The 60,948-nt window shown below is 30.8% G+C and overlaps 2 protein-coding genes and 1 long non-coding RNA gene across 6 annotated transcripts; 1 reads left to right on the forward strand and 2 right to left on the reverse strand.

Annotated features, from left to right (window-relative positions):
• Nucleotides 1–1,830: 1,830 nt before the first annotated feature.
• On the reverse strand, nucleotides 1,831–3,648 carry LOC112801699 (13-hydroxylupanine O-tigloyltransferase). Of its 2 annotated transcripts, XM_072237334.1 has the most exons (3): nucleotides 3,109–3,602; nucleotides 2,556–3,007; nucleotides 1,831–2,458 (listed from the first exon to the last, which is right to left on the reverse strand). In XM_072237334.1, the coding sequence occupies exons 1-3, from the start codon at nucleotides 3,373–3,375 to the stop codon at nucleotides 1,999–2,001; spliced, it is 1,179 nt and encodes a 392-aa protein (XP_072093435.1). In that variant the 5' UTR covers nucleotides 3,376–3,602; the 3' UTR covers nucleotides 1,831–1,998. The 2 variants fall into 2 exon arrangements, with proteins under 2 accessions (XP_072093435.1, XP_025700389.1); XM_025844604.3 differs by having other exon boundaries at nucleotides 2,556–3,648.
• A 2,565-nt stretch (nucleotides 3,649–6,213) lies between these two features.
• LOC140184710 (uncharacterized) lies at nucleotides 6,214–13,109 on the forward strand. 3 transcript variants are annotated; one of them, XR_011882188.1, is made up of 5 exons: nucleotides 6,214–6,771; nucleotides 6,918–7,043; nucleotides 7,234–7,388; nucleotides 12,478–12,634; nucleotides 12,747–13,109. It is a non-coding gene; the product is annotated as an uncharacterized lncRNA (long non-coding RNA). The 3 variants fall into 3 exon arrangements; XR_011882187.1 differs by having other exon boundaries at nucleotides 12,764–13,109; XR_011882189.1 differs by having other exon boundaries at nucleotides 6,228–6,771; nucleotides 6,960–7,043; nucleotides 12,764–13,109.
• Nucleotides 13,110–33,342: 20,233 nt separating this feature from the next.
• On the reverse strand, nucleotides 33,343–43,282 carry LOC112803637 (13-hydroxylupanine O-tigloyltransferase-like). The gene is made up of 3 exons (XM_025847120.2): nucleotides 42,769–43,282; nucleotides 33,938–34,392; nucleotides 33,343–33,823 (listed from the first exon to the last, which is right to left on the reverse strand). Exons 1-3 carry the CDS (start codon nucleotides 43,231–43,233, stop codon nucleotides 33,343–33,345), a joined length of 1,401 nt encoding a protein of 466 aa, XP_025702905.1. The 5' UTR covers nucleotides 43,234–43,282.
• Between the last annotated feature and the right edge of the window lie 17,666 nt (nucleotides 43,283–60,948).

Raw genomic sequence — 60,948 nt, forward strand, 5'->3', positions numbered from 1 at the left:
TAATTTAAAAATATAAATATGCATGTAATAAATTTTTTATTTGTATTTATTTTTAAAAGTGAGACTAAATTACAAATAAAAAAATACAATACTCAAAGTATTAAATTATATAAATCAAAGACTAATTTTTTTATTCTCATCTCTTTTAAAATTTATAAATAATAAAATAATTTATTTTTAGCCAAAAGTTCACTAAATCATATATTTTTATCTTTAAAAATTATTTCATTCTCTTTTATTTATATTAACCATACAAAGGAGATTCGGAGAGTTTAAAGCATGAGTTGTATTCTTTGCCGCTGATTTGCATTTGAAGTTCTAGTTAAATGAATTTTTTTTATTTTTGCAACTTTGTTGTCTTATGCCAAAAAATAAAAACTATTTGTATTTTATAGTTGATTGATTGGATAAATAACAATGATAGCATCATAATTTTAATGAATAAAATAAAAAATATAAATATGCATGTAATAATTTTTTATTTGTATTTATTATTAAAATAAGACTAAATAGCAAATCAAATAGTGAGTATTGACAGAGTACTAAAATATATAAACTAAGACTAATTTTTTTTATATTCATCCCTTCTAAAACTCATGAATGATAAAATAATTTATTTTTAGTAAAAAATTAGTGAATATTTTTCACTAAAAATAGCAAATCAAATAAAAAAATTCACTATTTTTTACAAAAAATAAATTATTTTATCATTTATGAGTTTTAGAAGGGATGAAGATAAAAAAAAATTAATCTTAGTTTATATATTTTAGTACTCTATGAATACTCCCTTTTTGATTTGCTATTTAGTCTCATTTTAATAATAAAGACAAATAAAAAACTATTACATGCATATTTATATTTTTTATTTTATTCATCAAAATTATGATGCTATCACTATTATTTATCCAATCAATCAACTATAAAATACAAATTAGTTTTTTTTGGCATAAGAAAATAAAGTTGCACAAATAAAAAAAATTTATTTAGCTAGAATCTCAAATGCAAATCAGCAGTAAAGAACATAACTCATGTTCCAAATTCTCCGAATCTCCTTTGTATGGTTGATATAAATAGAAGAGAATGAAATGATTTTTAAAGAGAAAAATATATGATTTAGTGAACTTTTGGCTAAAAATAAATTATTTTATTATTTATAAATTTTAAAAGAGATGAGAATAAAAAAATTTAGTCTTGATTTATATAATTTAATATTTTGAGTATTGTATTTTTTATTTGTAATTTAGTCTTATTTTTAATAATAAATACAAATAAAAAATTTATTACATGCATATTATATTTTTTAATTATATTATAAAATGATAAATTAAATTTTTTTATTTATGATATTATTTAAATAGTATATACCATTAATTATTTGTTTTGTAATTTTTTTTAGGTAAAGATTAGTTTTACTATTTGTTTTCATAGTCGACTAAACCGTTGCTGCCTCTAGCGGTTTACACACGTATCCCAATACACATAAACGGTTACTAGTAATAACGGTTTATGACCAATCATAATCATACAAAAACTGTGATAATTTCTATACTACACAGCAACAGATTCTGTATTTTTGTAAACCGCTACTTCCATAGATTGCTACAAATTGCATTATCTTGCAAAATGTTACAAACCATTGAATACAATTATTTATTGCATCATTTTAATTATTTAATATCTTTTTTATTTCATTAGCCATGCTATCATTTTTTATTCGAGGTTTGTTTTTCCCAATTAACTCCAATAGCCCATGTGACAATAATTTTTTCTGGAAGTAAGTTTTCATATTTGCCATTACATTTAAAGTTTGCCATTTATAACATCAAAAAGTCTAACAAAACCAACATTATTTTTATTAAAATTTAGCTAACACTTAATTAACAAAAAAAATTATATTAGATGTAATTTCATGTTGTTAAAAACACTAATAATAACTAATTATTAACTATAAATTATAAAACCTTCTGTCACTTAGTGCTTCTCTTGTCACATTTTCATTTAGTATCCTTGATCTGAACTCTGAAGTATTCCATTAAGCTCTTGCTCAAACCTTTTGATGGCTTCTTCTGGGAGGCAAATTAAAAGCACCCTACCATGTTCTCCTTTAGAGTTAGTATATGGAACAAAGTAGCTGACACCGGGAATGTCTTCTGGACCACCAGTGTCGGCTAGCCCGGAATACAAAGGCTTACCCCATCCGAAATCCACATCCCTAAATCCACATTTTGTGATATCTGACACTAACAAAGACCCTTCTAAAATAACGTCAGGTCTTCCTTTAATGGCCATTAGATCCGCAACAGAGTGCACATATTCCTCTGTTGCTTTTTTCTTTGACTCCTTCACCAACTCCAACGCATAGCTCAAGGGCCGCTGGCATAGCATCCCAACACTGCAAACTGCTGCAGGAAACACAAAAGCGTTCCCATAATAACCTTGAGGAAGTGGACGATTAAACCTATCATAAAAATTGCATTAGCAAAATAGAAGAGAGTCAATTAAAAAGTAGACTTCATTTAACAAAAAGGAGTGTGCAGAGTCGTAGTTATTTTAACCTGCAATTTTCAAAACGCGCGTTGATAGCGTACATCAAGCGAACCTTCTTATTAGGGTTCCATTGTAGTGCAACTGTACGACAACGCCACAGGCATGCAGTGAGGATATCGAATGTAGTTGACGATTGAGCAAGGTGACGAGGGAGGAGGCAGCGCAATGCATCAATCTCTTTGGGACCAAAGAAGAAGGAAGCTTGGGAGGGTTTTAAGAAGACAGTTTTATCATCATTGTCAAGCGGTACTTGTTTGTATTCATGGTGGATGAATGTGACTCTTGGTGGGTCTCTGGCACAAAGAAGCTCCCTACACCAAACTGGGGGAATTGAAGGGTTTGATGCACCTTGGGCGATTTCTGCGATGGCCTTTATGAATTGACCAATTCCACATCCATCACACAGTGTGTGGTTAACACGTGTAGCAAAGATGAAACCACCGCATTTGAGACGTGTTACCTGAATAAGCAGCAGAGGAGAGTTAATCATTCCATCATCAGAAAATGGAACATCGAAGAGGAGCTCATCAAAGCAAGGAAATGGAGGCAGAGGGTCAACACCAAAATAGTCAAGTGTAACGTCTGCATCAGCTTCAATGAACAGTACACCTTCGCCAGTGCAATCCACCACAAGTTTGCCACTATGACCTTCCCTAAGCCTTCCGGCAAGTGGATAATAGAACACAAGTGCTTTGGACAACGCTTCCCTGATGACATGGACAGGGTCTTTCCCTGCCATTGAAGATTGATAAGGAAACAACTGAACCACTGAATAGTGGATGCGTAGACCTTGTTGGTCATCAATGTCGGAGAGAAGCTTAAGTTCATTGGGGGTGGGTCCAGCAGGTGCCACTAGTTCCGCTGGGTTCCTCCTCACTTTAAACACCATTGATGATGATGATTTTTGGAGAACCATTATGTGTTCTTATTGGAATTATAGTAAGAATTCAAATATTCGTGTTTGATGAACAACCTGAGATGTTGATATTAAGACAATTAACAAGGTACAGAAAGAAAAATGAAACAAATAAATTAAACTTAAATAAATTCAATACAGCATGTATGTACAAGGAGAAAAACTATTTATACGTAAAAATAAACAAAGTTACTCTTTCATATATATATATATATATTAATTTTAATTTTAATGTATTTATAAGATAAAAAATTTTATATAATTTTATTTTTTTAAATAATTATTTATACACAATTAATATAAAAAATAATAATACATAATTAAATGTAAGTATAATATTGACCCATACGTTAAAATTAAATTCATATATAAGACAAAATAATTTTGAGACGCAATTATTATATTTGTGATAAAGTCAATGGGTGAGTTGGTGGCGGCTGGCACTTAGATTTTTTTAAAAGAAAGTTGAAGCTAATCCTATGGTACTATAATACTAAAAATAAAAATTAATTTGAGTTGGTTGAGCAATTGTCTTATTTATTTATTTAAGTAAGTATTGAAAATTTAAATGTGTAGTAATTTATTGATTAATAATAAATTTTTAAATAAAATTTTGATCTGTAACAAATTAATATTTAATCTGTTAAATTAAAAGATACTGTAAATAATAATAATAATAATAATAATAATAATAATTCATGCCTTGAGATGCTTTCTTATTTTTAATTTTCTCTTCCACTTAACATGTGGATCATGCTCTTTGACTAATTATTTTATGAAAGATTTTAAGATATGGATGAAAGAAAATATCCATGTGTATGGATCCAACGTGTCATGATTTTCGTATGGGACATGTGTGCAGAATGTAAAATTTGCAGAATTCAGTTGCGTAAAAAAGAAGATGTTAGCAATAGCTGATATCAAAAGATGTCCAGGGATAGCAGTGAGTTAATGCAAGTAATAAAAGTTGTTTAGGAGTTGGTGTTGATTAAGATTTTTAGGGTTATGGGCTGAAAAGGGATAATGGGTTATTTTGTAAAGGAATGGATATTTATTTTGTTAGGTGGGTTAGATCCTACTAAGGGTGGAAACAGGTCAGGTTAGGCTTCGCTCTTAATAAGTCTGGTCTGTTATACAGTTGATTGACTTGAGTCTGGCCTATAATCTGTTATAAGCTCTTTATAAAGTATTAGGCCTGACTTGTTATTCAGCCTGGTCTGGCCTGAAGTCTGTTAAAAGGCTTGATAATTTTTTTTTACAAAAATAAAAATATTATTTAAAAAAATTATTTTTTAATAAAAATTGTTATATATAATATATCATATATTTAATATTTATAAAAAACTTTAAACTTTTAACATATTTAAAATATACAAAAATATTTATAATAAATAATTATTTATATATTTAATTATATTTTAATAGGCTTAGGCAGACCTGCCAGGCCTATAAAGCTAATTAGTAAGCCTGGATCTGGTCTATTAATGTATTAAGATTTTTAAAAGAGACTGAACCTGTACTTATTTTATAACAGATCAGACCAAATCAGGCTAAACACAGACCAGACTGCAGGCCTTTTTCCACCCCCTAGATACTAGCTAAGAATGAATTTGGAAGCCTATTAACGCATGAGACATGAGGATGCAAGGCAATTTTGTACAAAATATTGTATTTCGGCAAAACATAATATACTCTTGTAGATGCAAGGAAAAACATCTAGATGATAAATAATTTAGGAAAAATTAACAGAAAGGACCATTAACAAATACTAATTAAATAAAAAAGACTAATTATATCATCATTATTATTATTAAAGAAGACTGAATTAAATATAATTCATAAAGAAGGACCAAAACATTGTTTTACAGTAATGCCATTAATCATTCTCTTATTCTAATTACTTTTGTGGTTATTTTTAATAAAAAAAATTGATTCATTTTACTCTTTCCAGCATGAGTTCATTCATCTTTTTAGTTTCTAGTATAAGTTTAATTTTTTATTTTCTATTTTTCACAGAAAGACATTACATATGATATATGAGTAACAATTACCATAAAAAATACAAATAATAACCATAATCTTAATGTAACTAATGGCAATTAGGCAACACCACCAAGCACTAAGGTAAAATAAATTTGTTCAAGAAAAACTATTGCTAAACTCTCCAAACTAGCCTATTATAGCATAAGTTCAATTTGATGACTAGTGATTTCTCTTTCTATTTTTCAATTAAATTCCTTCGATTTTCTATTTTCAACTATTGATGATTAAGCTACAATAAAAATTATCGAAATATGTCTCCTTAAAGAAAATAAATAAATAAATAATGTATGTAGATCGATATTATCAATAATAGTGTTAGAGGGGTAATACTCAAGATATTACCATATTGATAAAGCAATATTAAAAAATTTAGGATTATTGAATTTATGGATTTAGAGTTAAAAAATTTTGGATTATGGTTCTTATTTATTTATTTATTTTAACATTTTTAGTGTCAAAGACGATTCATCAAAGATATTATTGTCTATTTAAAATCTCTTTGGACTTTTTTCTTAAATTTTATTTAAATATGTCTTTTATAATAATTTTAATATAATTGGTCCTTTTTAGTAATTAGTTCTTGTTAGTAGTCCTTAAGATTAATTTTTTCAATAGTTTATTTTTTTTTTTTTTTTGGGCAAGGTCCAGGCCTACAGCAGGCCCAAACCGAAACACACCAGAATCCCAACCCAGCTCCTAAAACCTACACCCGACCCAGCAATGGAGGAGGTCTCCCTCCTCATTCTGTAGGTGAAGCTTCAATCCGATGCCAAACTGAATGCCTACCACTGCAATATCCTGCTCGACGATGTCAATGGTCACAGCCACTGCATGTTACCCGAGAGCATAGATCCGTCATTGAGAGACAATCGGATAAATTCTCATGAGACTAGATCTGAGCAGAAGGAACCCAAGCAGCAGGATTCTGTGCAGATGCAGAAGCACAAAGTTGCACAATAAGGCTATCTCATTGTGTCCGATCCAAGCGTCAGCTGAACAAGACCCAAAGGAGCATAGACCAATCTTCGAGTTTGATGAAACTGAATGCAAGTACGTGATTATTCATGGCTACTCTCCCCTCATAGCTAGTTCCATGCCTGTCCAGCCTCCCTGGCATATTCCTTAGCAGCTGCATCAACACCTCCTCAAACTGCCCACTGGTCACTCAGTAATGAGATCCTGGAAAGCTCAAAGCAGATGGATTTGAGGCAGAACCGTGCATCGCCAAACAAGCTGCATGGCACTCCCCCTTCCCGACAAACAAGGTAACAAAATGCATATCCATAATGCCTCCAAACTTTCAAACTGCACTCCAATTAATTTCCTGCCTGATTTGATTTTTATACATAGCCAAAAAGAACAAAATAGACATCATACTCATGATCTGTTTGCCTGTTGCAAACACATATAGTGCTCTTCTGCCAAAATGTTGATGATGGTTTGCGGCTTGCAGCTGAGCCAATTCTGTTGAAGAGAACCATCAACAGTAAGCCTGGCTACTTCGTGTGCTAAGCCATTCCCTTCTCTAGGCAACCAGGTAAATCCACAATTCGTGATACTACGCACTAATTCCAAAATGTCATCCAAAATCACTTGAATTTCTGCAACTGGGGCTTTTGATTTTAAAGCTTGTATGAGTAACAAACTATCAGACTCAACAATGATTCTATCCAGCTGAAAGTTTTTAGCCATTATTAATGCTTCCCTAACCGCAAATGCTTCCGCAGCTAGAGGTGAGGAAGCTGCAATTCTAGAATTTGAAGCTGCAAGGAGGCTTCCAGTATGGTCTCTGAATACTGCCGCTGTTGCTCCTCCAGAGTACACTTCGCGAAACGCTGCATCCACATTGCACTTAATCCATCCTCGCGGAGGCGGTCTCCAGGTAACCCTTCTAACTGTCCTTCTATGATGATTAGAAGTTATAGCTGGTTCTTCTATAACATCTGCAAAATCAATTTCCATTTGTTTAGCATTTTCAATTGCTAGTAAAGGACTAGGTTTAGACCTGAGATGTACTGCCTGATTTCTTGCTTTCCAAATCTCCCATACCAAAAAACCAACTCTGCTGCTACTCAGCACATAATCAGTTCCTGTGCCGACCTTCATACTCTTGAAAAGATCCATAACCCATTTCCCAAAAGATGATACAGTATAGGCCGTAGGGCAGCATTGGATTTGGGCTCCGAACCATACAGCCCTTGTCCAAGGGCAGAGTAGAAGCGCATGCTCAGTGGTCTCTGGTTCCTGCAAACAAATAGGACAGATAGGAGTGTTAGAGATTTTCTTCTTATAAAGATTTTGGGACACCGGTAAAATGTTATGCGAGGCCCGCCATAGAAAGGTTCTAATCTTTTGAGGCACTTTTAGTTTCCAAATGTCTCTCCATAAATCCTTAAAGTCATTACTCGTTGATGGGCTATTGCTATTATCGAGACGCTGTTCTTTCCTAGCAGCATGATAACCGGTTTTGATAGTATACTTGCCATCGGGTTTGAGAGGCCAACTAAGCTTGTCTTCTCTGCCAATAATACTCACCGGAGTTCTAATGATCTTCCCAACAGTATCACCATCAAAATGTTTCCTTAACTTGCTTATATTCCACCCCTGTCCTTCACTAATCAGCTCCTTTACAAATGTGACATCATCATTGATAACAACAGGACTATTCGTCATGTTCAGTATCCAATTGTCATGTAAAATATGCAGTCTTTCTCCATTCCCAACCAGCCATCTTGCATTTCTCAAAAGGAAATCCTTACCATGCACAATACTTTTCCAGATCCAAGATGCTCCCCTTCCCGCCTTAGAAACTTTGAAATCCCCATTTGGAAAATAGACAGCCTTAAGCACCTGAACCCATACCGCTTTAGGGCATTCGAACACCCTCCATGCCTGTTTTGCCAAGTGTGCTAAATTCTGACTATAAAAATCCTTGAAACCAATTCCTCCATCCGTTTTGCTAGCAGAAATTTTGTCCCAACTTCTCCAATGGATACCCATATCCTTACCAGTGGAGGCCCACCAAAACTTAGCCACTTTTTGACAAAGGCGATGACAAAAACCTTTAGGGAAAAGAACGACATTCATAGCATAGGCAGGTATCGCTTGAATAACCGATTTGATGAGAACCTCCCTCCCCGCCTGAGAAAGGAGTTTTTCTTTCCAACCGCAAAGCTTATCAGACACTCGCTCCTCAATCCACCTCAGAGCTTTATTCTTAGATCTCCCCCACTGAGCTGGAAGACCCAGATACTTGCCTGGTTGATCCCAAGCTGGCAACCCTAAGATCTCTTCTATTTCTACTCTATTTCTGATCGGAACCTGGTTGCCAAACGTAATCCCAGACTTGTCAACATTTATTCGCTGCCCCGAGGCTTCTGTATACATATTCAAAATAGTAATGAGCTGATAAACTTCCTCCTCACTAACCTTCGAGAAGATAATGCAATCATCCGCAAAAAGGAGATGAGAAATGGCTGGAGCAGTGGGGGCAATTTTTACACCAGAGATTCTACCCTCTTCCTTAGCCTTGTCCATGAGAATAGTAAAAACTTCAGCCGCTATGATAAACAAGTATGGCGAAAGGGGGTCTCCCTGCCTTAGTCCCCTATGCGGCATAAACCTCCTCGACAACACACCATTGATCTTAATTTTATAAGAAACCTGCGAGACACACATCATAATCAGCTTGACCCAGTGCGGATTAAACCCGAAAGCTTTCAGGGTTGCTTCTAGGAATGGCCACTCAACCCTGTCATAGGCTTTATTCATATCAATCTTGACAGCTAGATTCCTGGAAGCAAACTGGCCTTTTGCATTTAAAGCATGAAACATTTCCTGCACTATCACCATGTTGTCCTGGATGAGGCGACCCCCCACAAATGCACTCTGGATAGGTGAAACAATCGCATCAATGACTCTTCTAAGTCTAATAACCAACACTTTAGAAATGATCTTATATATAAAGTTGCAACAGCTGATCGGTCGAAGCTGATTAAGAGATTCTGGATGATTGGTCTTAGGAACCAAAACTATGATAGTATCTCCAATGCTGCTTGGTAGGACCCCTTCCTGAAAAAAGACCTTAACAACTTCACACACCTCCTTCTGAAGAATTGCCCAATGCTTCTGGAAAAAAAGACCATTTAATCCATCTGGACCAGGTGCCTTAAGACTTCCAAGGCTGAAGGTAGCTCCTTTAATTTCCTGATCAGAAACCTCTTTCAGTAGCTCTCGATTCATATCTTCGGTAACTCTAATAGGGATGTTGCTAATGCATTCAGACATAACAAGGTTGCTGGAAGCTTTAAACAGATTCTGAAAATGAAGGACAGCCAACTTAAGTATCTGATCCTCACCACACACCCATTCTCCACTAATATCTTTTAACTTCACAATCCTATTCCTGTCCCTTCGTTGGATGGTAGAGGCATGGAAAAAGGCAGTATTCTTATCACCAAACTTCAGCCATTTCACTCTAGATCTCTGCCCCCAAAACTTTTCCTCCTGTTTCCACAGCCTAATAATATCCATTTTCAAATTACTAATTTCCTGTTGCTGAGTATCCGAGTAATCTCTTTCCTCTGCTAGCTTTAGGCTATGCATTTGCTTTTGTATTTCAAGATCAGCCCTCTTAAAGGTAGTCTTGCTCCATTTGACCAATTCTTCCTTACAACTATGCATCCTACAAGACAAATTGGTCCAATGATCAACCGAACTATTACAAACACTATTCCATCCTTTCCTAATGATATTACCACAGTCAGCATGATCAGCCCAAAAAGCTTCAAATTTAAAGCATTTGGTCCTTATTCCCCTGGGTGTAACATTGAGAACTAAAGGCGTATGGTCAGAGCTAATAGCTGGTAAAGCTGAAAGGGTGGCATGCTGGAAAGCTTCTCTCCATTCCCAATTAGCGAGTACTCTATCAATCCTTTCCTTAGTAACAAACCCATTCCTTGGGTTACTAAACCATGTGTACTTAGTACCTTGCAACTCTAAGTCCATGAGAGCATTCTTGTCAATAAAGTACCTGAAAGTGTCAATCTGACTAGTCGGCTTTGGATGCATCCCCACTTTCTCATGCTGTGCAATAACATCATTAAAGTCGCCAATAAACGCCCTCGGTACATGCAAATTATTATCCACACAAGTTAACTCATTCCATAACTCCTTCCTTCTCTTAAAATCAGGATGGCCATAGACAAAAATTCCTTCCCAGGCATTAACATTAACAGTGCTTATCTGGGCCTTAATAAAGTTATCACACCATGCATAAACATCAATATTTACATTACTTTTCCAAAAAAGACAGAGCCCTCCGGACAACCCCCGGGACTCAACACAAAACATGTTATCAAAACCTAAGTTTCTCCTAGTCCTAGCACAACTAAGATTAGTAGCTTTGGTCTCCATAAGAAACAAAACAGACGGCCTAAGATATTTACAAATACTCCTTAATTCAGAGACTGTCGATGGGGCCGCCATACCTCGACAGTTCCAGCTAACAACAATCATGGCTGCTGGTGGGGCGTGATAAGGCCCGCCTCCTCAGCCATGACCGATCCAGGGACGTATTTGAACTTCTTACCTGATTTTCCCATTGTTAGGTGTTCATCATCCTGAAAGTTGTCAACAGAGACTGCCAGGCTGCTTGTATCCCTAATCCTTTTGGAGTTCAGATTCAGCCTCAGATCAAAAGCCAGTTCCAACACACGCTGACTCTCATTCCTCTGCTCCAACCCAGCAGCAACCTCCTTCTCTTTACTATGCTGCTCCTCAGCCAGTTCAACATAATACTCCTGTCCATTATCCATTCGCTGTATCATGGTTCTACCAGCAGCAGTACGAACTCTCTTCATTTTTGGTTTGTCCCTGTAGCTCCACATCTGTCCTGCATCATGCGTAACTATTCGTGCCTCCAAGCTAAAATGCTTGTTAATTTCTGCATCACCATGATGCTTGGCTTGGGCCTGTTTCTTACCAAAAAGCTTCTCCAGTTCTTCCCCAATTGTTAGCTTTCTGGAGTTCCCGCATACATCATGCTCTGCTTGTTGGCGCTGGACAGCACCCTCCCTCTGCTTAGGCACATCCAAGCGACCCTCATTCAGCCTTGTTCTATTGCCAAAGGATATGCGCTCCTCATTCCCCCCAACCTTAAGATGCTCCTGACACGCCATAGAAGACGTGGCATTGAGCCTAAATGCACAGCTATCTCCCCCTGCCTCCTGGAGCTTGCCATAACCTTCGCTGGTGTCAGTTCTAGTGTTTGCAATTTTGTCCCCATTTCTCATAGCTTCCCCTGTTTCACCCTGCAACCTAGAACCGTGGCTTTCCTCTCCTAACGGCGTCTGATGGACGGAATTCGCACTAATAGTTCGCAGCGGCTCTGCTTGTACTCCCCTGCCCGTGCAACTCTCCTCAGTCAAATGCTCCTTCATATGCTCCCTTCTGGTGCGCTCCCCCTCACAATCTTGTTTAGCCTCAGTCCATTCCCTGTTCATTTCCTTCTCATCCTGCTCCTTCCCCCTGGCTGAGATGGCCCTGGCACGATTAACTCCCAGACCCATCCCATACCTAGGTTGCATATGGTCCCAGCTAGCCACTGCCATTGGGCTGCTACACTCCTTCTTGGTATGACCTAGGATTCCACAATTCAGACAATAACTATCCTGTATCCTCTCATACTTGAAGTCCACCCAAAGAGTTTGATGATTCTGTGTTGCTAACCAAAAACCCGTTGGCAAAGGCCTGGTAATGTTCATAGTGACCCTCACCCTCAAAAACGTTCTCTGCAGAGTATTATTTAACCTGGGATTTTCTGCTTCCATCACAGTTCCTAATTGCTTACCAATAATTTCTGCTGTTTTCCTTGTTATATAGCTGAGTGGAAGTCCATGAATTTGTACCCATAATTCCATATACCTGTGATCTACATCATATAGTGACTCACGTCCGTTCCATATCTGCAGATTAAGAAGATGTCCACGAACGCTCCAGGGCCCTCCATTCCTTATTTGAATCCCTTTTCGCACGTCCTTAAAGCTGATAAGCAATTTATTTCTGCCAACATCAGAAATGGCAATTCCTTCCGGATGGCCCCAGATACCCAGAAGAGCAGCTCTACAGGTATTAAAACTAACTTCTCTGTCTGATAATATCTTTCCAACCAAGTTAAGATTTTCTGCTTCAAAACTGTCATCCTCAGCAGGGTTTATGGATATAACTTTGCCTTCAATAGTTTGATCCTCTTGACAGGCCATATGTACTGATATGCAGAAGAAAACTAAAGAAAAAGTATGCAGAAAGAGGTGAGAAGTATACACAAAGGGGTGAATGAGAAACAGATAAACACGAAGCTGTTAATCCAAGAAACACTCCATATGAGAGAGGATTTCTCCGTGAGAGAGAGAAGGCGGTTCTGCCAACCGAGAAACAAAATATTCCAATAGTTTATTTGAATCATCTTAATAATAAAATTGTTTGGGATGTTCAATATATTGATAGTGTGATGTTTTTGTAACTAATTCATCATTTGGCCCACTTGCCAAAAACTCTTAACAACTATAAATTGTGATTAGCAATATAATCACTCCAACTAAAAGGCGACTATTATGCGATGTTTTTGTAATGATCATAAATAATGTTAACATTAATCATCTAAAAAATTAGAGATTATTGGACATATTAGGAATATTATTGGCCAAAATAATGCTAGGTAGTTAAAATATTATAAATAATAAATAAAAATATATGATCAATAATATTTATATTTATAAAAGAGTGTGAATCACTCTTACTTAATTGATATAATTAATTTCTTTTTATAACTATTTTCTCTCATTTAATTATATTAAAAGTCAATTCTAAATTTAATGTGAATTAAATCTCAAAAAATGCCCTTTCATTATTATTACATTCATAATTCTATAATTTTTTTTACAAATAAAAATTTTAAATTTTAATATTTTTAATTCTAAAATAATATCAAATCACCTCAATATATTTTGTAAAAAATAAAAAATCTTAAATTTGATTAGTCTTTATTTATTGAAAATCATAAATGTCTTGGGATGTTCAATATATTGATAGTGTGATGTTTTTGTAACTAATTCATCATTTGGCCCACTTGCCAAAAACTCTTAACAACTATAAATTGTGATTAGCAATATAATCACTCCAACTAAAAGGCGACTATTATGCGATGTTTTTGTAATGATCATAAATAATGTTAACATTAATCATCTAAAAAATTAGAGATTATTGGACATATTAGGAATATTATTGGCCAAAATAATGCTAGGTAGTTAAAATATTATAAATAATAAATAAAAATATATGATCAATAATATTTATATTTATAAAAGAGTGTGAATCACTCTTACTTAATTGATATAATTAATTTCTTTTTATAACTATTTTCTCTCATTTAATTATATTAAAAGTCAATTCTAAATTTAATGTGAATTAAATCTCAAAAAATGCCCTTTCATTATTATTACATTCATAATTCTATAATTTTTTTTACAAATAAAAATTTTAAATTTTAATATTTTTAATTCTAAAATAATATCAAATCACCTCAATATATTTTGTAAAAAATAAAAAATCTTAAATTTGATTAGTCTTTATTTATTGAAAATCATAAATGTCTAAAATTATTACTTTTTGACCTAAAAAATAAAATAATAAATATTAAATTAACACCAATTCATTAATTATAGATATTATATGTTTAAAATTATAAAATGTTATACATATAAAATTATGGATGTTAAATTAAAAAATTTTAACAAATTCTATTATACAACTCATATTTTACATATATACTCTTAAAAAAAATATAAATAAAATATAAATAAAAATTAAGAAATAAATTTTTAAAAGTAATTATTAACTCATTATATTAAAATCAATATATAAGCATATATATGAATATTAAATAAAAAATATTAAAATAATTAAAATCACGATCTTTTAGTGCACATATAAGATAATAATTTAAAAAATATAATAAGACACGTAGTTTAAATTTTGATAATATTAATTGTAAAAATTTATTAATTATGGACATCATATATATGAAATTATAAATGTTATGAGTATGAAATTATAGATGTTATTAATATAAAATTATGGATGTTATGTGTATTAATTTATGGATGTTATGAGTAAATTTGTCAATTGATAAATTAATTTAAGTATTTGATATTTTTTAAATTCAATTATGATAAAATTTAAAAATATTTGTGTTAAAAAATCAGAAGAAATTATTATTCCATTTTAAAAAATATGAAACAAATATTATGTTAGTGAAACAATAAATTAATTATTACCAAAAAAATTAAAATTAATGACAATTAAAATTAAAATCACTCCAATCTATTCTATCTATTTTATTATATAAAAATCGGATTTCTACACTTAATGATGGAGCTGACGTGCCATGCTTCTGAGAGTATTTCTCGATTTATTTCTTTTAACTCATTAAATACAATTTATTATGAGATTAATTATATTAATTAATTGATTTGATTATATATTTAAATATTATATAATAATTATAATTTATATCAATTTGTTTTAATAGTATTTTTTAATTTATTTCTTTTAATATTCTGGTAGTATTTTTTAATTTATTAAATCAAATTAGGTATAAATTATGTATATTAATTAATTAATTTGATTAAATTATTAATAATTAAAATAATAAATCTATAAATAAAATAAACAATTAAGATATTTTTAACTAATAATTAAATCAAATTAAATTATATGTATTAAGTCAAATTCAAATAATGTAATTAAATACTAAACTAAAATATGATAATTTCTTGCTTATTCAAATTAAATGCAATAAATACAAATTAATTTTGTTAGATAATGATGATTTTCTGGTCTTCTATATATAGACGGCTATCGCTCTTGCTATTTTAACTCTTCTTTTTTTTATGTAGATTTTTTTTATGGATAAGGTATAAATGAATAATGTTTCGTTGACTGTTTGTTTATAACTCAAAAATGTCTCAATTTAGACATTACCGTTGATGATGGAATTGGACGACAATGTGCTCGACATATTTGCGGCTTAAGAAATTAGGTCATGTGTTCGAGGTGCACCGATGCAAACTTTTGGAACTGCCGACTGCTGCTAAATTCATCGTATAGCTGGAACAAATTATGATATAGTGAAAATGTAAGTCCCCGAATTTTTTTTAAAATTAAATAATTAGCTATTTATGAATTAATATATTATATGAAAATATAATTTTTAAGAAAATTATTTTTTTAACAATAATAATTAAATAAAATTTTATGATTATTGAAGTTTAATTTAATTATTATTTATTCTATTAAATTTAATTATTTATCAAAAAAATAATTTGATGAAACAAAAATTAAATTAATTTTTATAGTTATTATTATTATTATTATTATTATTATTATTATTATTCCCATCGGCCGAAAGCCTTTAAGGGAATGAAAGAATAAAAAATGAAATGTGTTACTTGCTAAGCTTTATATGCATGTGTATATATATATAATCAATGACACATAAGTCTTCCATGTGTCACCTTAACACTAATTATCCATTCTTCTTTCATTAACCATTCCTTCTCCAAGCAATACTGAATCATTTTCTTTGGGAAAATGAAAAGAATGTCGTGAGTGAGAGAGAACGAGAGAACAACGGCATCGTGAACTTTTAGTCTCGATTTATTGGGATTCGTAACTCCAATAAAAAATTTAATATGGTAAAAGTGTTCGTATTCTCCTCCTCTACGTATTGGCGTCACTTTTGATCGGTGGAAGCTAACGGTAATATAGCTCCCCTTCCTCTTGAGTTTGGCCAATTGGAGTTCTAGGAGGCACAGACGATTCTTGACGTTTTTTTCTTCAGCAGTTCGGTCAGAGAGTTTTTCCGAAATTTTTGTTGATTTTGATTTCATACGGAGGTAGGAAATTTTGTTTTGAAATTAACTGTTTTTAAACTATGAATGCCATGGAAGTCTAGTGGGTATTTGTAAATAATTTATGATTGTTTGAAATGACTGAATGATGAGTTTGAGTTGTGTTTGTCACTGTATTTGATTTCTTGATTGAAAAGAGGTTGAAAATGGTTCAGTTGAGACTTGAAAATGGTGGCTAAACCCGAGTTTTAGGGGAAGTGCTGTCGAAATTTTATAAAATCTGAGATTTTATTTGAAAAGTTATTTTAAAAGATTTGGTTTTGGAAAATTAAATTATTTAAGATTTATTTAGTTGAGAAAAGGTGTATTCTATTTTTAAACTAGATTTATTAAGAAAAACATAATGTTTTAAATCCAATTTTGTAAGGAAAAATTTTGTTCTAAATGTTGTTTTGAGCTTGGTTTTTTAAGAAAATGAATCTCTGCCACAGGAGAGCAGATGTGACATTGTTTGGACCTTAGTGCCAAACGTAAAGTGGGGACGCCCACACACTGAGAACTGTTTTTCAGATGTACGCTTATTTATTTGGAAAGTCACATTGATGCGGCCTAGCCGTACGACTTATAAGCACACTGATGCATCTGGAAAGCCATATCTGGGACTTGTGCCCGGGTAATGTCGGGAACGGGTAGGCAACCGACACATGAGCTCATGGCCTGCGTTAGGGATAGACATGCATCATGTTGTTTGCACATTTGCATTTGATTGCGCTTACTTGTTTTATTACTTTGTGATTGTATTGTTTGTCTTGTTGTGACTTGCTTGTACATTGAATTGAATCTCTTGCTTGCACTATTTGTTTGTGAGTGTTTTAAAGTGATTACGAGTTGACATTTGACTGAAGATTACCTATGTGGCTGAGAGACAGAAAATGTGACTAGTTTTATATTTAAAATTTGTTTTGAGTTTAGAAATTTAAAGAAAAGTAAGTATTTATCTAAAGTAGAAATAAAATTATTTCCAAAGGGTTAACAAAATAGTTTTACTAAGTAAGCTAATTATTTGTATTAAATTCATTACTTTTACGGCATTCCCATTCCCTACTGAGAACGTGTGGTTTGTTCTCACCCCAAAATCTTCCACCTTTTCAGTGACACAGGTTCGAAGATTCAGTTAGAAGATGCAGACGACTAGTAGATTTACTTGTGATTCCTGTTATTTTTATAGAGTTCCCTCGCCCTTGTTGCTTTAGGGTTTTTATTTTATCCAGAGGGATAGGTATTGTATTTGAGTTTTATATTGAATTCATTTGTATAGCATTTATTATTATTATTAATTGTGTGATTTGAATTACTACAAATAATTTTCTGATATTTTCTTATAAACTGAAACGCGATATCGACCTAAAGGCTCAATATTAAATAGTAAATAAGGAGAACAGGTTAGTAACTCCTTACTTTTGGTACGATCATGACGTGCTAAAGGTTAGGGTGTTACAGAAAAAACGTTTATGCATGCATGCTATTCTTCTTTATATATATATATATATGTATCCCTCTATTTTTACAAGTCACATCTTTATATATTATATTCTTTTTGACATTATTTAAATTTGATATTTTTTCTATTTTTAGGCTTCTAATCATTTTTTGTCTTAATATTTTGTTCTCATCAATTTCTATATTTTATTTTAGGCTAACTTTGTGATTCAAATATAATCATTTATATTATTATTATTAAATGTTATGAAATTGACCTGATATTAACAATAAATAATTCGAAAAAAAGTGTTTTTTGGAACAATTCACCTAAATTTAAATTGTTACGTCAGATGATGATAAATATTTTTGTATTAAATCTCTTATAAAAGAAACATAGAGATGTTATGTTATATGATATAATTTGATTATATATTTTTTTATCTTCAATCTAAATTATTTGAATTGGCATATTATTTATTTTTAAATTTAATTAAATATCTAAATATCTTACAATTTAATATAATTTAATTTATATAAATATATGACTTTTAATATTTATATAATAAATTTTAGAGATATTTTTACAAGTTATAATTTTTTATCTGTATATTTAACTTTTAATAATATTTTTTATTTATTAATATATTATTTCTGTTATCTAAGTATCAATAATATGTTAGGAATTTTTCATTGTATAAGTTACTCTCAGAAAAAAAATGATAAAATTTGATTTATAAAAATTTAAACTTGAGCGTTTACTATGATTAAACTCAAATTTTAATTTATTTTTTATATTATATAAATATTAAATTCTTTGATTAAACACTTATTTATTTATGATAAGATATTATATATAAATTTTATATTGACAATTAAATTTCAATTGCTACACAAAAATAATATATTTTAGGTAATTATACATTTTTTTATTTTAAAAATTATTATATATTTTTAAAATTATTTAATTATGTTTATTATTTTTAAAAGGATTACTATTATTAGAGAACAACGGATATTTATAATAGTTTAAAATTAAAAAAATAAAAAATACAAATATTAGTATTTTAAATTTTCAAAGTATAAATCTTAAAATAAATATATATGATTATGATTAATGGTTATAATTGGAGTTTTTATTTTATTCTAATTTTTTCAGAACATATTTGCCTTATTTAAGTTTTATTTTTGTATTGATTGCTTTTTTTGGGGTAAAATATCAATTAAAATTTATACCATGAATAAAATAGTTACGTGTCTAAATAAAATGAACAAAAAATATTTTTATTTTTAGTAAAAATTTATGTCGTTTTAGCTTTTTTTCTATATCACATCTTATATTTTTACTATATTTATAAGAGAGTTTTTATCCAAATTAAGAAAATTTTTTAGTTATTTTTTTTCTTTTAGTTTTAAATATTATTTATTAATATAATAAAAAATTAAAAATAACAATAATTACTCACATAATTAAAATAGATATCCTAATATATACATGATCCTATGTATACCAAGAATTATTATATATAATAAATAATTATTTATTTTTTATAATTACTATTTATAAAATTTATTACATAATTTTCTCATCTTAATATCAATTTTTAATGAATATAACATACAAAATATTATTTATATTATTTAACATACAAAACAAATATCTTAAGTCATCATGTAGAACAAGAAGTATAATAGTGCAAAACTGCAAATACTTACTTACTTATTTATTTTATTTATTTATTCTATTATATAAAAATTGAGTTTCTGCCCTTAATGATGGAGCTGGCGTAGCATGCTCCAAAAAATATTTTTTAATTTAATTATTTTAACTCATTAAATACAATTTATTACAATAACTTAATTATATTAACTAATTAATTTGATTAGATATTTAAATATTAATATAATTTATTAAAATTTATATTACTTAATTAATTAGATTACGTTAATTGTAATTCATTATTATATCAGTGAATTGATTTTTTCATTTCTGAAATCTAAAATAAAATAAATAATTTATTGTTTATTTTAATTAAATTTATTAAATTGGATGACGCATAGCAACGTACACGACGGCAGAGCAGACACGACAACATAGTGACCGGACAGGTGGAATAATGGCGACGAGATGGAAGTTCTCTATTGCATTCGAAAGCAAGTCAAGCAATATTCTACTCTCCTAGGTTTTTGGGAGTGAGGTCATAGAATTGAGGGTAAAAAAAGTTCGGTGGCTATTTGGTTTCTCAAGGCTTTTTTTTTCATATTTCTAAATATCTAAAAGAGCACCGTGTTAAAGATTATATATCCTTCATTTCTTTTTTTTTAAATGTAGATGAATATAAAATATATTAGGAATTGTCTACGAGAAAATTAAATTAAATTAGACAAATATATTATTATTATTATTATTATTATTATTATTATTATTATTATTGTAATTGAATAAATTAAAAAAATTAATTAAAAAACATCATTATCCTTGAATTTAACTTTGTCTATTATGCAAAATCTCTATTTATATGATTTATTTCTCATTATATCTAGATTATATCTCATTAATAATTATAAATAAAATTTTTTTATTAATTGCATTTTAAGTTTTCAATTATATGTTAGAACTAATTTTTTTTTATCTAAAGTTAATGTAAAAAAAAAAAATCATACATCAAGTTATCTAGACTCTAGAGTCATTAATTAGTTTTTTGACCAATAAGATGTCATTAATAATCTTCTCTAAAAGTTTAAGTTGCATAAATATAATTAGATAATTTTAATAAGAATAATATTACGCATTTAAATTTATCTATTTTATTATATAAAAATTAGATTTTTGTACTTAATGATGAACCTGACGTAACATGTTTCTGTGTATGTTTTTCGATTTATTTCTTTTAACTCATTAACTATAAGTTATTATGATAAATTAACTATATCAACTAATTAATTTGATTAAATATTTAAATATTCTATAATTTGGGTAAAAAACTAAAATAAGCCATTTGGAGATATCTGGCTCCAATATCATCATCACTGTCGTCAGCAATCATATCCGCCTCGACATCATCGTCCTCTGGATCATCAAACAATTCATCTCCAACCCCAGCCGGTGCAACACACTGTACAGAGGTCAGTATAAATTCTCCTGTTCCAACTTTGTCGCCAACACTGTCGTTGAGATCAACAGGGAACGAAGGGGAGGCAACAGGCTGGACGGGTGGCTCGTACGCAGGGATTGAGGAAGAAGCAACGGCAGGTCTGGAGCTAGAATCGGCCACCGTGGCTAAAGTGTTGGTATTCCAGTTCGAACCCCCCGAGTTGGATACCACATCAACCAACTTTGCCAACAGATCTGGTGTCCTCACTTCGGAAAACTGCCGGCGATAATGAAACATGACCTGCAAGTCCTCATCACTCCCGATCGTGAAACAATCATACTTCACGGTATCTTGGAGCACCATGATTGGAATTCGATAGAAAAACTTCTTAACCCTTTTCACACCTGCCATACCAAGTTTCAGCAGTACAGAGCTAACAAGGTCATCATAGTTCGTCGTAGGCCTCGCGATAATACAGAGAGGATCCTTATCGGTGAACTTCACACCGGAACGAGTTTTTCTCTTAATCGATCCTCTGTGGTGAACCAACACTAAAAAACTGTCCTCACTAGCCATCTAAGCCCTCTAATGAGAGCAACTTACGTTCACATCATATATATACTGGTCTGGTCCACACTAATTCGAATCATCCTCATTCGCACTATATATATAATTCGAACCAGGTAAGTTCGAATTATAATTAATTCACGTTTTCAGTAATTCAAATCCATACAATTTGAATTATGCTACTTTACTCTTCATACTAATTCGAATTGACTCTATTCGAATTATGCTTTAATAATTCAAGCAATGTTACTTCGAATTACATGTGAGTTTTGGTTGGGAATAATTCAAACTATATTGATTCGAATTATTAACGAATATAATTCGAACATTGTTGCTTCGAATTACATTAATTTGTCTTTTAGTTGATTAATGAATCAAACTTCCTTTTGGTTGATTCACGTAATTTCTATCTCCAAATGGATTATTTTAGTTTTTTATCCCTATAATTTATTGTAATTTATATAGATTTGATTTGGTAGTATTTTTTAATTTATTTATTTTAATATTCTGTTAGTATTTTAAATTTATTTTTTTAAGTTTATTAACCCAAATTTATTGTGTGTGCTAATTAATTAATTTAATTAATTTATTAGTCATTAAAATAATAAATCTTTGAATAACATAGGCAATTGAGATATTTTTAACTAATAATTATATCAAATCAAATCAAATCATATATATTGAGCTAAATTTAAATCATGTGAATTATGGACTAAATTAAAATAAAATAATTTCTTACTTATTCAATACACTTTTTGTATTTATAAATAAATTATTGTCTACTTCAATATATAAAATTTTTATGAATTTTTTATTACGCTATTCACTTTAACACAAATAAATTAATTTATAAAAATTTAAACTTGAACGCTTGCTATGATTAAACGCAAACTTTAATTTATTTTGTCATATTATTATATAAATATTAAATTCTTTGATTAAACACTTATTTGATTATGAAATGATATTATATATTACTTTATATTGACAATAAAATTTCAGTTACTACACAAATATTATATTTTAGGTAATTGTATATTTTTTGTTATGTTAAAAATTATTATATAATTTTAAGATAATTTAGTTATGTTTATTTTTTTAAAAGTATTATCATTATTGGAGAGTAACTAATGTTTGTGATAGTATAAAATTAAAAAATAAAAATACAAAATATTAATATACTGTGTTTTCGAAATATAAATCTTGAAGTAAATATATGTAATTATAATTAATGATCATAATTAAAAGTCTTTATTTTATTTCAATTTGTTCAAGACATGTTTATCTTAAATTTTATTCTTTTATTAATTAGTATTTGTTTGTACATTTAATTATCATTAATTTTTATAAATCAAAATGTATAATTTAAAAAGATAGATACGTGTCTAAAAAATAAAAAAAATATTTTTTTGTTAGTAAAAAATTTATGACGCTTTAATTTTTTTTGCATCATAGCTTAAATTTTTACCATAAGTTAGAGGTAAATTATTAAATATAAATTAGATTTATTACTTATTACTCTAATTCGAATTCATTAAATTCAATTTAAATAGAGACAACTAAGTAACGTTATTGGGTTTTGGAAATTCAGGTAATTTTAGGGTGACTTTGGTTTATCAACGTAAATTAGCCTAATATGTGATATTAGTTATTGTTATATATATAAAAAATGTGACATATTTATGTATTGTTTAGATTAGAAGAATTTGTAGAGAAATAACATGCTGGGAAAGAAAATGGATAGAAAAATCAATTTTTCATTATTTGGTTCAACAAAGAAATTGAATGAAAAACATAAAAATGTATATGAAGCTCACGTAAATTTTTTCTCTTCAAAGTTCCGAAGAAAACTGATTTAAAAGTGCAAACATGGATAAAAATACAGAGTTACCATTTGAAATATAATTTATATATAATATATAAAAATATTAATATAATTTTTCTCTATTATAATTTTTTCTCTTCTTACTTTTTCTTCCATTCAAGCAAAATAAATTTTTTCCTCTATTTTTTTTTCATTCATTTTTTTCATCTAAACAGCACACAAAAAATATGCTTTTCTTTCCATTTTCTTTCCTCTTATTTTTTATCTTATATCCAAACAATAGTTTAGTGTTTATCCATTTATCTTTTATTAATATTGTTATAACAAGGATACATGTAACTTTATAAAAATGATATAACCTAAATTTTGATTATCTAAGAATTTATTGAGTGGCTAAAATAGCTCCACATCACAAACCAATAAATGCTAGCAATAAGGATGATCACAAAAACAGCAGAAACGGGTATTTGCAGAGATTACTCGCGTTTTGGAGCTAGATGGGGACTCTTGAAATCCTCACGACCTGTCATGCAAAAATGGATGGGGACTAGGGGTAGCAAACGGGTCGAAACCTGTCGAGCTGGTCGCATAACCCGCCAAAAAATGCGGGTTGGGCTGAAAATTTATGGCCACCAAACTTAAAAATTCCGCTTACCTTGCACCGTCTAATCCACAGGATTTGGTGGGCTTCGGCGGGGCGGAGCAGTCTTTTTCACTGGGCCAAGCTTTTATTTTGGTAGAGCCATTTTTTACAAATTTTTATGATATTATTGATCTACAAAATGATGAAAATGATAATCGAAGAAGTTTTAACTTATATTTTGGATAATATTTGTTTTGCTTTGGACAATGCTGATTTTTATTATTTTATTTCAAAAAATTTAATTTATAATTATATTTATTACATATTTATAATTATAAAGACGTTAATGTGCGTAAATTTAAAAATTATAATTTTTTATATTTTTAGAAATTATAAATATATTGAAATTGTTGGGAAATTATATATATTGTTTAATATTTAATGGCTTATAAAAAAAGGAGATCTCGCCAGCCTATAATTAGGCAGGCGGGGGGAAAATTCAGGACCGTCTTACTAGGCGGGGCGGGCTTTTGGTGAGACAGGGCGGACTTCTTCGTTTGCCACTCTTAATAAGGGAACGAACATATGTACCCGCCCCATGAAACTTATTAAATATACGCGAATATAAAATTATTAATTTATCCTAATTTATATATACGTAAATCCATTTCTTGAATTTAATAACCCTAATTTCTGTCTCCAATTCGAATTTTTTTTTCTTCCAGACTCATTCTCAGCCTTGATCCTCTCTCTCTCTAACTCACTTTATCTACCTTTCATCAAGTGCGTCACTATGTCGCTCAGTATCGTTCTAAAAAATTATGTTATGTTATTATGTTGGATTATTTTTTTATATTTTCTCCTTTTGAAATGTTATTTTTTATAACGAATATGTTATAAATTGTGTTGAATTATATTGAATTGACAGAGAAAGAATGGGAATATTTTTTTAAAATAGGAATGAGAGATGAAAAGTGGGTTTCTCACACTCCCCTGAGTCTTCGTTATCATATTAATTTATTTTTTAATAGAATAAATTATATATTGAATAACAAAAGTTGTTATCGGTTTCTTTTCACACTAACTAATAATGTTGGTCATATTGTTTTGATTTCAAGAATGAATACGATAGCAATAAATAAAATTGTCCCAAGTAAATTTCAACAAACACAAAAATTCATAAGTATTTCTATTAATGAAAAATTAATCTATTTTAAAGACAAATACAATTTTTTTTATGGATTTCCTAACTTGCCAAGTTGAGAATTAATCCACCATATATTGATGCTCTATTTTTATTAAGAGTCTGTCGCTAACTAATAAATTGTGATACACACAAGGCGAGATTCTAACTCTAAATACTTGTTTAAGGGACAAATGAGACGACCATTCAATAAATTTAAATTGACTAAAATAAATATTAATTATTTTTAATATTTTTAAGTTGTAAAATATTTATAATAATAATAATTACTATGTATATTTTTTATTTAAATTTTTATAAAAAATTTTATATAATTTTATGTATTATCCGTGGCTTACACGGGAATATACACTAGTCTCTATAATATTATGTAAGTGCAGTAAAATAATAAGAAAATAATAAATTAATGATTATAAAAAAATCAATTAACATTAATGACATTTAAAGTATATTATTATGATTAGTTTTTAATACAATAATATATATAAAATCAAATTACAAAAAATTTTATTAATATATGATATATAACGTGATAAGTTGAGTGATAAGAGAATAAAATAAAAAATTAAAATATAAAAAATTATATAAATAAATTTACATTAAAAAGTTTTTAACTAATTATGATCGAATTATTTTAATTTTCAAACTTTTTAAAGCTAAGCAAATAAGAATTACTCATCCTTGCTCTCTTTTGGATGTTGTACGTGTCGTGTGTGAAGAAAATAAAAGCTCACATTTGAAAAAATTCTCCTAGATCGACCAGCCTTGGCTAATATATAAAGAACGAGTCAACGAGTAGTGGTAATAGGCTATCCAAATTGGTCATAGTACATGCACATAATTGCTACCTTTGTTTACAAATATAACTGTATAAGACTCTTATTAAAAAATACAACAATATAAAATTATGTTTAGCAAGATAAAATATAGATATAAATATTATATTTTAAGATGTTGAATTAATATATTTGTGTTCATTTTAATAAAAGATATATAAAAGTACAATTTATTATTTTTATTTTTTTATTTTTATTAGTTTTTTATAAATTTTTTTAATTTTTATATAAAAAAATAAATTAAATTTTATAATTTATTATTTTTATATTTAATTTATCATCAAATAAAATATGAAATATTTTTTTTGTGTCTTATTTTTAATATTATATTTTATCCTACTTTTAAAATTGAATACAGCTTATTTGTGTAGTAATGCATGATATAGTGTCTATTATTATAATAATATGGTGGTTATATAATTTTTAAAATATTTTTTATTGTTTGATAATGTAAATTCCGGTTAAATTAGTAGATAATTAGTCAATAAATTAGTTTTTAATAAGAAAGATTAGAAATGCGAATATTATATCAAATTAGGATAAAGCTCATTGAAACAAGAATTTTGACACTAATTTTAAAAAAATTGGTCTAAAATTGAATCGAACGGACTGAACTAGTTGAACTGAGTCCAAACCGGACCGTGAGTCCAACCGGGCCAGCTTTTAAAAAGACCCACGTCCTCGACTTCCCCATTTCATCAACGTTGAAGTTGCAGGGGAAAGGAGAGAAAGGAATCCCGTAACCCTACAGTGAAATTCCAACTGACGTAACTCCTCCGTCCGAGCTCCGATTGTCGCACTGTTTGTGGCCACGCGTTCACCGCGTCGAGCTCTACGTTTCTACCGAAACAATTTCATAGGATCCAATTAGCTTGAGGAAAACGTTCACTCTTACTTATGTGAAGCTTGGGTAAGGTTGTGAATAAATAATTGGAGCTTGGAATTGTGAAATTGGAACTTGGAGGAAGCTGAGCCTAGTGTTTAATAAATTCTGGAAGGGCTATGTTTGTTTTGGAAGGACTGTGCTTTAATTAAATTGCCTTGATCGTTACGTGAGAATTGGCCAATGTATGGTTTAGGTTTCTTGCATTTAATATATAATGTTCTGTGAAAACTTAGGCTAGATGACCATAGGACAAGTTGGGATGCAGGTGTATATTTAATGTTTAGTAATGGGTTGATGAATATGCTTGGTTTGGTTTGGTGATTTGTTTGTAAGATGATATTGGTTGCTAGTTGGATCTTTGAAAGGATATGTGATTGAATTGTTGATTATATGGCTATATTTTGGTTTGGTTGAATGAGGATTGATGAAAAGATATGGAGCCTGTTGAGGATTATTGTTGACGATTTGGATTGGTGGTAATAGGTTTGAAAATAATTGGAATGGAAATTTCGAATGAAAAATGAGATATTTTGTGTTAAAAGGCTAGGATTTGTGAACTATGATTCTTAGTTGAATTTTGGTTGCTGAATTTGAATATTGTATGAGTATAATTGTTTGTCTGAGGTGGATTTATTGTGGTGATTGATATGATGATGAGGAAGGGTATGTTGAATTGAAAAAAATGCAGGTTTGGACCAAAAAAGGGTGGCAAAGTCCGAGTTTTAGAGAAGATGCTGTCAACATTTATAAAAATTAGAAATTTTGTTTATATGATTATTTAAAAAGATTTAGATTCAAAGGTTATATGGTTTGATTTTGAGTTATTAAGAAAATGAGTATGTTTTAAGTTTGATTCATTTAAAAAAGAATGAATTATGTTTTGAATTGGAACTATTGATGTACGGAATGGGAGGTGTGATAATGAATGATAAGGATTGAATATGATTGATGTATGATGATGAATGAGATGCGATTGAGAATGATGTGGATGTTGTTGAATTATAATTGAATTATTTATATGGCTTATGAATTTGAATGATCTGAGATACGAGATTCCCTGGATTAAGTGTCGTGGCTTGCCACCACGTGTACCAGGTTGAAAACTCGATACTCTGTTGATCCTACGACGTAAGTGTGACCGGGCACTATATAAATTCTCGGGAATGTTACCCCCATTGAGCAATATTGATTATTTGAGAAAAAGTTATGCATAGGCTCTTGGGGATGCACGTCAGGGGACAATCTAAGTATAATTCAGACTTGTCGGGTTGGCTGGATAACCGACAGATGAGCCTCATCAGCCATAGGACAGGCATGTATCATATGCATATTACTTGAATTACTTGCTTGTGCATTAGTTGGGTGTGCCTAACTGTACTTGCCATGTTAAATATGTAATTGTTACCTGCTGTACTTGTAACCTTCTTGTGCTTGTTTATATCCGTTTAACTGTCTGTGAAATACTGATGGAACTAAAGGTATGGAGGAATGGCAATATGGGGTTTAGATTTAAGGTTAAGTCAAGTTGGGTACTCATAGAAAACCACCTTTTATGACTTCTGTTTAATACTTTAAACTCTATAATCTGAGTGTCGGCATTCTAGGATTGCCTCTGGCATTCCCAGGACCTTATATCTTATGTGTGTGGTACCTTTACCATACTAAGAACCTCTGGTTCTCATTCCATACTATGTTGTCGTTTTTCAGATGCAGGTCAAGAGGTATCTCACTAGGCATCTGGACACTTGAAGCGAAGTGGTTGGGCTATTTTGTTGTCCAGTGATTTATATATATGTACTTAGCTTTCTCTCCACATAACTTGTTCATTTTGATCTTCTTCAAAGTTTATGGAGAAACAGGATTTTTTTGTTTATGTACATTACGATTTTGGTTATATATATATATATATATGTGTGTGTGTGTAAATATTCTCCGGCCAGCCTTGATTTCGCAGGCTGAGTTAGGAGCTTGTTATTTTGTACCTTTGGTTTTCTATTCCTACTTTTATTATCTTACGTTTGATAGTTATAGTTTTCTTCACACGCAAGTTATTTCGTTTCCAGAGCGTTGCGCTTTTTATTTCGCGATTTTTTTTGTTTTACCTATTTTCCAAGACTCCTAATTTATTATATTTCTTCTACTATTATATGTACACATTTTATTTTAGAGGTTGTAGTGCTTTATCACCTCTGTGTTACATTCTAAGTGTAATACTTTGTGTGATAGGGTATTACAGATAATATTTTTAAATTTTAAACATATAAATATTATCAAAATATAGAAAAATAATGTAAGTTGGATGGGAAGAGAGAAGAACATTATCAATACTTAGAGGCCAGTTTCTGGTGGCCATAAGAGTGGTGACTATTGGTGATTAATATTTGATTTGTCAATAAAAAAGTAACATATGACAATCTTTGTTAACATTAGAAAGAATTAATGGAGCCCTAATAAGGATTAGCAATAAAGTAAGTGCAGTAATTTTATCATTTTGTGATCTAACAATTTGAATGTCCATTGGCAACATGAAATGAGTTCGAAAAAAATAAAAATTAAAAAAAAAAGATAAATTTTTTGTTATCCGCAACTCCTTTATAAATTAGATATTGATTCACTAGAAAAAAAATAACTAAGTTCCAAAAATAAATGTTAGATTAAGGAATTAATTTTAAATTTTTTTATTAAATAAAACGTTTGCACTCTTTATCAATTAAATAAAGTTTAATTTTTTATTTATTATAATTTATATCAATTACATATATTTAAAATTTAGGATTTAAAATTTATAATTTATAATTTAAAAGACAATAAAAATCAACTTAGATAATTTAAAATTATCTTATTTACTATTAATTAATTATAGCTAGAATAATTATATAATTTTAAATATAATAAATATATAATTATAAATATTACATATATAAAATTATAATTACTATATTATATAAAATAATTTTAGATATCTTAGATATTCATTATATTCTATTATATATTACTAATTTTACAACCAAAATGTACCACATGTCATTTTCTCATTGTAATTGAAATTAAATATTTTCACCAAAATTAAATAGTTATCTCCTCCTCTCTTTCCCTTTTTCTATTTCTCACATTCTTTCACCCACTCTATTTCTATTATATATCATTATCAATAACTAATTACGAATTTAACAATCAAAATATACAACATAACATTATTTAATTATAATTAAATTAAAATAAAAATATTAAAATTAAAATTATAATATAACAATATTATATTACTAATTTAACAACCAAAATATGTCATATGACACTCTAACATTAAAATTGACATGAAATATTTTTTTCAAAAATTAATAAACTCCCTTCCTCCATCATCTTATCTATCTCTCTCCTCTTTCCTATTTTTCTCTATCCTTTCCATTTTATGTATAACTTATAATTTATATTTTATATTATTAATTTAACAAAATAAAATATGTCACGAGATATTTTTTATTATAATTAAAATAAAATTTTTTCCTTTAAAAATTAACAAATTCTATCTCTCCTTCTTCTTTATTTTTCTCTTTCTTTTCTCTCTCATTCTTTATCTCTCTCTACCTTTTTGTTTTATAAAAACTAAAATTAATGTGATTCAAATAAATTCAAAAAATTATAAAAAATACATTAAAGTTATAACTAAATATAATTAAAAAATAAATCCGTACTATTATTCACAAAAGCAATATATTATTATTATTATATACATATTTTTTAACTTTGTTATTAAATTTAAATTTTTATCGATTTTTTTAGTCTATATTTTTATATTTTTTCTCTCAAATTTTTATTACATATAATTTAAGAAGAATAATAATATTATGATTAATAGTTAGAATTAAAATTCAATTATTTAAAAAAATAATTTTGACTTAATTTCATTACTATTAATATAAATTCTTTTATATTAAAAAAAAATAATTGTGAATTAAACTAAGTTTTATTTTTTCTTTAAAAACTATATTATAAAATTTAAAAAATTAAACTCAGTTCCAATTGTGTTGCCCAATTCATCCGGTGCTCCATCACCCTATCCACGGACCCAAAATAGTCAGACAAACCTTTTGAACAAAACCATATCACTAAGAACCAATTAGCTTGGATTCTTCAGTTCTCGCATGGATTGATGGTCACGGCAGTTTTTTATTAGTTTTTCACTTTTTTTCGCGGCGGATTACAAACAATGCAATATAAATACCCAATGCCTGTTATAACGAGCGGTCTTCCACCTCATTAGCTATAGATGATGTACTAACATATATTTTTTCTTTATTTTTTTAACCAAAGAGATTCATTTTCCCAAAATTACTGTTTAAAATATTTACTCCTGTCATTACCTTTTTTACCATATTTAATACAAAGTAACTTAAAGTCAAAGTTTTTTTAAAAATACTAGGTGTCTATAATTAATTAATAAACTCCTTGTAAACATTATAGCCACACTAAAACAATGGCTACCACATCACGCATCTACTTAAGATTGTCAAATGGGTAGTTTGATCTATTTACGTCAACCTATTTAAAGTTGAGTTTGATAAAGTTTTTTTAAGAGGTGCTTATGCTTTTAAAAAACACAAACACTTCATTTTGTATTTGGTAAATTAAAAAAATTCAAATGCTTGTGTTTGTATTTTTTAAAAGTTAGGGATGCTTTTGAAAGCACGCAGAAGGGAGCTTTTTAAAACTGCCTTGTGTTTACCAAATTTTATTCATTTTCTCGCACATATTTTCTGCTATTATATTGCTATTGAAATCTTTGTATATTTCTAACTTCTCATCCTAACCTACACAAATTCTAACACAATCTTCATATATTTTTTATTTTTCAACCTAATCTTCATAAATTTCAACACAAATACATCTCTATCACATGTTAGGTATGAACTTTTATCTATTTATCTTTTTTTTTGCGTTATTTTTGTATTTTTTTTCCGGTAAATCTATTATATTTGTTTGTTTTTTTCTGTTCTTTGAAATGGGAAGAGGTTGACCTGGTTTTCAGTAGTTTATTTGAGATATGTGTCCTATTTTTTGTGATCTGTAAAGGTGAGCCAATATATATAGGTGGGTAATAGACGTATCCCATACTTGGATTACATACAAATTTTATTATTGACTAATAATAACTCTATTTATATTAGTACAGAGAGTAAATCAAGTAAATATGTAAATTATTAGTTTCTAAAATTTGAGTTAGTATCAAAATAAAGTTTCAATTGATTCAATTAGAACTCCAAAATTTGATTGGAGATGAATTTCTTGGAACTATGGAGATGGTTTGAAATAATATAACATCAAGTTTGATTGCTGGAAAAAATTAGGTTATAGTGATTTAAGTAATTTAGTATTTTTAGTGATGATATTTAGGATAAATAAATTTTTATGATACTTATATAAAATTTTAAAGTTAAAAAATAAAAGAGTTTATTTATTATATTTATGTTTATTATAAATTTTTTATTTTAACATTATTTTATTTTAAAATATTTTATGAAATTTTAAAGAATTTAAAAAAAGAAATTATTTTTTATTATAAACATGTTTATTATAATTTTTTTAACTTTCAAAAGCTGTTTTACCAAACATAATTATAGTGCTTATACTTATTAAAAGTTATTTTTAATTTGATTTTACCAAATACAAATGCGACAGCTTTTAAAAGACAGCTTTTATAAACTATTTTAAAAAAGTAAAAACTTTACCAAATCAAGCCTAAATTTACAGACTTATAGGAGCAAACCAATTATATATATCAAATATATATGAGTTTCGACAAAATAAATTTGATCTATTTAAGAGAAACCCACGAAATAAACGAATCAATCCATTTTTTTAAATTAATAAACAATTTTAATTTTTTAAAAAAATATTTTTGTCTAAATATCAATTCTGGACCAAATTTTTTCTAAATTAAGCCACACATTCAATTCAAAATTTTTATGATTAGTAGTGTTAGAATGCAGTGTTAAGTTTTTATTGATTTAATTTACAAGGGTGTGCCATATTTGTGGCTTACAAATTATACTTTGACCGGTAACATCAATACATACAAAACATATTGTCAAGTCTTTATATATATATATATAGCAACTACTTAAATAAAAATGATAAAAATATTTTTTTATGAAGATACTTTATTTAAAAGTGTGATTTGTTTATTTAGCCACACTTGAAGTAAAAATAATACTTTTACAAATATCAAAATCTAACTATACAATCTATAATCTAATAATTAAAAATAAATATTTTTATATGAAAATAATTATAAAATCTTCATTGTAGTATTTATCTATATGTATAACACCCACACACAACAAGTTATAAAACTAAGTTGACACATGCATGCATATTGATATCAAATATGATAACTCAGGTGCAGATAACTTGATGTAAAGTTGATAACTGAGTTTTCACCATCAAGTATCCACTACAGATTGGAAATTGACTTGGTAGGGTTTTGTTTATCCTTGATCTGAAGTATTCCATTAAGCTCGTTCTCAAACCTTTTCATGGCTTCTTCTGGAAGGCAAATTAAAACTAGTCTACCATGTTCTCCTTTAGAGTTAGTATATGGAATATGGAAGCTCAAACCAGGAATATCATCCATACCAGCCTTATCTGGTCCAGAATACAAAGGCTTACCCCATCCATAATCCACATCTGTTATCCCAGATTTTATGATGTCTGACATAATAAAAGATCCTGTCAAGAAAAGTGGAGGCCTTCCCTTAATGGCCATCAAATCGGCAGTAGAGTGAACATACTCCTCAGTTGCTTCTTTCTTTGCTTTCTTCACCAACTCCAATGCATAGCTCAAAGGTAGCCGGCAAAGCATTTCCACGGTGGAAACTGCCGTAGGAAGCACAAAAGCGTTGCCATAATACCCTTCAGGTAGTGGAGGATTAAGCCTATCACAAAAATAATGGTATTAGCAAAAGAGAAGATCAAGGAGAATCGAATAAAAATTACTCCTTCTTGCTCAAATTAAAGAGGAGTGTATGTGCAAAGGTAGTTATTTTAACCTGCAAGGTTCAAAACGTGCATTGACTACACACGTGAAGCGAACCTCTTGATTAGGGTTTTTCCATTGGAGGGCAGCTGTATGACAACGCCAGAGGCATGCAGTGAGGACATCGAAGGTGGTGGAAGATTGAGCAATGTGAGGAGGGAAGAGGCAGCGCAATGCATCAATCTCTTTGGAGCCAAAGAAGAAGGAAGCATGGCAGGGTTTGAAGGAGACACTTTGGTTGTCATTTTCAAGCGGTAGTTGGTTGTATTCATGGTGGATGAATGTAACTCTTGGTGGATCTCTGGCACAAAGAAGCTCCCTACACCAAACTGGGAGCATTGAAGGGTTTGATGCACCTTGGGCTATTTCTGCTATGCCCTTTATGAATTGAACAAATCCAATTGCATCACACATTGTGTGGTTCACACGCATAGTAAAGATGAAACCGCCGCATTTGAACCGTGTCACCTGTCAATCCGTTCATTCATATAATATATCATCACTAGCTATCTCGGTTACAAATCTTATTTTTTCATACCATAAAAAAATGATTATTTTCGTAACAAAAATGTTATTTGTACACTAAAATTAGCCACTAAAATTAACCACTAATATATTTATATATAAATACATGTGTGGTTTAATTTATTTTTAATATGTATTTATATTTCAGTATATATTTTATCTAGTGATTAATTTTAATAACTGATTTTGATGTAGACAGAACATTACTCTTTTCGTAGTTTATGATGGATTAATAAAAATGATATTACATATATAACAAAAGAATCAACCTAAATAAACCTAATTAGAGAGCCAACAACCTAGCAACCATCTTCGACCAACAAATCCATTTATTCAATTATTTTAAAATTATCCTTTTATATCATCTCATTTCTTCTTCTATTTTTTTCCCCTCCTACTATCATAATTTCACACACCACCACTGTATTGTTTAGCGTCAGCCCTCCACCACTAACTACTAGTGTGTCGCTGATTGCCGCCTATCGCTGCTTCTAACCATCTTAAATCCTAAATTTTAAATATTAACTTCTTAAATTTTAACTTTCTTTAAAAATTAAATCCTAAATTTTAAACTCTTAAATTATAAACTCTACTTTAAATTAATTTTATTTTGTATTGTTTAACTTTTTTTTTTCTTTTAGTTAAAACCCTCACAAAGATGCAAATAAAAATTGATGAGACTCAACTACAAGACTATATAAGTTACAACAAACATAATACAAGATACTACCGAAACACAACACAAACATCAGAAATACCAACATAAGTAAAATAGACCAACAACATATATGAAATACAATTTATACAAAAAATGTTTCACTTTTTTATTTTTGAATAATTTTATTATTTTTTGTTTTGGATGTTTATTTTGTATGTTATTTTCTTAATTGTATATTGATTTTTAAATTAGTTGATTGAATATAATATTAGTTTCTTAGACTTTTTCAACAAAAATATATATTATAAAAAAATTAGTGTGAATATTAATATTATGATGATTATTTTTTGATAAATTCTATCTAACTCTCTCTAAAATAAATTAAAAGATAAATTATTTTAATAATATATTTAATAATTATTGAATGAAATTGATTGACTTATCATGATTAACTTTAACTTTTAATTTAATCTAATAAATTTTAATTACGTAATCAATTAGTCATGGTATAATTTTTTCGCAAATTATAAAAATTACTAGACATCAAAGTTTCCTAAAACTCTCTCTTGATAAATTAGAAAGAGAAGAAATTATTATTGTACATATATAATACTACAGAAAAATTAAAGAGGTTATAAAAAGAGAAAAAACAGACTATGGTGATTAATTTTCTCTTTATATTTATGGTAGGTACAGATGATGGTGATTAATTTTTTCTTTATATATATAGTAAGTGTTTGGTGAAAAAGTGAATATGAGAGGTAATTAATAAATATGAACATATATATAAAAAAGTTAGTTAATAATATTTAACATAAATAATTTGGGACAGAGAGTGCAATAATACCTTCTCTTGATCTTAAAATAGAATGAAACAAACAGAATTTTTATTAACTTAGACTTCAAAGAGACACCAAAAATTTTATTTATTCTTTTTATTTTTGAAATTTTTTATTATGTGGTTAAAATTACAAAGTTACAAAATATAATTTTTCTAATAATTTTTTTAAATTGCAAAAAAGTTATACCTTGATTAATTAGCTAGTTAAATTATATCATTATTAAGAGTTAATATTATTGTGATAAGTCAACCCATTTTATTCAGTAATAAATTATTAACAAGTGTATTAACCCGTGCCATGCACGCGATAAAATTAAAATTATGATTTTAAATTATTTTGTTAAGATTAATTTAAATTATAATAATTTGATTAATAAAAATATAACATGTTATGTATTATTTGTTTTTTCTTAATCTAGTGTTAAATATATTTACTCTAAAATAGTTATTAATTGGTTTTAGTAATCTGTTTTTTTCAATAAATCAAACATATATACTCAATATGACTATACGTAACTTAATAATACTTAGACCTACCAAAAAAGAAATTAACTCAAAATAAATAATAAATTATTGGAGAATTCTAATGCACAAAATTCTCTAATAAATAATAAATAATTTAAATCTACTAAAAAATAACTCAATATTTTTTTATGTCTGCAAAACATATATCCGAAATAATATTATATCAATATTAGTATACAGTTTTACAATCATCGACCGTATTTATTATACGTGACTCCTTTTTAAAAGTTATTCTACACACTTGTGCAGTTGGAAGATAAATTACTGAACTTTATTTTATTTTTCTAAATTATTATAATTATGCATTATACATTAAATGCTAATTGTAATATTGTAATATAATTATCAATAATGATATTTTTCTAAAATAAATTTAGAAGAGAGAATAGTACTTTCATTTTGGAGGAAAAATGAATTCATGAGAAATTGACACCTCACTTTTATTAGTTGATAATGTATTAAATATTAATTTTATATAATTATAATAAAAATATTTCTCTTAATATAATCATGCATTATTCGTTAAATGTTAATTGTAATATAATTATAATAAATATATTTTTCTAAAATAAATTTAGAAAAAAAATAGTGATTTCATTTTAGAGAAAAAATTCATAAGGAATTAACACCTCACTTTTATTAGTTGGAGGAAAAATCCGGTTTTAGTATATTTTGTCATTATTATACATTTTTCTCTAATCATATATCAACTGTTTTCTTTTCTTTGTTTCAGCATTTTGAACCTGGGTTTAACTTTTCGTAGTTCTCACTTCTCAGTCATTCTATTAGATGTAGTTGATAACTATTGAAATTCTTCGATTAATATAGGAGAAAAATATATTATTATATGATAGAATTAATATGAGTATATTTTATTATTAAATAAACAAAGTTAATATAAAATAAAATTATACATAAAAAAGCAAAGAAAATAAAATTAAAATAGCAAAAGTGATAAAAAGATTATTTTTATAATTTTATTTTGTCATTTTTATGTATAGAAGATTAGAAAATAGTAAATTTTTAACTAAATTAATTTATACTTGTTGTATTCAATTTAAATAAGTAATAAATTATCTTATTTTAATTTATTCATTAAATTTATATATCATAAAAATTAAATCAAATAATTAATATACATAATTTTAAATTGTGTGATGCTTAAATATCTATTCAAATCAATTAGTTGATATAATTAATTCATCATAATGAATTGTCTTTAATGAGTTAAACAAAATAAAGCAGAAGCATACTACGTTGATTCTATCATTAAAGGTAAAAATTCGATTTTTATATAATAGAATAGATAATATAATAGACGGCGAAAAAGAGAAAGAAACATTTTAGATCTTAAGTTGTTTTATTTGGATGTTGCAATGTGGGTATCACATTATTTTACTTATTCTACTTTATGGACCTTTTTGTAACTTTATTTCAGTATCAATGGAATTTCACTACCTTTAAGTACTAAATTAAAATTCAAAATGAAACTGACAAAAAAAGTAAAGAGTATAAAATTATTGATTGAAAAACACTCTAAATAATAAAAAATCAAATTAACTTTAATATTAAATTTATTAATACGATTTTAATTTTATATAATAGTTAGATAATAGATTAGTAAAAGTAAAGGGAAGAATGACTTTAATTAATATTTTATAAAATATTCATTTAAAATAATTAAAAAATATAAAATTATGATATTATTAAAAATAATACATTTTTATGTTAAAAAATTATATTTAAATAAAATATTTATAAAATATAAAATTTAGAGTAACATAGTTTCATGAACATTAATCATTAATCAATTATGAACTAACATAAAATTATAATATACTTTTTTATGAAAAAATAATCAATAATTAATATTAATAAATATAAAAATCATCCAAACACTTTGATTAAAAGTATGAGTGGTTAATTATTATTCATTATTAATAATATTTTGTTCATAACAAAAACTAAAAATATAATTATTCAGATTTAGATTTTAGAAAAATAAACGTATAAATAACAAATGATCTATTTTATCATGTATATGATAAATTAATGAATTAAACTAACTGATATAATGAATTATAATTAATTAATTGGTATAAATTATAATAAATTGTATGATATTTAAAAAGAAAATAAAATGAATAAAAAAATAAAAATAAATAGAAGAATAGAAGACTATAATAAAATAAATTGAATGTGAGTTTTTTTTTTACAAATTTTATATCACATCCGTTTCAATAATAATAAATAAAAATACATCAACTTAATATCTAAGAGAAAATGATGAGATAAAATCATAACACAATTCTAAAATAAAATCTTAAATTAAACCATAATATCATTGCACAACACAAATTGAAAGTAATTTCACACTACAATATACCACATAAATATGCAAATGACTTAAACTTAATTACGAATTTTTTTATTTATGCATACATGATAACACCATAGTCTATAAATATTTAAGGGATAACATATCATATATTGCTCTAAATGATGAGCATGGGAATTGAAGAGTGTGTGCTGATTTGTGTTCATGATAGTTACTTTCTTGTGACGACGCCTCGTAGGAAGAAAAATAATTGTTGTAAAAGCTACTCAATGAAAGAGTAATTGGTAAATTAATGATATTTTCTTCTAGCATATATGATCTTTTATAGTGGTAAAATAAAAATGGAAGGAATAAAATTTTGTTTTTTTATATTAGAAATAAAATTTGATATTTATCCTAATAAAATTAAATAACTAATTAGTTATATCTAAATAAATTAAATAAATTAAATAAAAATATTTTTAAGAATTAATCAAATTAATTAGTCAACACAAATAATTAGTATAATTAATTTTATTTGATTTATTGAATTCAAAAAATAAATTAGAAAATAATTGATTGAATTAATTAGTTGATATAATTAATTTATTATAATTGATTGGATTTAATGAATTAAAAAAAATAAATAGGAAAATATAGGAGACAATGATTTTTTTAACTAAATTAATATGTATTTATTGTATTTAATCAGTATAAGTAACAAATCATCTATGTTATTATGTACCTTATAAATTAATGAATTAAAATAATTGATATAATAAATTATAATTATTTGATTGATATAAATTATAATAAATTGTGTGATATTTAAATACCTAATCAAATCAATTAGTTGATATAGAAGTATGCCACGCTCATCATGAAGTGTAGAAATTCAATTTTTATATAATAAAAATATATATTCTTATATATATTATAGAAATATGATTTGATTCCATTAACTTGCTTATTTTTTTTAACTTGCCACCTATATTCAGTATGGAATTTTAATTTTTCTAAAATAAATTTAGAAGAGAGAATAGTACTTTTATTTTAGAGAAAAAATAAATTCATGAAGAATTGAAACTTCCCTTTCATTAGTTGATAATGCATTAAATATTAATTTTATATAATTATAATAAATATATTTTCCTAAATTAATATAACCATATATTATTCATTAAATATTAATTGTAATATAAATATAATAAAGATATTTTTGTAAAATAAATTTAGAAGAGAGGAAAGTGCTTTCATTTTAGAAGAAAAATGAATTTATGAAAAATTGACACCTCACTTCAATTAGTTAAGAAAAAATATAATTTTAGTATATTAAATAGAAGTATATTATTATTATTATTATTATTATTATTATTATTATTATTATTATTATTATTATTATTATTATTATTATTAGAATAATTAAAAATATTTTCGATTGATAATTGATAAGTAGTTTAATAATGTATTAAATATGAATTTTATATAATTATAATAAAAATATTTTTCTAAATTAGTATAATTATGCATTATTCATTAAATGCATTCATTTTGGAGGAAAAATAAATTTATGAGGAATTCATACCTCACTCTCATTAGTTGAGAAAAAACTCAATTTTAATATATTAAGTAAATTATATAAATAGAAATACTTGCTAAGTATATATAAAAAAGGAGATATATAATTATATATAATATAATTTCTATATATGTAACAGATATAAATTGTTATAATTATAGAGACTTACTATAATTATATTAAATTTAATTATGAATGTAAATAAATAAAAGTGATAATAATTAATATTATTTTTTTCTTTTTATATTTAATATTTACCGTAAATATAAAAAATATTGAGAAAAAAAGTAGGTACTGACTTTATTTTATTTTATTTTACGTCATGAAATTTTTTACTAAAATTAAAGGAGGAAAAAATCTTTATGATTATATATCAATCTCAATAACAATAAATAAGATGAATCGATTGAGCAACTAATAAATTTAACGGATAAATGTTATTTTCCATTTATGGACAAAATGAGGTAACATGCATGCGTATATTAATATAGGAAGAATATATACTCACAGCTTTAAAATCTTCAAGAATATTTGATTGTATTATCCTTCAAGTCAAAAAATTCATCCTTTATTTTCATTAAATATTTATATTAATTCAATTAAATAAGTATTTTAATAAAAGAAAAGATTATTATTATTATTATTGAAGAATAACGACAACTATCGTTATTAATATTAAATTGATTATTAATATATATATTGAATTATCATTAATATTAAATTAGTTATTTATATATATATTTAAACTTGATTATTTATATTAAATATATTTAATGATTATTAAAAATTAATCATATAATTATCATTATTAATAACCTATTATTAATAATTAATTTATATTTCTCTAAAATATAATTTTCTATCTTATTATTATTATTATATAGGTATAATAACTTGTCACTAATAAAATTTTAGGATAATGAATAAAAAATATAATTATATCAATATAATTAAAATTAATATAATTAAAATAGTTAAATTAAGTAGATTTGTATAAATTATAATAAATTACACAACATTTAAAAAGAAAATAAAATGAATAAGAATAAAATAAAAATAAATAAAATAGATAGAAAACTACAATAAAATAAATTGAATGTGAGAGTTTTTTTTGGTACATTTCATATCACATCCGTTTTTCAATAATAATAAAAAATAAAAATACGTCAACTTGATATCTAAGAAAAAATGATGAGATAAAATCATAATACAGTTATAAAGTAAAAGCTTAAATTAGAACACAATATCGTTACACAATACATATTGAAAGTAATTTCACACTACAATATATACCACAAACAGGTAAATGACTTAAATTTAAATATGAAACATTTTTTATTTATGCATACATGATAACACCATGGTCTATAAATATTTCATAGATAACATATCTTATATAACTCCGAATGATAAGCACCTAAGTTGGAGAGTGTGGTAGTTTGTGTCCACGATAGTTGCCTTTTTGTAACAACACCTCATAGGAAGAAAAAAATTGTTGTAAAAGCTATCAAATGAAAGAGTAATTGGTAAACGAATGATATTTTCTTCTAGCATACATGGTCTTTTATAGTGAAAAAATAAAAATAGAAGGAATTAAATTTTATATTTTTACATTAGGAATAGAATTTGATATTTATCCTAATAAAATTATTATTATTATTATCAATATAAATGGGTTAATAACTTGCCACTAATAAAATAATTGGATAATGAATAAGAATTAGAAGGATATCAATATAATTAAAATGAATATAAATAAAATGTTTAAAAATATTTTTGATTGATAATTAGTTTAATAATGCATTAAATATTGATATTATATAATTATAATAAAGATATTTTCCTAAATTAGTATAATTATGTATTATTCATTAAAATAATTAAAAATATTTTTTATTAATAATTGATAAATAGTTTAATAATGCATTAAATATTGATTTTATATAATTATAATAAAGATATTTTCCTATATTAGTATAATCATGCATCATTCATTAAATGTATTCATTTTGGAGGGAAAATGGGTTCACGAAAAAGTGACACCTCACTTTTATTAATTGGAAAAAACCCAGTTTTAGTATATTAAGTAGATAAATATATCACAAATAAATAATTTACTCTCGCAAACTACCTTTCTATAAGCCTCGTCCCAAGCCTTTTATAATAATTATATATTTGTCATTATAGTTATATATTATAATGACAAATAGTTGTAAGTTTTTGTAACTATTAAATAAAAATTATTGATAAATGTTATATTTGCTACTAAAAATTTTTAATTTTTCCTTTTAATTATAAGCGTAAGACACCTGTTGTCTAATTGTACGTATATGGATTGGAGTCCAAAAGTGATTTTTTTTTTATAACGACACTATCATCGTGTGTGTAAATAATTTAACCTGTAAAAGTAGGAGTGGAGAGTTAATAATTCCATCATGAGAAGATCGAACATCGTAGAGGAGCTCATCAAAGCAAGGGAATGGAGGAAGAGGATCAACACCAAAATGGTCAAGTGTAACATCTGCATCAGCTTCCATGAACAATACACCTTCGCCACTGCAATTCACCATAAGTTTTCCCCTAGGACCTTCCCTAAGTCTCCCAGCTAATGGATAATAAAACACAAGTGCTTTTGACAATGCTTCTCTAATGACATGGACAGGGTCTTTCCCTGCCATTGAAGGGTTGTAAGCAAAGATCTGAACCCCTGAATAGTGGAAGCGTAGAGCTTGTTGGTCATCAATGTCGGAGAGAAGCTTAAGCTCATGGGGAGTGGGTCCAGCAGGTGCTACTAACTCCGCTGGCTTTCTCGTTACTTTAAACACCATAGATGATGTTGATGATGATGATTTCTGGAGGACCATTATGTGTTTTTATGTAAATTAAAGTAAGAATCCAAGGTTTGGTGTTTGATGAACAAACTGAGATGTGTTGATAGTATATACAACGAGAGAAACTATTTATACAGAGAATTGAACTAGTTTGCTGTGCATGCATGTGACTTGATTTTTATTTTGTTAAAAAATAATGATTACTTAATTTTTATCAAGGCTTAGATTATTGTCAAATTTTGCTGCTGCCAATGAAAGCTTTTTTGGCGGCCGGGTACTACAACCAATAAATGAATTGAAATTTAAATGAAGAATGTTATGATTAGTTGGAAATAACCTTTGAATAATTTGATTATTGTTAGGTGGGTGCAACTAAAAATCGTGAATGTTTAGCTGGAACCTTTGAATGATCTGTGAAACTTGCTAACTCTTGAAAACCTATGAGCACTTGTTAGAAGTTTTTGTGCGACATAAAGAGTGCATCTTCTCCATGATGTAATAGTACCCCCTAATCAATTAAAGTTTTGGATTTACTCCTCCATATTTATTTTATATTATATCCATTAAGAGAATCATTATAATCGAATTAGATCAATTAATATTATTTGTATGGAAAAGTATGAGGAGCCAATGGAATACTTATTAAATGTGTATAATGGAGATTTATGGAGTATTAGAGAGATAATTATTAGTGTTACATTTTTTCACTAGCTGAAGTTCTTGGGATGAGTGGTATCATGACATGGTATTAGAGTGCTAGATCTAAAAGGTCAGGAATTCGATCTTTAGTGAACCTCAAAATTAGTTTAATTTTTTTGGGAAGATATTTATTATCCCTAGTACTCGAATGGTTATTTTAGATAGTATGGGGATGTTTATTTTGTAACTCAATAGCCCATTGTACACAATGTACAAATAGTCCATTGTCTTCCTAGCGGGATCCTATTTGTATTTATATAGCGTATTTGTATATTAATTATAGGATTCTATATTTTTATTACTTTGATTCTACTAATAACAACTATATATATCCCTTGTATATTGTACTTTTCATCGACCTGAATAATACACTATTTCATATTACTCTCTTATTCCTAACATAGTATCAAGAGTTTAGATTTTTTTTTCAGCAACAATTGGTCCATAGCCCTTTTATTTTCTCTTCCGGTAGTATTCTTTGTCCTTGATTTTTGTTTCCTTCCGACGCTTTGGTTCGTCACTACCCACACCATCATCTTTGTTTCGTCGCCACGAGTTCAATGAGTCCCAATATGTCGCTGCCGTCACCAGCTTCTTCTCTTCTCCAGATTCATTTCAAACCGTCAGATTGCACACCTGATCAACGATTTAGAGGCTCCTACGTGTCGTGTCGCGCCTCGGCTTGTCCACCCGTGACCCCATCTGCTCTGACCTGCCAGACCCACGCCTGGACCCGACCTGATCCGTTGGTTGATCCGTCCGTCCAGTCAGCACTGACGGGGTTCCTTCCTCCATTTAGGCGTCGCAACGTGGCAGACAGTAGGACCCTTCCTAAGGTTTTTTGGTGAGCTCTTTCTGATTTTGCCCTCCGATTTCTCATTTTCTCCTCCAAACTTGTAGTTTTCTCTCAACTCTTTGATCTATGTGTCTACTATTATGGAAACATCAGATATTTTTGCTGCCACAGATAGAAAGAGTCAATTCTGTTGAAACTGTAACCGTTCCGGATACCTCTTCTCCAACTGTTCTTTTGTTGAATGTCGCACATGCCACCAAAAAGGTCATATTAGCTACCATTGTTCATAGCTGTTCTGTCATTATTGCAAGCTCTCAGGACATTTGATTACTACCTGTCCTACTCGCCCACCACGTCCTGATCATCACAAGTATCCTTTTCATCCCAAGCATGGGTCTGCTTCTGCTGTTGCTACTACCGAATCTCCCACTTCTGCTCCTCTCAATCCGCCTCCTGTATCTCTATCTGATACTGCGTCTCTTCTTAAGCATCTTCTTTTCCTTTCTGGTAATACTCCTGCTGCTTTTTCGACTCCTCCAAGTAATTCTAAATGGTATTTTGATTCCGGTTGTTTTAATCACATGTCTCCTTTGCGTCATCTTTTTATGTTTTTGGCTACCACTACAAATGCACCTTCTGTCAATACTGCTAATGGTTCCCTCTTACACGCGACACACAATGGTTCTATTTTCCAGCCAACTCTTAATCTTCTTGATACTTATTATATTCCCAAATTGAACTTTATTCTTATTTTTGTTGGTCAACTTATTGATCTTGATTTTGATGTCACTTTTTCCATTTCTGGTTGTCGTGTACAGGATCGTCGGACGGGACAAATCATTGGGACTAGACGTAAGGTCGAAAGGTTATTTGAACTCAAGAATCTTCATATTCCTCCTGTGCCAAAGATCTGTGCTGCTTCTTCTCCTTCTACTCTTCACTTATGGAATCAACGTCTTGCCCACACATCTTTGGAAAAGATGCGTCCTCTTGTGTCTCAGGGTGTTTTGGGTCAGGTTAATCATGAGTCTTTTGATTGTATTTCTTGTCAAACTGCTAAACAACCCGCTTTATCTTTTCACAATAATTCCTCTCTTACTTGCTCTCCTTTTGATCTTATCCACTCTGATGTTTGGGGTCCTACTCCCACCGCTTCTATGGGAGGAGCTCGCTACTTTTTCGTTTTCATTGATGATTATTCACGCTTTACTTGAGTTTATTTGATGACCAATCACCATGAGTTACCTCAGATTTATATTAACTTTGCCATTATGATTAAACTCAGTTTTCCAAGGTTACTAAGGTTTTTCGCTGCGATAATGCTATGGGATACCGTGATTCCAAACTCTTAATGTTTCTTGCAGAACAGGGTACCTTGTCTGAGTTTTCTTGCCTTGGTATGTCTCAACAAAATGGGCGAGCTAAACGTAAACACTGTCACATTCTTGACTCTATTCGTGTAATGCTTCTTTCTTCTTCATGTCCTGAGCGTACTTAGGGTGAAGCTGTTCTTATTACTGTTTATGTTATCAATAGACTTCCTTCTTCTGTTCTTAGTAATGTTACTCCCTTTGAGCGTTTTTATCATACCTTCCTAGATTATAGTTCTCTTCGAGTTTTCGGTTATGTCTGTTTTGTTCTTCTTCAGCCTCATGAATATAGTAAACTTGAATCTCGGGCTCGTATGTGTTGTTTCCTTGGTTATGGCACTGAACACAAGGGTTATCGTTGTTGGGATCCTCTCTCTAACCGTATTCGTATATCTCGTCATGTTGTCTTCTGGGAACATCACATGTTTTCTCGGTTCTCCTCCTTTGAGTCTATTCCTCCTACTCGGTCACCTTTTTTCACTAACCCCAATGTTGATCTTTTTTCTAGTAATGATTCTACAGGTTCTATCTCGAGTCACCCTCTACAGCCTCCCATTTTTTCGTGTTTTCTATCTCCCAATGATTCTGGACTGGACGACGTTCCTGCTCTTACCGTCATGCCTCCTTCTTCCACTCGTTCTTCCAGGGTAAGACATCCACCTCCTCGTCTTCTTGATTATCATTGTTTTTCTACTATTATTCATCAACATGAACCTAAGTCATTCAGAGAAGCCTCTACAAATCCAAATTGGCAACAAGCAACGAAGAAAAAAATACAGGCACTTGAAAAAGTACACACTTGGGATTTGGTTGATCCTCATTCTAATTAGGAAGTTGTGGGAAGCAGATGGGTATATGGTGCACGAAATTGTGATACACAATGGTGCCAACAACTTGTACGCACAATTGTAATCTCAACTCTTTTTCACAACTTCGCACAACTAACCAGCAAGTGCACTGGGTCGTCCAAGTAATAAACCTTACGTGAGTAAGGGTCGATCCCACGGAGATTGTCAACCTGAAGCAAGCTATGGTCACCTTGTAAATCTCAGTCAGGCGGATTCAAATGATTATAGAGTTTTAATAATTAAAAGATAAATAAATAGAAAATAAAGATAGAGATACTCATGTAATTCATTGGTGGAAATTTCAGATAAGTTCATGGAGATGCATCATTCCTTCTGAATCTCTACTTTCCTACTGCCTTCATCCAATCCTTCATACTCATTTCTATGGTAAGCTGTATGTAGGGCGTCACTATTGTCAATGGCTACTTCCCATCCTCTTAGTGAAAAAGGTCTTCTAAAGTTTCCCGCATGGCTAATCAGCTGTTGATTCTCGATCATGTAGGAATAGGATTTACTATCCTTTTGCGTCTGTCACCACGCCCTACAGTCGCGAGTTTGAAGCTCGTCACAGTCATCCCATCCCAAATCCTACTCGGAATACCACAGACAAGTTTTAGACTTTTCGGATCTCAAGAATGCTGCCAATAGATTCTAGCTTATACCACGAAGACTCTGATCTCACGGAATGGAAGGCTTTGTTGTCAGGAGAGGCAGCCATGCGTTGTGGACCAGGAATCTAAGAGATACACACTCTAGCTTTCGCAGGTAGAACGAAAGTGTTTGTCAGGCACGCGATCATAAGTGAGAATAGTGATGAGTGTCACGGATCATCACATTCATTAGGTTGAAGTGTGAATGAATATCTTAGAATAAGAATAAGCATGAATTGAATAGAAACTAGTAGTATTTACATTAATACTCGAGGAACAGCAAAGCTCCACACCCTTAATCCATGGTGTGTAGAAACTCCACCGTTGAAAATACATAAGTGATGAAGGTCCAGGCATGGCCGAGAGCCCAGCCTCCAAAACGTGATCAAAGGATCAAAAGGTAATCCAAAGATCCCAAGATGTCTAATACAATGGTAAAAAGTTCTATTTATACTAAACTAGTTACTAGGGTTACAAAAATACGTAAATGATGCAGAAATCCACTTCCGGGCCCACTTGGTGTATGCTTGGGCTGAGCATTGAAGATTTCACATGTAGAGGTCTTCCTTGGAGTTGAACGCCAGTTTGTAACTTATTTCTGGCGTTTGACTCTCTTTGCAACTTGTTTCTGGCGTTTAACGCCAGAATAGGGCAGAAAGCTAGCGTTAAACGCCAGTTTGCATCGTCTAAACTCGGGCAAAGTATAGACTATTATATATTGCTAGAAATCCCTGGATGTCTACTTTCCAACGCAATTGAGAACGCGCCATTTGAACTTCTGTAGCTCCAAAAATTCCATTTCAAGTGCAGGGAGGTCAGAATCCAACAACATCAACAGTCCCTTGTCAGCCTCTGAATTAGATTTTTGCTCAGGTCCCTCAATTTCAGCCAGAAAATACCTGAAATCACAGAAAAATACACAAACTCATAGTAAAGTCCAGAAATATAAAATTTACTTAAAAAATAATAAAAATATACTAAAAAGTGAATAAAATATATTAAAAACTATATAAAAACAATGCCAAAAAGCGTATAAATTATCCACTCATCACAACACCAAACTTAAATTGTTGCTTGTCCCCAAGTAACTGAAAACAAAATAGGATAAAAAGAAGAGAATATACAATGAATCTCACAATATCAATGAAACTTAGTCCTACTTAGATGAGCAGGGCTTGTAGCTTTTTGCTTCTGAACAGTTTTGGCATCTCACTTTATCCTTTGAAATTCAGAATGATTGGCATCTATAGGAACTTAGAATTTCAGATAGTTTTATTGACTCTCCTAGTTCAGTATGTTGATTCTTGAACACAGCTACTTTATGAGTCTTGGCCGTGGCCCTAAGCACTTTGTTTTCCAGTATTACCACTGGATACATAAATGCCACAGACACATAACTGGGTGAACCTTTTCAAATTGTGACTCAGCTTTGCTAAAGTCCCCAGTTAGAGGTGTCCAGAGTTCTTAAGCACACTCTTTTGCTTTGGATCACGACTTTAACCACTCAGTCTCAAGCTTTTCACTTGGACCTTCATGACACAAGCACATGGTTAGGGACAACTTGATTTAGCCACTTAGGCCTGGATTTTATTTTCTTGGGCCCTCCTATCCATTAATGCTCAAAGCCTTGGATCCTTTTTACCCTTGCCTTTTGGTTTAAAGGGATATTGGCTTTTTCTGCTTGCTTTTTCTTTTTCTTTTCTTTCTTTTTTTTTCGCCATTTTTTCTTTTTCACTGCTTTTTCTTGCTTCAAGAATCAATTTCATAATTTTTCAGATCATCAATAACATTTCTCTTTGTTCATCATTCTTTCAAGAGCCAACAAATTTAACATTCATAAACTTCACTATCAAAAGTATGCACTGTTCAAGCATTCATTCAGAAAAAAAGTATTGCCACCACATCAAAGTAATTAAACTCATTTTAAGATAAAAATTGAAATCCAAGTACTTCTTGTTCTTTTGTAATTAAGCACATTTTTCATTTAAGAGAGGTGAAGGATTCATGGAGTTATTCATAGCTTTGAGATATAGACATTAGACACTAATTATCATGTAATGAAGACACAACATAGACAAACATGAAGCTCAAAAACCGAAAATAGAAAATAAATAGACAAGAAGATTAAGGAATGAGTCCACCTTAGTGTGGGTGGAGTCTTCCTCTTGAAGAACCAATGGAACTCTTGAGCTCCTCTATGTCTCTTCCTTGCCTTTGTTGCTCCATCCTTAGTGCTTTTGGTGCTCCTATCCTTAGTTGCTCCCAATAGTTGTATGGAGGAAAATGTATCTCTTGAGGCACCTCAGGGATTTCTTGATGAAGAAATTCCTCATGCTCTTGTTGAGGTCCATGAGTGGGCTCTCTTGTTTGCTGCCAAATGCTTTACTATTGGGCTATGGACCCTTGAGATAAATCTCTCCATCTCCCATGACTCGGAGGTGGAAGCTTTTGTCTTCCCTTTCCTCTTTCTAGAGGTTTCTCCGGCCTTAGGTGCCATAAATGGTTATGAAAAAATAAAAAGCAATGCTTTTACCACACCAAACTTAAAAGGTTTGCTTGTCCTCGAGCAAAAGAAGAAAGAAAGAAGGGGAAGAAGAAGAAAAATGGAGGAGATGGAGGGAGGAGTGAATTCGGCCAAGAGGGGGGAAGGTGGGGATCATGTGGGGTCCACAAAATCTGAGGGGTCAAGGATGTATCAGCCCTGCTCCTGTTAGGCGTACAAAATGCCCTTGCTGTGCAATTCTGGTGTTTAACGCCAGACTGCTTCTTGTTTCTGGCGTTAAACACCAGCTTTTATTCCTTTCCTGGCATTAAATGCTAGGCTGCAACCTGTTGCTGGCATTTAATGCCAGATTGTTGCTTCTTTCTGGCGTTTAACGCCAGTCTGGTACTTATTTTGGCGTTTAACGCCCAGAATGGTGCCAGACTGGGCATTAAACGCCCATTCTGCTACCCTTACTGGCGTTTAAACGCCAGTAAGTTCCTCCTTCAGGGTGTGCTATTTTTAATGCTATTTTTTATTTTTCTTGAATTTTTGCAATTGTTTTTGTGACTCCACATGATCGTCAACCTAAAAAAGGAAAATACATAGATAAATAAAATTGGGTTACCTCCCAATAAGCGCTTCTTTAACGTTAATAGCTTGACAGTGAGCTCTCATGGAGCCTCACAAATGTTCAGAGCATTGTTGGAACTTTCCAACACCAAACTTAGAGTTTGAATGTGGGGGTTTAACACCAAACTTAGAGTTTGGTTGTGGCCTCCCAACACCAAACTTAGAGTTTGACTGTGGGGGCTTTGGTTGACTCTGCAGTGAGAGAAGCTTTTCTTGCTTCCTCTCCATGGTTACAGAGAGAAATCCTTGAGTTTTAAACACAAGGTAGTCCTCATTCAGTTGAAGGACCAACTCTCCTCTGTCCACATCAATCACAGCTTTTGCTGTGGCTAAGAAGGGTCTTCCAAGGATGATGGATTCATCCTCATCCTTCCCAGTGTCTAGGATTATGAAATCAGCAGGGATGTAAAGGCCTTTGACCTTTACTAGCATGTCCTCTACCTATTCATAAGCCTTTTTCATGGATTTGTCTGCCATCTCTAGTGAGAACATGGCAGCATGTACCTCAAAGATTCCCAGTTTCTCCATTACAGAGAGTGGCATTAAGTTTATGCCTGACCCCAGGTCACACAGAGCCTTCTCAAAGGTCATGGTGCCTATGGTACAGGGAATTAGGAATTTACCAGGATCCTGTTTCTTTTGAGGTAAAGTGTGCTGAACCCAGGTATTCAGTTTATGAATGAGCAATGGAGGCTAATCCTCCCAAGTCTCATTACCAAATAGCTTGGCATTCAGCTTCATGATTGCTCCTAAATACTGGGCAACTTACCCTTCAACAATGTCTTCATCTTCTTCAGAAGATGAATAGTCATCAGAGCTCATGAATGGTAAAAAGAGGTTCAATGAAATCTCTATGGTCTCTAGATGAGCCTCAGATTCCTTAGGTTCCTCAATTGGGAACTCTTTTTTGTCTAGAGGACATCCCAGGAGGCCTTCCTCACTGGGATTTACGTCCTCCTCCTCCTCTGTGCATTCGGCCACACCAAGGAAGGTTATGGCCTTGCACTCTCTTTTTGGATTCTCTTATGTATTGCTTGGGAGAGTACTAGGAGGAGTTTCAATGACTTTTTTACTCAGCTGGCCCACTTGTGCCTCCAAATTTCTAATGGAGGACCTTGTTTCATTCATGAAACTTAGAGTGGCCTTAGATAGATCAGAGACTATGTTTGCTAAGTTAGAGGGGTTCTGCTCAGAATTCTCTGTCTGTTGCTGAGAGGATGATGGAAAAGGCTTGCTATTGCTAAACCTGTTTCTTCCACCATTATTAAAGCCTTATTGAGGCTTTTGTTGATCCTTCCATGAGAAATTTGGATAATTTTTCCATGAGGGATTATAGGTGTTTCTATAAGCTTCACCCATGTAACTCACCTCTGTCATTGCAGGGTTCTCAGGATCATAGGCTTCTTCTTCAGAAAATTTCTCTTTAGTACTGTTGGATGCATTTTGCAATCCATTCAGACTCTGAGAAATTATATTGACTTGCTGAGTCAACATTTTGTTCTGAGCCAATATGGCATTCAGAGTATCAATTTTAAGAACTCCCTTCCTCTGAGGCGTTTCATTACTCACAGGATTCCTTTCAGAGGTGTACATGAACTGGTTATTTGCAACCATGTCAATGAGTTCCTGAGCTTTTGCAGGCATTTTCTTTAGGTGAATGGATCTACCTGCAGAATGGTCTAATGACATCTTAGATAATTCAGACAGACCATCATAGAATATATCCAGGATGGTCCATTCTGAAAGCATGTTAGAAGGACACTTTCTGGTCAGTTGCTTGTATCTTTCCCAAGCTTCATAGAGGGATTCACATTCTTTCTGTATGAAGGTTTGAACATCCACTTTAAGCTTGATCAGCTTTTGAGGAGGAAAGAACTTGGCTAAGAAAGCCGTGACCAGCTTATCCCAAGAGTTCAGGCTATCTTTAGGTTGAGAGTCCAACCATATTCTAGCTCTGTCTCTTACAGCAAAAGGGAAAAACATAAGCCTGTAGACCTCGGGATCAACCCCATTGGTCTTAACAGTATCACAGATCTGCAAGAATTCAGTTAAGAACTGAAAAGGATCTTCTGATAGAAGTCTATAAAACTTGCAATTCTGTTGCATCAGAGAAACTAATTGAGACTTTAGCTCAAAATTGTTTGCTCCAATGGCAGGGATTGAGATGCTTCTTCCATGTAAGTTGGAATTTGGTGCAGTAAAGTCACCAAGCATCTTCCTTGCGCCTCCACCATTGTTATTGGGTTCGGCCATGTCTCTTTCTTTTTCGAGATTCTCTGTAAGGTTTTCTCTGGATTGTTGTGCTTTAGCTTCTCTTAGTTTCTTCTTTAGAGTCCTTTCAGGTTCAGGATCTACTTCACCAAGAATGTTCTTGTCCTTGCTCTTGCTCATATGAAAAAGAAGAGAACGAAAAAGAAGAGGAATCCTCTATCTCACAGTATAGATATTCCTTTATGTGAGTAGAAGAAGAAAAGAACAGAAGAAGGAGAAGAGAAAAATTCGAACAAAGAGGAGAAGAGAGGATTCGAATTTTGAGATGAAGAGAAGTGTTAGTAAATGAATAAATAAATAGAGGAAGATGAAAGGGAGAGAATTTCAAAAATTGTTTTTGAAAAAATGGTTAGTGGTTTTCGAAAATTAAGAGAAGAAATAAAATCAAAAATAAAATTTGAAACAATTAGTTAATTAAAAGAATTTTTGAAAAAAAGAGGAAGGTGATTTTCGAAAATTAGAGAGAGAAAAGTAGTTAGATGGTTTTGAAAAAGATAAGAAACAAACAAAAAGTCAATTAGTTAGTTGAAAAAGATTTGAAAATCAATTTTGAAAAGATAAGAAGTTAGAAAAGATTTTTGAGAAAGATATGATTTGAAAAAGATATGTTTGAAAAGATATGATTGAAAATATATGATTAAAATTTATTTTGAAAAAGATTTGAAAAGGAAATTAAAAAGATTTGATTTTTAAAATTAAAATTGATTACTTGACTAACAAGAAACTAAAAGATATGACTCTAGAAAAAGATTGAACCTTTCTTAATAAGAAAGTAACAAACTTCAAATTTTTGAATCAATCACATTAATTGTTAGTAAAGTTTTCAAAAATTATGAAATAAAATTAAGAAAAAGATTTTGAAAATCAATTTTAAAAATTTTTCGAAAATAATAAAAAATGAAAAAGATTTTATTTTTGAAAAGAATTTTGAAAAGATAAGATTTTTAGAATTGAAATCTTGACTTGACTAACAAGAAACAACTTATTTTAAAAATTTTTGACTAAGTCAACCCAAAGATTTCAAAATTTATGAGTAAAATAAGGAAAATATATTTTTTTATTTTTGAATTTTTAATGTGGAGAGAGAAAAACATAAATATGATCCAAAACATGAAAATTTTGGATCAAAACCAATGATGCATGCAAGAACACTATGAATGTCAAGATGAACACCAAGAATATTATGAAGATCATGATGAACATCAAGAACTTATTTTGGAAAAATTTTCAAGAAAAGAAAAACATGCAAGACACCATACTTAGAACTTTTTAATGTTTAGACTCTAAGAATTCAAAAATGCATATTTAAAACAACAAAAGACACAAAACAAGAAAATATGAAGATCAAACAAGGAAACTTATCAAGAACAACTTGAAGATCATGAAGAATGCAATGCATGAATTTTTCGAAAAATGCACAAATTTTAAAAACATGCAATTGACACCAAACTTAAAAATTGACACTAGACTCAAACAAGAAACACAATATTTTTTTGTTTTTATGATTTTATAATTTTTTTTATTTTTCGAAAATTATTTTTATAAAAACGAAAAAGAAGAAAAATTTTTGAAAGATTTTTGAAAACTTTTTGAAAATAAAATAAGGTTGAAACAAGAAGAAAATTACCTAATCTGAGCAACAAGATAAACCGTCAGTTGTCCAAACTCGAACAATCCCCGGCAACGGCGCCATAAACTTGGTGCACGAAATTGTGATACACAATGGCACCAACAACTTGTACGCACAATTGTAATCTCAACCCTTTTTCACAACTTTGCACAACTAACCAGTAAGTGCATTGGGTCGTCCAAGTAATAAACCTTACGTGAGTAAGGGTCGATCCCACGGAGATTGTCGGCTTGAAGCAAGCTATGGTCACCTTGTAAATCTCAGTCAGGCGGATTCAAATGGTTATGGAGTTTTAATAATTAAAAGATAAATAAACAGAAAATAAAGATAGAGATACTCATGTAATTCATTGGCGGGAATTTCAGATAAGTGCATGGAGATGCGTCATTCCTTCTGAATCTATACTTTCCTACTGTCTTCATCCAATCCTTCATACTCCTTTCTATGGCAAGCCGTATGTAGGGCGTCACCGTTGTCAATGGCTACTTCCCATCCTCTCAGTGAAAAATGTCCTCTACAGTTTCCCGCATGACTAATCAGCTCTTGGTTCTCGAACATGTAAGAATAGGATTTACTATCCTTTTGCATCTGTCACCACGCCCTACAGTCGCAAGTTTGAAGCTCGTCATAGTCATCCCATCCCAGATCCTACTCGGAATACCACAGACAAGGTTTAGACTTTCCAGATCTTAAGAATACTGCCAATGGATTCTAGCTTATACCACGAAGACTCTGATCTCACGGAATGAAAGGCTCTGTTGTCTGGAGAGGTAGCCATGTGTCGTGGACTAGGAATCTAAGAGATACACACTCTAGCTTTCGCAGGTAGAACGAAAGTGTTTGTCAGGCATGCGTTCATAAGTGAGAATAGTGATGAGTGTCATGGATCATCACATTCATCAGGTTGAAGTGCAAATGAATATCTTAGAATAAGAATAAGCATGAATTGAATAGAAACCAGTAGTAATTGCATTAATACTCAAGGAACAGCAGACCTCCACACCCTTAATTTATGGTGTGTAGAAACTCCACCGTTGAAAATACATACGTGATGAAGGTCCAGGCATGGCCGAGAGGCCAGCCTCCAAAACATGATCAAAGGATTAAAAGGTAATCCAAAGATCCCAAGATGTCTAATACAATGGTAAAAAGTTCTATTTATACTAAACTAGTTACTAGGGTTACAGAAATAAGTAAATGATGCAGAAATCCACTTCTGGGCCCACTTGGTGTGTGCTTGGGCTGAGCATTGAAGATTTCACATGTAGAGGTCTTCCTTGGAGTTGAACGCCAGTTTGTAACTTGTTTCTAGTGTTTGACTCTGCTTTGCAACTTGTTTCTGGCGTTAAACGCCAGAATAGGGCAGAAAGCTGGCGTTAAATGCCAGTTTGTGTCATCTAAACTCAGGCAAAGTATCGACTATTATATATTGATGAAAAGCCTTGGATGTCTACTTTCCAATGCAATTAAGAGCGCGCCATTTGGACTTCTATAGCTCCAAAAATTCCATTTTGAGTTCAGGGAGGTCAGAATCCAACAGCATCAGCAGTCCTTTGTCAGCCTCTGAATCAGATTTTTGCTCAGATCTCTCAATTTCAGCCAGAAAATACCTGAAATCAAAGAAAAACACACAAACTCATAGTAAAGTCCAGAAATGTGAATTTTTCTTAAAAACTAATAAAAATATACTAAAAAGTGAATAAAAATACTAAAAACTATATAAAAACAATGCCAAAAAGCGTATAAATTATCCGCTCATCAGTATACAAGATCAAGACTCACTCTGCTGGTTCTATTGACCATTATAAGGCACAATTGGTTGCTCAGGGTTATACGCAAGAGTATGGTATTGACTATGAAGAGACTTTTGCTTCTGTTGCTCGCCTCACATCTGTTTGAGCTCTTCTTGCCATTGCTGTGGTTAAAAAGTGGTCTCTCAGTTAGATGGATGTGAAGAATACATTTCTTAATGGAAATTTGAAAAAGAAGATCTATATGAAACCCCTTTCGAGTTATCCTTACCCTTCTAGCAAAGTTTGTCTCCTTCACAAGGCACTCTATGGACTTAAGCAAGCTCCTCGTGAATGGTTTGACAAGTTTAGCACTACCATATGTAGTCTTGGTTTCACTTGCAGCCCTCATGAGAATGCTTTCTTCATTCGTAAAAGTGAACGTGGAGTTATTCTTCTACTTCTGTATGCTGATGACATGATCATTACTGGAGATGATGTTGATGGTATCTTTGATCTCAAGGCATCCCTTCAGCGTATATTTGATATGAAAGATCTTAGTTCTCTCAGCTATTTTCTTGGTCTAGAAGTTATATCCACCGATGATGGCATCTATCTCTCTCAAGCTAAATATGCTTCAGATCTTCTTGCTTGAGTTGGAATTACAGATACTCGCACTGAGTCTACCCCTCTTGAGCCTAATGTTCGATTTACTCCTATGGATGGCACTGTTTTAGATAATCCTACTCTTTATCAACAACTAATTGGAGGACTTGTCTACTTAACTGTCACTCGATCAGACATTGCCTATTCGGTTCATGTTCTTAGCCAGTTCTTGTCAGCTCCTCGTACTACTCACTATGCGACAGTTCTTCGCATTCTTCGCTACATCAAAGGCACCCTATTCTATGGCCTTTATTTTTCTGCCCATTCATCTATCTTTATCCCTTCAAGTATACTGAGATACTGATTGGGCTAATGATCTGATAAACTACTATTTTATGGTTTATCTTGTGCTAAATTCCGCGGTCTTTATCAACCCTTTGCACACTTATTCATACAATTTGCATGATTTTACAAATCCTTCCCCATTTTGTTCTATGGTTGAAAACCTGCTTCCTAAGCCCTTAAATTCAGTATTTTTAATTTCCCATTTTACCATTCGACACCGTGATCTGTGTGTTAAGTATTTTCAGGCTTTACAGGGCAGGAGGGCTTAGAGGATGGAAAAGAAGCTAGCAAAAATGGAAGGAACACAAGAAACTAAGGGGTTGACTAGCGAGAATCGACGCGCACGCATGGCTCACGTGTGCATGCAAATTGGCGCATTCCATAGTGACGTGGATGCGTACCTGATGCATACGCGTGACACGCATAGAGGACCATCGACGCGCACGCGTACTTGACGCGTATGCGTGACATGCGCCACGTACAGAAATTGTAGAAGACGTTGGGGGCGATTTTGTGCTGAGTTTGGATCCAGTTTTCGGCCCAGAAACACAGACTAGAGCTAGGGGACAGCAGGAGTCAAGGGACATTCACACATTCTCATTCATTAGTTTTAGTTTTAGTTTTTGAATCTTAGAAGGAGAATTTACCCCTTCTCTAGGGTTCTTCATATTCATAGATTTCCTAATTTCATGCTTTCGGATTGGATATTGAAAAGAGTTATTACCTCCGTTGAAGTCTCTATCATTATAGTTTGTTTTCTATTTCCTTACTCTTTTAATTCCCATTTACTTTGTTCAGAGTTACATATGGATATCTTTGATTTTGGAATTTATTAATGCAAGGAGTACTTTTCTATTTAATTTTCATATTTGCTTAATTATCTTAATTCAATTTTAATTACCATGTCTTCTTTCTGCTCCTTTTACATGCATGCGAAAATGGCATCCATGTCAATGGAGTATGCTCTCAACTTGATTTTGGAGTTGATTAATAGGAGACCCTTGAGTTGGAATACTCAAGAGTTAATTTGAAATTGGACGTTGTTGGCTAGCTCTCTAGTCACTAATACTAATCCTTCCCAAGGAAGAGGAGTAGGACTTGTGAATAAGAATTGACTCAATTACTTGACTTTCCCTTATTCGGTAAGGGTTAACTAAGTAAAAACAACAACCTCTTACTATTACTCTCGGGAATTTCCAACAAGGATAGAATTTCCCATTAATCTTCTCCGAGTCAAGGCTTTTATTTTAATTACATCAAATCCTTTTCTTAATTTCCACTGCTTTAATTTACAATCATTTATTTGCCCATTCCCCAAACTCCAAATTTCTGAGAAAACTCCTGACCAATAAATTACACTCTCATAGCAACTCGTAGGGAGACGACCTGAGAATTCTACTCCCAGTATTTTATTCTAAATTTGTGACAACCCCTTTTTAAATTGATACGTGGAATTTTCATCGATTAAGAACTGTACTTGCAATGTTATTTCCGATATAAATTCTTAATTGGTAATTTTTCGCACGTCAATTTTTGGCACCGTTACCGGGGAGTTGCAACAGTGTGCTAAATTATTGGTTGGTGTACATATTTTTATATTTACATATTTGCATATTTTATTTTCTTTATTATTATCATGAGTTGTATGTTTTTTATTGAATGACGCATTCACTACCTAATCCGAGCTTAGCTGCGTTTGATCCAAAAATTGAAAGAACTATTTCACGTGTAAGGCGAGCTCGGCGTTGGTTAGCCTCTAAGGGTGGTGAAGTGGTTACTGCCAATTCGCCAGTCTTATCTGAGGGCAAATCTGAAGCGTCATTTGAGGAAGAAGCAAGCTCCTCTTCTACTGATTCTGTTGAGTTACGTGCAGATAATATGGCGCAGCCCAGAAGGATTACTCTCTAGGAAGCAGGAGCTCCGAACTTTACACTGCCACTGTTTCAAGCGCGTCATCCAAATCTGGGTGCAGATTTTGAACTAAAGATTACGCTAATCAATCTACTGCCTAAGTTCCATGGCCTACCTGCTCAAGAGCCTCTCAAGCACCTCTGAGATATTCAGACAGCCTGCTCAACTATTTGGCGTCATGGTGCAGATGAGACTACTATTTTGCTATCTGCCTTCCCGTTTTCTCTTGAGAGAAAGGCAAGGGAGTGGTACTACACTCAACCTGAAGCAATTGTTACTAATTGGGATCTGTCAGAAGGGAATTCGTAGACAAATACTTTTCGACTGAAGTTACTGATAGACCGAGAAAAGAAATTTCCTGCATTATTCAAGGTGAAACATAGACTCTTTATGAGTATTGAAAACGCTTCAGAAATCTCCTAGACGCATATCACCACCACATGATTGACAAGCTGGTGTTGATTAGCTATTTCACACAAGGCATGAAGCCTCAATACAAGACTACATTAGATGGTGCGAGTAATGGCTCTCTGAATAAGTACAAGACCACAGAAGAAGCGTGGCAACTGATCACCGATCTAGCTGAGTCCACCTGAAATGCTAGGCACAGGAAAAACCATCCCAAGGCTATGCGGGGTTTTCCTCTAGCAGTAAGACGGCACTCTCACGCAGACTCTGGGAGAAATGACCAACATACTGAAGCAGCTACAGTTAAATCAACAACAACCTCAGCCCCCTCCACAACAACAGTGTCAACAGCTGGTCCCTCAGAGAGTGCGTGGAATATGTGCCTGCTATACTCATTACACTGATGAATGTCCGCAACTCCAACAAGAAGACAGTAAGTTGGCAGCTACCCATAATTTCTATGACCGCTCGAATCAAAGATACTATCAACAAGGCGATAATTATAACCAAGGTGGGAACTACAATCAAGGTTGGCAAGATAACTCCAACCAGGGATGGAGAGATAACGCCAACCAAGGGTGGAGAGGTAACTCCAACCAAGGATGGAGGGACAACTACAACCAAGGAAGTAGAGCACCTCACTAAAGGCAAGCCCAGGGATCTCAAAATAACCAACAGCAAGCCCCTCAAATCACTTACCCACCTTCCTCTTCCAATGACGAGTTGCTTCAATCTCTTGCGCAAGGACAAAAAGACATTCAGAACACACTTAACCCTACCATAAATGGTCTGAACTTTACTTTACAAGCCCTCGTCTCCCAGATTGGATCATTGACTACCCTCAACAATCAACCTACAAGCTCTAGTGCACTTCCTTCTCAACCTTTACCCAACCCCAAGGGTGGAATCAATGCCATTACCTTGAGGTCTGGGACTACACTGCAAGAGAGAAGTCATGAGGACCCAAGCTCAAAAGAAGACATCCCAGTTGAAAACTCTGTTGAGGTAGAAGATGTTGAAGAAGAGGATGAAGTACAAAACATGGTTGAAGAAGCAGCTCAACCAATGGATAGAGCACCAAGGGACGCAGAAGCTATAGGAGACAATATCCCTATTCCATTTCCACACCTTGCTAGGAGGCCCAGAAAGCAGATGGAGCTAGACCCTAAGATGGTGGAGATATTCAAAAAGGTTGAGGTAACCATTCTACTTTTTTATGCTATTCACTAGGTACCTAAATATGCTAAGTTTCTAAAAGATTTATGCATGAATAAAGATAAACTACATGATTTGGAAACTATTCCTCTAGGTAGCTATATTTCTGCTTTAATGGGTGCCATACCGGAAAAATGTGGGGATCCAGGTCCAT

This window comes from Arachis hypogaea, chromosome 5, assembly GCF_003086295.3.
Source record: "Arachis hypogaea cultivar Tifrunner chromosome 5, arahy.Tifrunner.gnm2.J5K5, whole genome shotgun sequence".
Taxonomy (NCBI): Eukaryota; Viridiplantae; Streptophyta; class Magnoliopsida; order Fabales; family Fabaceae; genus Arachis; species Arachis hypogaea.

Coding starts and splice junctions, on each gene's coding strand:
- LOC112801699 (XM_025844604.3), bottom strand. CDS start 3,463: ATGGTTCTCCAAAAATCATCATCATCAATGGTGTTTAAAGTGAGGAGG. Junction 2,459..2,555: donor GCGCGTTTTGAAAATTGCAG/GTTAAAATAACT, acceptor TTTTTATGATAG/GTTTAATCGTCCACTTCCTC.
- LOC112803637 (XM_025847120.2), bottom strand. CDS start 43,233: ATGGTCCTCCAGAAATCATCATCATCAACATCATCTATGGTGTTTAAA. Junction 34,393..42,768: donor CTCCACTCCTACTTTTACAG/GTTAAATTATTT, acceptor ACGGATTGACAG/GTGACACGGTTCAAATGCGG. Junction 33,824..33,937: donor GCACGTTTTGAACCTTGCAG/GTTAAAATAACT, acceptor TTTTTGTGATAG/GCTTAATCCTCCACTACCTG.